The sequence below is a fragment of the Squalius cephalus genome (assembly GCF_949319135.1).
Source record: "Squalius cephalus genome assembly, chromosome: 1".
NCBI classification, from domain to species: Eukaryota; Metazoa; Chordata; class Actinopteri; order Cypriniformes; family Leuciscidae; genus Squalius; species Squalius cephalus.
In genome coordinates this window covers 12,532,156-12,601,273 of record NC_137122.1, presented here as the reverse complement: position 1 = coordinate 12,601,273, position 69,118 = coordinate 12,532,156, and the positions used below count along the sequence as shown (strand labels likewise).

The 69,118-nt window shown below is 40.8% G+C and overlaps 1 protein-coding gene across 2 annotated transcripts; it reads right to left on the bottom strand.

The window, feature by feature from the left end:
• Positions 1-11,069: 11,069 nt before the first annotated feature.
• On the bottom strand, positions 11,070-35,847 carry LOC307162206 (uncharacterized protein). 2 transcript variants are annotated; one of them, XM_079877402.1, is made up of 5 exons: positions 35,577-35,847; positions 18,233-19,136; positions 13,175-14,278; positions 11,877-11,971; positions 11,070-11,485 (listed from the first exon to the last, which is right to left on the bottom strand). In XM_079877402.1, exons 2-4 carry the CDS (start codon positions 19,129-19,131, stop codon positions 11,923-11,925), a joined length of 2,052 nt encoding a protein of 683 aa, XP_079733528.1. In that variant the 5' UTR covers positions 19,132-19,136; positions 35,577-35,847; the 3' UTR covers positions 11,070-11,485; positions 11,877-11,922. The 2 variants fall into 2 exon arrangements, with proteins under 2 accessions (XP_079733528.1, XP_079733527.1); XM_079877401.1 differs by having other exon boundaries at positions 11,077-11,485; positions 11,877-11,974.
• Between the last annotated feature and the right edge of the window lie 33,271 nt (positions 35,848-69,118).

The window sequence follows — 69,118 nt, the reverse complement described above, 5'->3', positions numbered from 1 at the left end:
TTGCATAATTACTTTGTGCATTGTAATGTCAGAGTCACCTCACTAGAACATGGGAACAAATAAAAGTGAAGTACAAAAATATTCTACATAATGGTAATTTTTTGTTATATTATAGTCTCTTTTATAAAAGGCACTGTTAAATAAATGTTGTTCTGTTTATAAAAGCAACCAAGAAAAAGGCTGAGAAAAAAAAGAAAAGAAAAGATCTTAGTAGCCTACACTGTAAAATCATTGTTGCTGCATTAAATTAAGGCTGTATAGTCATTTCAACTGTTAAATCTTGAGTAATGATGAATTGCTTTGACTTGTGAAAGTGAAAACTGATCAACTTATGAACTGTTTTAAATGTCTCCTAAAGTTTTAAACTGTTCTATTTTAAATCTAATAGAACATTCAGGATAAAAGATTTCATAAATTGTAACACTACATTCATTATTTACAGATTATCTTGCCCATGTAAGAATGTATTTTATGTTGGTCGTACTAAAAGGCGTCTACGTGATCGTTTGGCGGAGCATAAATATGCTATTCATATTAGTAGTCCTTATTATCAGATGGCCCAACACTTCTTACATATGCACAATAAGAATGATTCCTTATTAAAAATGTAGGCTTTGGAGCATGTGAGTCCTTTGGATAGAGGTTGTGATAGGATCCGTAAACTCAACCAGCGCGAGTCATTTTGGATCCATCAGCTGGATGCTCTTCGATATGCAGGTTTGAGCGAGGACATAGAGTTTAAGTGCTTTTTATGATATGTTTTCTATGCCCCTATGTTGGTTTTGCCTTGTACTTATTATTTTTTGTTTATGTTCAATACATGATACTTGTCTTATTTTCCTCTCCAGATAACCTACGTTGAGGGAGATTTCTGTGGAGATTTTTTTTTCTTTTTCTTTATTGGTTCTGTGTTATTTTCACCTGCTTTGTTGATTATGATGTTGGTTTCCCCTATTTTGTTGACCTGATTGCCTTATTGGGTTAATTGATTGTATTAGGCCTTATTGGGTTAATTGAATTCTCTCTGATTATGGGTGGTACTTAACTTATAATGTGGTGTTATTCTCATTCTCTGTGTGACTTTGCCCTGAAGAAGACCACTTGTTGGTCGAAACATGTTGGCTTGTGTATTTTTAAAATGATTTAAGCCATACTAAATAAAGGCTTTTTAACTTTATCCTTCTCCTTATTGGAAAGTTGACTGAGTGCCTGGGACTTGTTTTTTGTTTCACTGATCAACTTATGTTAAGGTAAAAATATTTTGTTATTGTTCACATGTTTCCCGAGTGTAGTTCATTGTAATGCCATTGTGTTTTCCTCTTTTGTGCACTTTTACACAATACACCAACACTTGTATCTGTTCCCAAGAAAGTGGTGGCTGAAATATGTGCAGTAAGTGGACATTTACTAACTTTCCAAAGGAAAGAAAGTATAATACTTTGTAATGTCCATTTGTTTCCATTGCACTGGACAGTGAATAAATCCTCTCAGATAACTGTCATATGGAGGAACTAGCCTACCTGCAAGTGCATAAATAACTTTACTTCATTTATACTTGTATGCTTTATGGCTGCAATATGTTGCAGGATTCCACATCTACAGAAAGGCCTACAGAAGAGTCTGCACAGACAGAGGAGACATAGGCCTACAGGTGGGCAGTGTATAGACAACTTTTCCTTTTTATTTTTTGCATGAGGCATGTGTCTAGTATCTCTTGTTGCAGGCACTTGACCACTGGCTTTTCTGTACAAAGAACAATTGAAATTGAGCATATTTGTCTTTTATTAAACATTTAATGAAATTTTTTTTTTTTTTGCCAATGTTGTGTAATATGGCACCTGCAACAATGTCACAGGCCCTGTCAGGTGTGCATCCCTCAGACTTTTCAGACACTAAAATATTCCCTTTAGTTAGCCAAAGTTAATTTCATTGTGTGCCCTTGTCCTGGCAAGATCTGCATTGTAACTGGTTTGGGTCAGGGAATGGGGTCATAAAACACCTGTCTGCAGGAACATGTCATAATCATCTATGAAAAAATGCAGTTCTGTTAGGATCAGCATAAGTGTATGTAATACAGTGAGCTTGATATTTAATTGTGGAACTTTCCTTACCACTTTCAAATAATATGCATAAATGTGAATCTCTGAAAATTCTTAAGTCATGCACAGATCCTGGCCATTTTGCTTTCACATTTGTGATATGGAAGATTTTAGTCAAATGCCTTTTTTTATTTGATATAATCTGGCATATTAAGAATCCCAATAGTAACTGGGCAGCACATTTACATTGTGAACCCCCTTTCTGTTCACATAATCCCCTTCATTGAGGCCTTGATGGCAGCCTATATGGTACCAGACAGTTTCTGGTCTCATTGACTTCCATAGTATATTTTTTTCCTACTATGGAAGTCAATGAGACCAGAAACTGTCTGGTTACTGACATTCTTCTAAATGTCTTCCTTCCTGTTCAGCAGAAGAAAGAAATCCATACAGGTTTTTAATTATGAGACACAAATTATGATAGCCTAAAAAAACTGCTTAAAAAAACTGCTTTACAGCATTGGGTCTTAAGTGGCTTGGAAATGCCACAAAAAAAACAAAAACTGTTTTTTAAACCTAAAAGCGCCAGGTAAACTCTGAATGACACGACAGACAGCACTTTCCATCAAGTTCTCCGCATCTCCAATAGTGTAAAGGAAAGAGCCACTCGCAAATAATCTTAGGGCAATGCAAACAGTTTGTGCTGTAGTTAAAGCCCGACTCCGACAAGTCGAAAATAAATGTGCGTTTCCAACAAATTAATAATGTAAACGACAATCTCACGGATCACAAGAAAAAATATAGATCTCATAAAGTGCACTATCGCGCTGCGCTGGACTTCCCGTATCAGCTCCGCTTATGAAGCCGGGATCTAATCCTGTTAACATGAAATAAGTCTGCTCCCGAGCAGGTTTAAGTTTGCGCACATGTTGCTATGACCGCAAGTCCAGGATGAGCGTCGAAGAACCAAACAATCCAAGATCATGCCAAATCGCCAACAATCAAATCCAGCTGACTGAGTTAGCGACGTACGAAGAACGGGCCCCTGGTTACATAAATGTGTTTTTGCGAAACGGATTTAATTCCGATCTTCAATGCCCGCGCTATATGCAGATTTAATGGAGTCCACGTCACCGAAAGCAACAGATATGAGCTGCATTTTATTGATCATCAGCTAAAATTTCTAAATCAAAGACCGCAATAAGAGAGAGAGGCAACAGCCCTGGTAAGATAATTTCGTTACTTTACTTTTAATGATGATGATTGTGTGTTAAGCGTCTGTGACTTTCACTTTGATTTGCGATAGTTCGCACGTTGGCTTGATGAAGAGATGCTGAGCTTCTCATCTGTGGTGATGCGTGTTCCAGTAGTGTTGTCATATCTGGCCATAACATGACATAAAGCCTATAACATGCTCTCACACGTTTATTTTTTTGCATTTTTGGGAGGAGTACAATTTACATATGTGGTTTCAACAACCAGATGCATTTACACTTGTCCAGTTTCGTCTGGAATGCGGCGCAAACCTCCTCCTGAAGTGGTTTGAGTGCGATCTGATTCAAATCCTCCTCGAATGTGTTTCGGAGGGCATTTACACCTGGTCTTTTCACGATCAGATAGCTATCCCATCTGAGAAAACGCATGAAGTGGCCAGGTCTAAACAGCCCCCAAGAGAGTAAAATATAAACACCAATTCTGCATTTCCAACTTTAAAGAACTGTAAAATACACTGACAAATCATGTCTCATTGGCTCTTATTTAGAAGACGGGACTTATTCCGCCATATTGAACGGTGCACTTTTCCCCATTCAAAACAATTTGAGTGCCACTTCTTGTGTTATTCTACCGTCTTTGGTAAAGCATTAGCTAGTGAAGCATTATCAAGTAAAGCGATGTCATCTGTTGCATCTGGACCAATCAGACACACAAATTACTCATTATATTTAACTCAATCTCCCAACAAAGGTCTATGAAACTTGTTGTGGCAAAAATTATATTAAATTCTCAATTCTCACTGCGTAAGACGACACTGATTTGAATTGTCTTTTAAAAGTATTTACTCTTGCAAGAATAGGACCTAGTCATCGCACGGTCGGGCTGCGAGATGAGTGAGACAAAGAGGAAGAGTTGGCTGGCAGTTTTATAGTGTATCACCCACTTGTTTAGACAAGAGGAGCACAAGTAACTTTATGGCTACCCTCCCGAGCCCAGGGGTTTTCTCACCTCTGTAGCCAGAGGTTGCTGCCCTATCATCTTCTGAGTGTCTCTTCCAGCTGTATAAACAGAAAACAAGCTTCCCGTACAGATAAGGAATCCATATGGCATTCATTTGATAAATCTAAAAATTTTCCACCACAAACTGCACCCCAAAACTGCATCCCAAATGAAGCTTACACAGTGGCAGGACCAGGTGTTCTGTTAATACTCGTTGAGGAGAAATAAACCCCTTTTAATTCTATACATAACCACTTGGAAAATGTATAAATGTATTCATTCTCTCTTTTAAACTCTTTTGGTTTATGGTTTCAGACTTCAAAATCACACGTGTGGCATGTTTGGTCTCTATAAAGGGTAATGTACGACAAGGTTTCTCAATCTTCATCTTGTTCTATGTAATTTGTGTATTTCTTTTACTCATCTGTCATATTGATCTGGATCTCTCTGTGGGGTTCTAGAGGTTAGATAGAGTTCTGTCAGCAGAGTTATATCGAGCCCAAGTTCTATCAATTCTACTAAGAATATTGAATTTTCGAGTAGGCTACTTGTGCTCTTTCCGAGTCTTTCTCTTAGAACACAAATACTACCTTCTATTTATTTACTAACCCAACCGTAACTTTCCATCACAATGCAGTGGTTTAGAAACCTCCTAACAGCAGATGCAGAGAACTAATGACTTATAGTTACATACAAGATCAGGGAAAGATACAATGGTTGTCTCTTTAACAATGAACAATCATAATGACAAAAATATATATATCTTTAGTTTAAATAATTCATCATATTGCATCATTTTTATTTTTATTTTTTATAAGCCCGAAAGATTAAACGAGTAAAAAAAAAAGAAAGAAAAAAAAGAAAAAGGAAAACAAAGGAGATTTAAGCCACTTTTGCCTGTGGGTGAAAAACTTTGCATATAAAAAAAGAAATGATAAACATATTCAAGAGATGGCGGTTTTGGGTTTTCAGTGAAAATCAGAAAAATCAGTGAGGAAGCTTTAAATTGATCAAAAGTGTTCATTCAGTGAACATTGGTTCAGTTAGCCATTTAGCGGCAATGGCTCAGGTTAGATGAATTAATACAAGTGAACACAATATGCACACTTTAAGTGCACTTAAAAGTACACATATGAACTGTATGCAAGCTAGTTCAGCATTATCTTCATTAGTGTATGCTCTTATGATATCAATAAGAGAGCTTTTCAAGAATAGTACATTTTTAAAAGATAGGGAATAAATGACAAAAATAACAATACAACTGCTCTTTTCATACTGAGAATTACTGTTCATTCAATCTTTAGGAATCAAGATAGATGGAGAAGGTGAAAGGAATGATGGAGAATGTGAGAGAAAGGGAAACTAAGAGGAGGTTGAGTATGCTTCCGAAGTTGGAGTTGGATGTTGGCTTTTCAGCGTTGAATTCAACAAATCCAGGTGGTTTGCTGCCCATGTAAGACTTGATCCAAGTCTGGTACTGAGAAACTCTGGCAAACACACTGGGATAATTAGGGTTATCACATTTTCGTTCAGTAAAACTGGAAATGCCGGACTGAATCCACAAGGAGCTGTTCCTACTGAGCACTGGACCTCCAGAGTCTCCCTGTATTGACAAGCATTCAGCATGTTAATCTCTGACAATATAGAGTGACCAGTTGTTACAAACAAAATGTTAAAAGAATGCCAGCCATGTGTCCACAAAAGCGTTGTTTGACAGTGGGCATTTCTGGAACATTTTGGCTTTATTTATCTACAGTGAAAGGAAGTGGTTAAAATATTGTTTTACAGTCTATGGGTAAACGCAGCACTCATCACTGTCACTTTTTACCCAACTGTCCAAATACAGGGGAAGGATGGATAAGGCAAATACCACACTGGCCAACCGTCACATCCTACTTGTAAACTATAAATAACAATGGACGAGAAGTTAATATTTCTGGTCAGTAATTGTTGTTGAAACAAACTAATTAGATACTAGTAACACATTACTTCTGTGGATTGTGCCTCTAAATTTATACCTATGATCACGCGCGTGAACTCGGCAATCGACTACTTTGGACTTCAACCGAAAAACAGGATGTAAACAAAAGGTATTTGCGCTGGCTTAAATAACATCATTTTTTACATTTCTTTCACATCTACTGCAGTCAGACTCACTCGTGTTCACTCAGAAGGAATCACTCACATTTTCTGTGCACTTGTAATGACACATCAAGGATGTTAAGAGGCTAAAAGCAGGTTTAGTACTTGCCCCATTGAAGTCAACAGGGTGCAAATTTTAAAAATAGAATAACTCGGTGTAGGCAACAACGATTTTTGTCGTTGTTCTCTGTATTGACAGCACTCCAAATGTACAAAAAAATGAGCTCAATGTTAAAATTGACCGGAGTTCTCCTTTAAAGGAAGGCTGATGCAACAGAGAATGCTATTTCAATAAAGTCACATGGTACAAACTATTTCTCAAATTAATCTATAGAATGCATTACCATATTTGATACAAGGAAGTGTGTATATATGAAGAGTTCAGATGCAAAAGCCTCTAAGTGCCATCTGAAATTTTCTTCTAGAATGATCATTTTTATAAAGCTTGTATATTTAAGTTAAGTAATTTCACTTAAATGACAATTAATAGGTAATTTGCATTGGCATTTAAGTGAAATTACTGAACTTAAATATACGAGCTTGATCAAAATGATGATTCTAGAAGAAAATTTCAGATGGCACTTAGAGGCTTTTACATCTGAACTCTTCATATGTTAGCTGGACACTTTTTCTGGAGGGGTCTTTCTGCAGAGGGGCACTCGGCTTTCTTTAGGGTAATCTGTGAATGTTGAGATGGTGGTCTTGACTGCCATCCTCTGCTCTTTGAGCTCAATCTGATTTGGCCACCAGCTTTTTTTGATTGTGGACTCTTGGAGAGAATTTTACTCTGATTCATTGTAGTAAACCACTTATTACATAACATGTCATTGGTATTTGACTTCCATGAAGTTCTGGAGATACTAGGCCATTCTCAACATATCTGAACATCTCTGAGATGTTCTTATCTGCTTATTGGTTCCTGATTCTGGTTCTTTTTCCAATTTTCAAGCACTTTTGAAGTTAGGTCATGCTCTTCATGTTTACTGTGCGTTTCAGTGCTCTTAAAGTAATCTTTCAATGTACCTTTCTCATTATGATTCTTTCTAGTATGTGAACAGTTTTTGATGACTATTCCTGCTCTTTGAATTAAACTTTCTTATTTTTTAAAATCTTTTTCAGATAATGGCTAACCTTGGACAACAAGACTACACTGATGAAGAACTGGATTTCCTGTATGGGTACCTCTTCAGCGGCGACTCTGAGGAGAACACCAAAAACCTACTGGATGCTATATATGCACACAATTTTGTGAATGACTTCTTACAGAATGAAGACCTCACCATTCCCATTTTCCCAACAACAGTGCAACAAGCCAACCATGCCGTAAAATGTGAGTATGACTTTGATGGCATTGTTATCCAGATCAAGAACATGTCTGCTTTGAGAATCCGGCTACACTATCTCTTTGTGGGAAAAGTTTTGATGCCCAGTCTGCAAAACCACTGGCACATTTTGAAAAAACATCTCCAACTCCACACATACAGCGGTGCTGGATTCTCTGCACTACATAAGACCTATGGCACTGTGTTGGCCTTTGTGGACGGAGGACATTTTCTAAATTTGAGCATCTTGTCCGCTCAACACACTCACCCTGGCATAGTTTTTCAGTCAGAAAATGCCGCCCGTGCCAATGCCCTAGGTCCAATCAACACGGTCTTTCATGTGTTTGATGAAAAAGTTAAGAATCTGCCACCAGAACAGAAACAACGTGAAACAATAATGAAGAACAACAGCTACAATCTGGGACGGATGCACATCTTGAAACAGGATCAAGCATTTGTCCTACAACTACTGATGGAGGAATACAGTCGATTCAAAATACAGACCAATCCCTTGTTGTTACACTGACCAAATTTGGACAAAAGGACCCTGAGCCCATCGAGCTTGCGGAAATGATCGACATACTGTAACAAGCATTCAATCCATCTCTGTCCACGCAGCCTGCACCATCCGTCCGAAAGACTACTGCATGGAGATGATGTGGTCACGGCATGGACTGCAACAGGTGGTTGGACACAGGGGGTCCTTATTCACTGCATACGGGATCCCTGAGGCGAGCAACTTTCAGTCGAACCTGGACCAGTATCCCATTACAATCAAGCCCAATCTAAAGATGGTTTTCAGTGGAATGGAGGCAAATGCTGACTTAAACTTTGTACAACTATACACAACAACACCTCACTGTCATGTGGGAAACACGAAAAGGCACCCTGTCAGTCGAATAATCGCAACATGTGGTCTGCATAATCCACAGCACAGCCAATCGCTGTTGAAGCATGCAAAGGATTATGTGGATTACATGCAGGACCTTGCTGACAAAACCAAATGCTGTGTCTATACCAGAATGGAGGCAGTCTTTCTGCTAAAGGATAACATCCCAGAAAGAATTGAAGCACGTGATTTTTATGACGAAGCAGACATCTACGCCCTTCTGCAAGATTTTCCAATGATGCTTGTCTATAAAGACAACCAACAAAAATTGGGACTGCGGCATGTTATCCACCCTGTTGTAGAATGCCTCACTCAAAGCCTGTTTAATCTACTGACCGAATGCAAAGGACAGGGAGGGTATATGAACAGTTGGACTGCCTTCCAAGTTGAGCTGGCTCTCGAAGAGCTTTTCTTTGGAAAGCCAAACAACAGAGCTTCAGTGACATTCTCTGTGAGCTTGGGCTCGAATGGAACTAACCCAAACAGCTTAACCAAAACGAGAGGCTTTCTTGGATTGTCTCCAGCAGAAAGTGCAAGCGTGGGAGAATGTCCACCACCGCTGAGCACCTGGTTCAATGACCCAGTTCAACAGATGAGAGTGATGAGGATATTCCCGCTGACCGATTCACTGAAGGCACCACCACTCATCATTGGTGAATCCCTGGTGCAAGTCCTTTTAAGTGACTTGCAAGAACGTAATAATCATATCCCAATCCATTCACTTAAAGAGCAGACCCCCCCCTTTGTTTGGAAAGTTAGTCGGGTGCATGACCGTCAGCGATTTCAGCAAGGACCTGGTGGAGCGGGATGTTTTCAAGTACCCACACACCTTCAAAAGGGCGCTACAACTTGAGGCGGCTGGTCAGGACGTCCAGCAGTGCCTGCAGCTGGCCCTTTCCAAATTGAAGTACTTTCCAACAAATGTCTTTTGGGATGAGAATCGCCACCCGAAGGCAAAATGGAATAAAAGAGACTATATCGAGCTATATAGTCAAACTGAGATGCCATCCACTGAAGCTCAGGCAGCGGCACTATTGGGGGACATCTGTGCCAACATGGAAAGAAGCAATCTGACATATGCCAAACACATCCAAAAGTAAAAAGAGGGGGGCATGCCATGGTTGGATACATGCCTACAATGTCTTCCAAAAACTATGTCAAAAGATCAGAAGATCTCCGTCCACACTTTTGTGAGTTGTATTGCACTCGTTCAGAACGGGGATTTTGTTTTGTTTTCATCCCTTGGGTCTCTCATGGCCAAGCTCCCAATGAGCCAACAACAGCTCCAGCAGGCACACCTGCAATCTCCAATGATCTTGATACACTCTCCACGTATCAACCGGCTCCATGACATGGTGCCATACAAGGTAGCCACAATCAAAGTCAGTACAAATAAACGTCCCCCATCAGTACAAAACCCCACCCAACAAGAAGAACCATAAGATCCCACAATTAAACAAGCTGAAGAAGAAGAGGATCAACTTATTGAAAGGGTGGAGACAACAACAATACCTGCAAACGTCCAGGGGAGGTGGACAAATGAAGAGGTGGAACTAGTGATGGCTCACCCCAATTTGACCCATGCAGAGGCTTATAGTAGATACCTCACCATCTGTAAGCAAATGGGTTTAGTTAACTAAGCTTTAGGGTTAACTGAGGCTGGATTTGGTATAGTGAGGGCTATAATTTTCAACAACTATAGGGCTAAAAGCATGATAGAATTATTCTCTGGCAAAGAAAAAAATAGATGGAAACAGTAGGAAAAAATAGCTCCAAATAGTCCAAAATTAGGAAATCAAAAATGATGTCAAAACTTGGATAATGAGATGGAAATGTTATTGGCCATGGATCCAAGATTAGGTAGAGATCTCACAAAACAAAAAGAATATGAAAAAGTAGACCAAACAAATGACAAAATGCATTTGAGAAATTACAATTGACTGCCTTACTCTCAACTGCACCATGCTTAGGCCTATTATTCTGAAATACTTAATCTATTAAGATTTTGAAAAAAGAAAAAGAAAGAAGGGTTTATAACAACAGTGTTAAACTAAACATTAAGATCACTGACACACTTCTGAATAGTGTTTGCGTAGCTGTGTTGTGATGTTGTTTGTCTGGTTTCGTTTCATCCTCTTGTTTTATGTCTGTCATCCTGCTGATCCTACAATGTGTTCCCTTGTCTTATGTGTCATATTCTGATTGGTTTATTGCCTTGATTGTGGTGTCCCTTGTCTAGTCATTAGTCTTGTGTGCATTTAAGCCCTCGTGTTAGCCTTGTTACTTTGTCAAGTATAGTTTCACTGTAACTGCTGTTGGTAAGCCATCTCCATGTTCTTGTTTTAAGTGTCATGCCACGCCATGCCTTCGTTTTATGTTATGAATAAATACTGCACTTGGGTTCTTCAACCTTGCCTCCAGTCGACTCTGTTACAGGAAGCCCCTGAATCAAACACAATACTTGGCTATTAGAACCAAAATTTATAAAATTATTACTAGTGCAAGAAGAATCAGCAGAAAATAAAAATTGGACAATAAAATGATAATGAGTTTACTACTAGAAGTAGACGAACTAAGTAAAAATGAAAATGAACTAGGCAGCTCTCAAACAATGAAGAACTCTTCTTCAGCTCCCTGAACATGAAAGCTTAATTTTCTGGTGCTCTTCTTCTGAATGAGAAGGCAGAAGTGATTTCAGAACGAAGGCCCAAATGAAACTCTTCCCGCATTGATCACATGTGTGTAAAGTTTCTCTCCGCTGTGGATCCTCATGTGATTCTTCAGCCTTGATTTACATTTGAAACGTTTTTTTTTTACATTGAGGGCAGGTGACAGTTTTTTGGCTTCTGTTTTTACTTTCTCGTCCACATCCATCAGATCTAAAAGAAACATTAAATAATGTGAGATTTCAAATGAGAAACAAATCTGAAATGAAAAGTGAAGCTCAAAGTCAAGATCACTGATGAGTTCAATTGTCATTTTAATCTCATCAAATCTGGTCATCAACTGCTGTGCACGATTATGATCTATTTCAATGTCATGAAGATGATTTGAGTTATAAAACACCAGTTTGGTCATGAAACTCTAGATGGCGCTTGACATTTAATCTGTAAGAAATCACATCGTTTCCTACACGGCACAAGCTGATTGGCTGCTGCTGCTTCCGCAACCAATTTGCTTGTTCAATATTTAAATAGTTTGGTTCAGTGTTTGCTTCAAGCTGGTCAAACAAAAATGTTGAAACTTTCTCTTGAGAATTAAAGCACCAACCTCTTTGTTCTTCAGTGTCATGATGTTTCATTCTGCAGGTTCTGGATCACTGGCGTTCTCTCTGTCCTCTCCTTCCAAGATGCTTTCTGGCAGTTCTGCTAAAAACAAACAAGTTTCATTTCCAACAGATATGATGTGAGTAATCAATGTTTCAGACTAATCACGTGTAAAAAACAAAAACATATTGAATCATCAGGTTTTGTCGAAGCCACAGCAACAAAACTTTTCTTTGATTGTTTTGATGATCAAAACCATATTTTCAAAACCGCAGGTTTGCGGTTTGGCCGTTCATCCACACACAAACGCAGCATCTGAAACCAAACTTCTTTGAAAACTCCTGCCAGAGTGAAGATTTTAATAAAACCTGGTTGCAGTGTTTGACGTGTAGATGGTGAAAACGTAGATTTTAACTTGGTAACGTCGGAGAGCGTGCTGTTATCTCTTTTGTTTGACGTCAGATTGTGCGCCACTATCTCCTTTGTTTACACGAGGCGAATCGCTCAGAATTTCTAGAGATGAAAATTGTGTCATGCACACTGTGCGTGGACCCTTGCGTATGCGTAAAAACCTAAGCAGAAATAATCTGGAAACATCCCTCTTGCTCTTTATTTTTGATAAGCACCATAGCAAATAAAAAATATGGATAACTGTTTGAAGAAATTAAAATACTGTTTGATGTTCTCCTTAATGCCCGGTACACATTGTAGGATTTTGGACTGTATCAGACAAAAGAGGACCAATCCTGGTTTCTGTGGCCGTGGCTCCCAAACCGTGGTGCTACGTCATACAGTGAGAGCCAAATAGTGGCTGTGATAAATTTCTAAAAGCGGCAGAAATTTAACATGATCAGCAGTGTTTGTTGCTACAGCCTTTCTACTGACTGGCCAAAAAATGCTAAATCAAATGGAGTAAGGATCAACACGACAGAGTGCTAAAACCTAAAACTATTTTCCTCAAGCTCTATTTGCAAAATTGACATACCAAGATGGCCTCTTCCCAAGCCATGACCTCTTTCGCTTCCTCTTTAATTCAACGCACATAAAAGCCACAATTACTGTGCAATTCACCTTGCCCTATTTACCATTAGCAAATGCTGATGACGTTTAATTCTTCTATACTAACTTGCGTCATAGCCTATGATTTTTTTTTTTTGCATTGGTCTGAACAGACGAATCTCATGAGAATTTTGCGCCGAACATTCGTGTTAGTGTGAAAATGTCCTGTCACTCATCGTGGCTGTTAGGAAACTAACTTAGAAGAGACATTTGTTTCTCAGCACATAAAGATGAACTACTTACCGTGATCTCAGACTGCGTTTATGTGGTTTCTCTGCTGTATGGATCTTCATGTGTAGTTTAAGGTGACTTTTAAAATAGAAACTCGCTTCGCACTGATCACATGTATGTGGCTTCTCTCTGCTGTGGATCCTCTCATGTGCTTTCAGATTTGATGGTTGACTGAATCTCTTGTCACAGTGTGAACACTTGTAAGGTTTTTCTCCAGTGTGAATACTCTGGTGCCGTTTTAAATTCTCCGCTGCAGTAAAAGTCTTCTCACATTTAAAGCACATGTACTCTCTCACACCAGTGTGAATTTTCTCATGTACTTTTAAATTTCGCCGCAGTGAAAAACTCTTTCCACACACAGAACATGAGTGTGGCTTCTCCTTCGTATGAACTGTCAGGTGTGCCTTCAGGGCTGATGCCTGAAGAAATGTTTTGCCACATTGATCACATGTGAAAGGCTTCTCTCCGGTGTGAACTCTATTGTGAAGTACAAGACTATGTTTGAGTGGGAAACTCTTTCCACACTTTTCACACATAAACGGCTTCTCTCCAGTGTGGACCCTCATGTGTCCTTTAAGGTATGCTGATTGACTGAAACTAATCCCACACTGATCACACGTGAACGGCTTCACTCCAGTGTGGACATTCATGTGCCCCATAAGATATGTTTTATTTGTGAACCTCTTCCCGCACTGATCACATGTGAAAGGCTTCTCTCCAGTGTGGATCATCATGTGCCTCTTAAGGTTTGATTTGCTTGGGAAACTATTTTCACACTGGTCACATGCATACGGCTTTTCTCCTGTATGAACTCTCATGTGAAGCTCAAGACTTTCTTTGTATGCAAAGCTTTTCCCGCACTGATCACATTTGAAGGGCTTCTCTCCAGCGTGGATCCTCATGTGACGCCCAAGACTTGCTTTAGCTGTGAAACTCTTTCCACACTGAGTGCAGGTGAATGATTTCACGTCTATTTTCTTTAAAAATGTCTGTTTAGTCTTTGAGCGACTCAAAGGTTTTTCTCCAGGTTTGACATGATGTTCCTCCTCCACTTCACTCAGTTCTTCACTCTCCTCGCTCTCTCTGTCCTTTTTATCCAGATGCTGTCTGGTAGTTCTGCCAAAAACAAACAAGTGTCATTTCCCACAGACACGGTGTAAGATGAATAACAAATATTTCAGACTAATCATATAAAACATTTTTTTTTTTAAATCCTGAATCCTCAGATTCAATGAAGCCATTGAAAAACACAATTCTATGGATAAAACACATCTGAAAATAATGGAGGTCACACGGTGAGCAGCTGCAGGAAATGTACACAAGCCAAGTTTTCCTCAACATGAAAATGCTTCACATCAAATGCTTTGAATAACACAGTTTGCCTTGGACGCTGAACAGATGCCTATGTTGTTTACTCTGATGTGGTATTATTACAATTAATAGGCTACTCACTCAGATGAGTATTATTAGAATGGTATTCAGTATACAACGTGCACTGTCAATTGTTTAATGGAAGTAGAACATCAACTAAACAAATGCCAAATTATGAAAAAGGCATTTAAATATGTAAAGGAAAATCCTTAAAAAACGCATTAAACTGGCAGTAAGAACAAATATAGCTGCAAGCACCAATTATTGGGGTCAAGCATAACAGATGCAAACAATGGAGCTAGCAGCAGACCAACTGCAAAAATTAGTAAATAAATCTAATAATTTTAAGCAAAAAAGTTCACAACTCATAAATACATTGAGTAGTAATGAGTTCCCTTTCGAAAGGGAACTGACACTGTGTCGATGACGCTATTGGGGAAGGACCTCCACATGAACCGGAAAAACTGAAAAACTATCCAATCACGGCAATCGAATTTGACCGGAGACAGCCTATGACGTCACTACTAGTGCGACCCGGAAGTGTAAAAGGGGCACCTAGAGAACATGTCATCCTCTTTTCGTCTTCAGGGACTGTTTTGTCTGATTTACAATTACCTGACACAACATCAGGAAGATCAGGCTTTTCCTAACTGAGCATGCAACACAACTTATCGAGCAGGCTCTGGTCATTTCTAGGCTTGACTACTGCAATGCTCTTCTGACTGGACTTCCATCATGTGCAACTAAACCTCTACAAATGATTCAACACGCTGCAGCTCGTCTTGTCTTCAACGAGCCCAAGAGGGCCCACGTCACTCCTCTGTTCATCTCTCTGCACTGGCTACCTCTTGCTGCTCGCATCAAGTTCAAGGCATTGACGCTTGTTTACAGATCTACAACAGGCTCAGCTCCCTCCTACTTTCTCTTGCTCCTACGAGTCTACATCCCTACCTTAAGCCTACGATCGGTCAACGAGCGACGTCTCGTGGATCCATCACAAAGAGCCAGAATGTTCTCATTCACGGTTCCATGCTGGTGTAAAGATCTATCCACCCTCATCCGAAATGCAGAATTCCTGACAACATTCAAAAGGCAGCTGAAAACCCATCTACTGTATGTGTGCACGCAGAGAAAACCATCTCTCAGAGAGAGTGCGAGTACTAGATAGTTTAAAATTGCTGAGTGTAGTATCGCCACCTGCAGCGCACTTGATGCTTGCCTTGTGCAACACATTTTGAGAGATAAGAGAGAAGACGTGAGTTTAAGAGAGGCGTTTCTCTTTTACACCCGTCAGAAGCTCGCGAGGGTGAGCTGCTGGATGAGGATGTGTTATCTCTTACATCCTCTGATCCGGCAGCAAGTGCTCTGCTGGCACCTAGCCCAATAGAGCAGGAGATGACTGATGAGGGTGAAGAATAGGTACAACCTGAACCCTCACACACCCTCCCTGTCCCGCGAACTGTTGGGTGTTATGGAGCGCGCTTCAGCTGCCGTGGGAGTGCGTGAAGGAAGGACCTGTTCGCGGCAGGTTGGATGAGCGGTTCCTTTCTGACCATGGAATAACCCATATTCTGCACGCATCTATCGTCAGCAGCGGGCAAACTAGGCTGATGTTAAGGGGATGCGTGAACGTGTATATCTCGCTGCTGGAGAAGCATTGACACTTAAAGCTCTGGCCCTGCCGGCAGGGCATACACGGCAGCAGGTCAAGCCAACCTGCTAAAGGATTTGGACAAGGGTCAGGGTCTTTAACCTGATGCAGTGGATGAGCTGCACCGCACCACAGATCTGCCTCAATTGGAAGGTTAATGGCAGTGATGGTGGCCACGGAGAGACATCTGTGGCTGAACCTCGCTGACATCGGGGAGAAAGAAAAGGGTCTTCTCTTTGATGCCCCTATTCGTGAAATGTGTTGTGGAAATGTGAAATTCGTATGTGGTGAAAAAGTTCAGAGAGGCGAAGGCACAATCCGAATACACACCCAGAAAGCCAGGGGGGCCTGGGCTATCCCAGTTTGAGGATCGGAGACAGGGCCAGAGGTTCAGGATCGCCTCTTGCGCTCCTCCTCCTACAAAGTAGGTCGCAGAGAAGGCGCAACTCAAGGAAGAAGAGGAATCTGAGGGAGGTGATCCAACACAGGCACACCCAGTGTCAGTGAGGGATCCCCTTCCTCTTAGGGTGAATAACATCCAGCCTCACCTCTATTCTTCCTCTCCCCCAGGCGCTTCTTACATCAAGCCTGAAGCCTGGACAGATGATGATATTTTCCGATTAAACGGAATGCTTCTGAAGGTCCGGAGTCGGGTTTGGTAGTGAGTGCACCCTTTCTAGCTTTTGGGTGGTAGGCCTTCATTCGAAGAATAGAATTTAGGCCACCGCTCTATGAACAGCAGGATAATCTTGGTAGGTCTTTATATAAGGTTAAACTTTAGACCTCGGCTCCCTGTTTAGAAAGTTTTAAGGGGTATGTTTGATAGGAAAATATTAGAATTAGGATATTAGGGCCTTCAGTTAGTAGCTTTTTTATAGGTAGGCTTGCATACCTTATCATAGACTTCCTTGTGTTAGAGTCATCAGGTTTACTGTATGTAGTAGGTGGTGCCAATCTTGGTCACCCAGTGATGTACAGGTTGGCTTCATCTCAGAGAAATCTCTAGTGAGGTGTTAGATTTTGGTGTATTTGGCCGAGCAGTGGTGTGGGTGGCTCGCCAATGTATTAGATTTCTCCAATACATAAAATAAGTAAGCTTGACCAGAGTTCTTGTGGGGAGAAGAATTTATTGAAGGTTTGTAGTGTAGCAGTCCTTCAGCAGCGATGTTAGCATGTCGCCCTTCAACAATCTTAACCCCAAAGTTCTGTGTCTTGAGACAGAACTTTGTACATGAAGACATAGCCTATGGGCTACAAACAATAGAAACCTGTTAGGACCTCCCACAGGAGATCGATCTAACTTGCTAATCCACTCTGAGCAATGCTGATTCTTTTTATTTATTCACACCAATCAGTTTCTATGGGCCATACATCTGAATGGGTCATTCATCTGTATGGGCCATTTGGCACACACCTTTGCAGACACAGACAGAGTGCATTACATCTGATACACAGTCACAATGTAAATGAATCTGATGACTGAAAATCTTTCAGAGGCCACCATGCATGAGAGCCTCAAACATATTCTGTTTCGCGTGAGAAGGCTACCTCCCATTTGGGGGTTTTCTCCCTAGGCCACCGTTTTGTATAAAGCTCCAGTTAGACCAACCAAGCATTGGCCCGCATCGGGCCACCTTGTATTTGTATAGCAGGTCTCCTCTCACTTCTGAGAGTTGGTTTGAGACTTTAGCTTGGAACTCAAATGTAAGATATTCAAGTGCCATCCCCACAAGCGATGCCGGGACATCCCTAGTAATGATCTTAGAGGATTGCCGAAATTGCAGTCTGTAGCAGGCATGACAAGCGGGTGTCAAAAACAAAGTTGCATAGCGCTATTTTTTCCGCTTTACCAAGAGCGCCACCTACTGTCAGAGATTGAATGTGCATTTACTGCCATTATTTTGCATTGGTCTGAACAGACAAATCTCATGTGAATTTTGTGCCGAACATTCGTGTTAATGTGAAAATGTCCTGTCGCTCCTGGTGGCTTTTAGGAAACTAACTTAGAAGAGACTTGGTTGATCAGCATATAAAGATGAACTACTTACCGTGATTTCTGTGGTTTCTCCACTGTATGGATGTTCATGTGTAGCTCCAGGTGACTTTTAAAAGCGAAACACTTCTTGTACTGATCACACGTATGTGGCTTCCCTCTACTGTGGATCATCTCATGTGTTTTCAGATTTGCAGACTGACTGAATCTCTTGTCACAGTGTAAACACTTGTAAGGTTTTTCTCCAGTGTGAATTCTCTGGTGCTGTTTTAAACTGTACGCTGTAGTAAAAGTCTTCTCACACTCAAAGCACATGTACTCTCTCACACCAGTATGAATTTTCTGATGTAGTTTTAAATTGTGTCGCAGTGAAAAACTCTTTCCACATTCAGAACATGAATGCGGCTTCTCCTTCGTATGAACTGTCAGGTGTTCCTTCAGGTTTGATGCACCAAAAAAAGATTTGCCGCATTGATCACATGTGAACGGCTTTTCTCCGGTATGAACTCTATTGTGAATTCCAAGACTATGTTTGTGTGTGAAACTCTTTCCACACTGATCACACGTGAACGGCTTCTCTCCAGTGTGGATCTTCATGTGCCCCATAAGACTATTTTTTTGTCTGAAGCTTTTCCCGCACTGATCACATGTGAAAGGCTTCTCTCCAGTGTGGATTCTCATGTGCCCCATAAGATTATTTTTTTGTGTGAAGCTTTTCCTGCACTGATCACATGTGAAAGGCTTCTCTCCAGTGTGGATTCTCATGTGTGTCTTAAGGTTTGGTTTGCTTGTGAAACTCTTTCCACACTGAGTGCAGGTGAAAGATTTCTTGGCTCTTCTTTTCTTTAAAAATGTCTTTTTAGTCTTTGAGCGACTCAAAGGTTTTTCTCCAGGTTTGACATGATGTTCCTCCTCCACTTCACTCAGTTCTTCACTCTCCTTGTTCACTTCCATCAGGTCTGAAATGAAAGAAAAAAAAAATTTTTTTAAAAATTGAATTTCAGTACATCAAAATAATTATGAAGAGAAATATGAAGTGAAATGACATAAGACAGCACTGATGTAAATATTATGTAAAATATTATTAACTTTTTGACCTATTTTCATAAATTAATACGTCCCTGAAACTTTCCATGAATGAGATGCATTGATCTTACAATTTTTATTTTTTTTAAATATCATAGGCTAGGGCTGTGCAATTAATTGAATTTTGATTTTGGTTCCCAACGATCACCAAAATAGTACAATCGAGTAAAAACAATTATTTTGCCATGTTCTGTTTTGCAAGAACACTCTTATTTTGTCTTGCGTTCTGAACGACACGCGCACTTACGCCCCTCCCGAAGCCATAAACTCTCTCAGCTTGAATGTTTAAACCAAGCGTGCCGCACAAGCCCTGAAAAGTGAAGCCAAAACGTCTCGATCGCCCCCCGGTGACTGGTCCTAGTATAGGTCATAAGCCCCGCCTCCCCCTGTTATTCAACGGGACGTGAGACCAACTAAACAATTAAATTACACTTCAAATATCTTTTTTTCAAAGGTGGTTTATTTCATTTGCTGTCGTTTTTATCACGCTGATGTAAGTTCAAGTGCCTGTTTCAAAAATAAGTTGGTTTTTAGTTAGTTACGTGATGCGGTGGTGTAACGTCATGATTGACAGCTGTGATTGACAGGTTCTCGAGCGAAGTAGTCACTGAAGCACCAATGGACATTTTTTTCGGGATCTTCGGAGGACTGAGGAGATTGTATTTACTTTATTTTAACAAGTCTCTCGTCATACTGCAATCATTTTTTTAAAAAGTGTGCAGAATCCACTCTCCCTCAGTGCATTCTGCGAGAGCGAGGGCGGAGCGTTGATTTCGCGGCTTTACTTCCTGCTCACTAGTACTACTGCGCAGGTCTGGTCCCGAGATCGCTACTGCGCAGACTCAAGTTCCAATATGTCAGCGCCATATCGGGACTCTGGCGGCTTCAGTTCTCATCAATGGAAGAGAGCGGAGGGGCGTCGTCCATCTTTTTTTACAGTCTATGGTTTAAACTGATAAGACTTAAAGAGTGAAAAGTGAAAATGATCAACTTTAGTTACGATGCAATACTGGCCCGATTGTGCAAGTGACAATTCCGTCATGTCCCGACTCCTAAACGCGAGAGTGTAGTTTTGACGCTTGCTTTGTCCAACTCATTTTGAGAGACAGAGAGAGAAAAGACGCAGCACCGCTGAACACTCACGCAGATTGTGAAATTGCGTCTTTGCGAAAGTTTTAAAATGATAGATTTGTTTTTAGAATCTGTGTGGATTAATTTAGGCTACTCATACAATCTACATGCTAAAGTGAATCAATGTTTGTGGGGGAATTTCCTGCATTATAAGTGGTAGAAAATTAAAATACTTGAAGTATTATCTGTTATATTATTTATTTCAATAGTTCAAAAAGTACAATAAATGTTCAAATTTCACATTTTTTAAGAATTGTTGAAAGGTGTCCTTTTAATAAATGCAACACATTCCCAAAGTCATGTGAAATAATCGTTACATAATCGTGATTTCAGTTGACCAAAATAATTGTGTGATTATTCCATTATTCCATAATCGAGCAGCCCTATCATAGCCACAAATATGCATAATTGCCAACGCCCTATTTAAAATAAATGACTTATAGGCAATTATGCTATGAGGCTAACTGGCATTAAAAATATACAATAGTTCCATAATTTTTATACCAACATTTAGATTGATAAAAAATGCATTTTTCTAATAACTTTTTAAATTTGTAAGGGCTGGACTTTTCGTTGCATTGACTTACATTCATTAGGGTTGGGACGATACATCTATCTACCGATTCAGTACTATCATGATACTTGGGTGTTGATACAATATGTATTGTGATTTTTAAGAATCGTGATTCTAGAAGTATTGGTCAAGTATCTTATTGGTCAAGCCAACCTGAGAGGTGGGACTTTTCTCAGGCTTTATAGAGCATCTACACAAGAGAGGACTCTCTCAACCAGAGTCAAGGACAACATCGAGAGATTGTCACAATTTCTTCACTCAATGCAGAAGCCAATCACAACTTCAACTATCGATTCACGGAACCAATGAGAACTAGGGGTGCACCGATCCGACTTTTTCAGTCCCGATACCGATACCGATGCCTGGGCTTTGTGTATCTGTCGATACCCGATACCGATCCGATACTATAGTTGAATTAATAATAAACTGTATACCTTCCACCTTATACCTTCCTTGAAGAGACTAAAGGCAGACTTTACTAACTAAACATAACTAAGACAAAATAACAGATGTATGTAATGTGTTGCATTCTTATTTATTTAAAAAACAATTGTGCATTCAAATCGAAAATAGAATATAATCAAACTTCTTTAAATAAATGTAAAAAAAAAAAAAAAATTAAATGTAGTGGTGGAAACAAAAAAACTGTGTATTGGTCAAACGTGTCACACCACCATCACAAACATGACCTGAATGCTCACTTAATCAGCAATGGCAAATTTAAATGTCAGTTTTAATGATCATTATGTTTCATATTTTTAAAAATGAAAACAAAAAGAAGCAGGGTTGTGTTTTATATTTCGTGTTGTTATAAATATGCAGTAAAGATAATCAATGTACACGTTTGCCTGATCCACATTTATGTGGCCATTAATATGTTTAAGATTTTTTTTTTAAATGAAAAGAGGCAGAGTGTTGTTTTATAACATACTTCGTTTTATTGTTGGCTAAAATATACATAAAGAGATTACCGGAGTAGCCAGAGCGAGCTGAGTGACGCGATCAAGAACGCTGCTGTTCCATTTGCAGAATAACCGGACTCGCGTCCTCTCGTCCTCGGGAGTTCGTTCTCCTGAGTCGAACTTGGCAAGTCCGAACTACCAAGGAGGACGCAAGTCCGAAGTTTGTGTACTTGGTATTGAGAAACGGCCTCTGGCTCGCTCCATGTGGCTTCTAGCATGCGACACGCGTGAAGCTGACGAATGACGTAGGTTCTGCTGCGACGACGAAAAAAAACAAACAAACCTGGATCGGCCCGTGGATCTGTTATTTTTTCCGATCCCCGATCCAGCTATTTTATCAGTATCGCGGCCGATATCCGATCCTAATATCGGATCGGTGCACCCCTAATGAGAACATCTTCAAAGATGTCACACCCTGCTTCCACTGCAAAGGAGAAGATGCAAGTAACTCGCATTTTAAAGAGAGGTTTAATAATAAGCGGTAGATGTATCTTAATGAGGTGCTTTGAAAGATGAAAGCTGATGGTTCTTTTCATAGTTAATTAACTTTTCCATAGTTTAATTTCCTGCTTCTGGTTTCATTCTGTCATTTTCATTTTACCCATGTATGTGTGATTGTGTCTGTGTGTTTAGAATAGTTGGGTTTGTGTTTTACAATTTCTGATCGTGTGAGACACTCAGCACTGTACATACTATGAAATAGGGGTCAACCGATATGTGTTTTTCAGGGCCGATGCCAATACTGATTATTACAGATCAAGTAGACCGATAACCGATATTTTGAACCGATATATAGGCCTATGTCTGGTGTGAAAATGTAAATTAATGTCAAAATTAAGAATAACCAAGGGTTTTGACATACTTTCTTTAAATGCTTTTAAACATATCTTTAAATCCGATATTATAATTAATACTAATAATAATAATAATAATAATAATAGTAATAATAATAATATGAAGATGTTTTTAGAACCGCAATCAAAAAGCATTTCTTATTCAAACGTATTCAATTTATTTACAGCTTAACAAAATCATTTGTTTCTAATATTAGTTAAAAGCTTTTATTTTGATGGGTTGCCGCTGAGATGAGTTTCTGTGTGTTAATGATATGACGATAGCTTTTCTATGGTGGCCGAGAGGTGCAAAACAAATCACAATTACAAAATCAAAATAACAATTCAGAAAACAAAATAACCATTCAGAAAACACAACGACAATTCAGAAAACAAAATAACAATTCAGAAAAAACAAAACGACAATTCAGAAAACAACGACAATTCAGAAAAAAACGGAAAAGGTAGGTATATTTTGAGAATGACGTACTTAGCACTGAATGGACGAGACACCTGTCAATCAAGCCAGAACCGGAATCAAGCGATACTGGAAGTACCGGTAGAAACAAATCGTACCCATCAATGTGCCAAAGATAGTTCGGTCCCATGGAGTGATATGTACGCCTAACGAATCTACGACGTGTACTTGTTCTGTCCCTGGTGGGTTGAGTTCTTGCAGCAGCCGCATATGTCATCACGTTAACACGCAACTTCTGCAGAAGTACTAACCACATTGTCCGGTAGCCGAACAACTGTCCTGGTTGACGCAGCTTTTAATGTCGTGGTATGACGAAAGATGAAATAAAAGAGAGCATTGCAGTGATGGCTTCCTTGTTGGTGTATTTACTCAGAATGAAGCATAAGAGAATATGCATAACAAAAGCAAAACATACATTCTCAACATGTTTATCACTTTTTTTTACAGTAATGACCATTGTAGACATAAGTGACTTTAAACATTCCATCACACTAGAAGGAAAAATATGATCAACAAGCTATATAACACTCTCTCTGTGCAGTTCTCATGCTCTAGCTATCCCCAAAATGACGTGTGGCAGCTGGTAGTAACACTCTAACCTCATGCTTTTTACAAACAAAATAAGACTGAAACAACATCATGTACTCTCATACACTCAAATAACATCGACATGACCATTTATAATGAATAGCAGGCTCTTCTTATTAAACACTCATGCTAACCATGTGCTCAGGCATACTAAACTCATGACACACTTATTAATATAGTAAATATTATGTGGTATGTCGCCAGCATGTCCACAATCACGGCACATGAATGCCCTTCTTCAAACTTAAGTTTAATGTGTTCTATTTTCGCATAGCAAAACAAAGTTGATCACAAGTTTCTTGACTGACAGGTGTCTTGTCCAATCAGTGATAAGTACGTCATTCTCAAAATATACCTACCTTTTCCGTTTTGTATGAATTGTCGTTATGTTTTCTGAATTGTCGTTGTGTTTTCTGAATTGTTATTTTGTTTTCTAAATTGTCGTTGTGTTTTCTACGGAGTCAGGCTTCCAGAGACTCAAGCCAACTGCAGAACCAAGAAATACTCTAAAGAGTGAGTTCTACCGCACAGAGATGTTCCCCAGTATTCACAACAGTATTGATGAGAAGGTTAAAGCACTGCTAAAGCCCAATAAAGCAGGTTATAAGTTGGCTTTAACCACAGACTGCTAGTCCGGTACAAATGAACCCCTAATGAGTCTAACATGCCATTTCAAATTTGGGAAATTTGACAAAGACAAAGTGAGTGGTTGTTCTCAGGTACAGTGGTGCTAACTAGGGGTGTGCATGGTTAACCGATTAACCGATTAACCGTTAAAAATTGCGTAACCGAGTGAAACATTTTGCTCGGTTAAGTGGCGTCAATGGCGTGCATTGAATTTAGTTGTAATACATTTTTGCACCACCAGAGACCGCTAGACCAGTTTTCTAATATGAAGCGGGCAAAGAAAGCGCGCGTCCGAGAGTGAAGGCAAACATAGTATCCGCGCCATAGTATCCGCCGAGTTTCATCACAACAGTTTTACCCGCAGAGTCCGTTTACCGTTACATTAACCCATACAATTTGTATTATGCATTTCCTAAACATGTACCTGCTAATCAAACACTTTATATGAACAAACTACTAATCTATAAAACACAATCGGTCTTCCGACCTTTTACTATTGTGTTGATATGCGCGAGGGAGAGAGAGCAATACAGCGCTCGTGTTGTTTGAAGGCGGTGAGAGTGCGCGCGCGCGCGGCCGGGGCTCTCTCTCTCACTGTTTGTTCTTATGTGCCCTGTCCACTGATCTAAATAATTAGTTGTTACGACGACTTATTTGTTCCCTCGTTTTAATAAATCGTGGACACGTTGAACTAATTCCCTCCCTCCATTTTGATTTAACGAATTACAACGTGGCCAAAAACAGTTTGATACTATTAATTAGTGAATGCTAAATACCTATTTTTTGTGAATTGGTGAATATTCAGGTGAATTATTTAGTGGCCACGAATTAATAAACTGTTTTTCTTACCTGTGAAGATAGCTCTTCAGTGAAGGCTGACTATATTCTCGTACAGCTTTTTGTTCCTTTTTTTTTGTGTGAATTGGTGAATATTCAGGTGAATTGTTTCGTGGCCACGAATTAATAATACCTCAGCACGATTTACAAGACCCTTCTCGATCGCAGCGGCAACGAGCACTTTGATCACTTGATTACAAAAACAAAACATTTCAGCGCTAGATCGCCTTTAAAAAAAAAACGAACGAAATGAATGCTCTGCTAGTTAACTGGAGATGTTTTGTTTATTTGTATTGGTATTCGTGCCGCGAGATGTTTCAAAAGTGGTGGGGACAATATCGACCTTAGAAAATAGTGGTGGGGACATGTACGTCCCACCCGCAAATTACGCCTATCTCGGGGTTGCGGCGCGCACACTATGGTTAACCGAGTATTAACCGCTAAGGGCCTCGGTTAACGGTTAATGAAAAACTTGAAAACGTGCAGCCCTAGTGCTAACATTGTTAAAGGGTTAGTTCACTCAAAAAATGAAAATTCTGTCAGTAATTACTCGCCCTCATGTTGTTCCAACTCCGTAAGACTTTCGTTCATCTTCGAGAAACAAATTAAGATATTTTTGATTAAATCTGAGCGCTATCTCACTCCTCCATAGGCTTCTATGTAATTGAAACTTGCCGGCCCAGAAAAGTTAGTAAAGACTAGGGGCTGCCCGATACTGGGAAAATATGTGATATGCGATGTTGAGTATTGTGATAACGATATGTCTTGTGATATAACATTTCCCTAGAGAAATGCTATTTTTATTAAGCTTTTTTATCATTTATATGTAATGATCATACTAAAATAAACAGGTAGGCTAACAGATATTCTTCTGATCTTCAGAAGAATATCTCAATTTTTTCGTAAGGAGTACACTTGCACAACTTTGATTAATGTTTGTCTGTGAGACTGGGTTATTGTTACTTGGCATTTCATAAGCAGTTTTGGTAGATTTGGGCTTACACTTCATAATGCTCCCTGAGGTGGCGTTCCAGATGACTGTGGAGATTAGTTGTATTTTCTCTAATCGTGGCCACAATTTTTCGGCACAACTTAGTAACACCGTCACTAATGTCCACACATCACGGTTTTTGCATGTGCAAATTCGTTATTTCAAATGTAGGCGTATAATGGAAGCACGTTTTTCCAGGCCCGCCTATGCAACGAAGAGATGAGAACACTCAACTTTACAGAACGCCGCAATATCACCGCAGGTCACGTGACAAAAACCAACCGATCAGCGCAGTGGTGTTGTGGTAAAAAAAGAGGTGGGTAAACTATAAATTCTGGTGGACCACGACGTGGTCACCCAGTAAGGTGGGCCACTGCCTACCGGTGTATGTGTATCCTGATGACATCGCTATAGGCTATCATTTGATGGTACTAACAAGGGTATCACTGGTTGTTCCCTCATCATAGGTCACACAATCACTATTCAATTCATACATAAATCTAAGTTCTTGTTAAAGAGACTCAAAAAGGAATAATATGGTTGAAATCTATCAAGTTTACTAAATGACAAAACAGAGAAAACAAAAATATTTAAGAGAGATAGAGAGGGAGGCTTATATCCAGGGCTTCCAATGCAATGCACTTGTGCATAATGATTAGGGATTTGGGATTATTTTCATAGTCGATTAATCTGTTGAATACTTCCTCGATTAATTGATTAGTTGTTTGGTCTATCAGAAAAATGTGGATCAGTTTTTCCCTGTAGAGGGAAAAGTCTTTAACCTGGTGCAGGCTTGATTCCCTCTGAATCTCTTGTACAGTTGGGTTTCAACATGCTCCCTACATTAAACCAGCTGCCTGTAATGAATTAAAAAAATCACTTTTTTTGTATCGTTTTAATGATTTCCTGTTGCGGCTGCGATCAAGTTTCATTCTCGCGCAGCTTGTTTAGTAACTTCACGAGCGTGTGTTTTCTGCTACGTGTGTGCGCCGTTCTCTTTGTTCCGTGTGTGTGTGTGTGTGTGTGTGTGTGTGTGTGTGTGTGTGTGTGTGTCGGCGCGCTGCACTCTCTGCTCAATATTCTGCTCTGTGTTTGCGCTGCGCGTTCTGCTCTGTCGTTAACGGCCCAAATGCTCGAATCATGTAGGCTACCGATCGGCGATCACGCACCGGAAAAGCAAAGTCCGCTCAAATAACGTGAAATTTAGAGGTGAATAAACGCAATGTAGTGGTGAATAAACGCAATGTAGAGGTGGATAAACGCAATGTAGAGGTGGATAAACGCACTTTGGAGGTGGGCAAACGCTATTTCTGAATTTTGGGAGGTGCGTAAACGGTGTTTACGTGCGTTTAGCCTCCACTACATCCCTGGATCAGCGTTTCCGTAACAATGTCGAAAGCTCGGCCGAACAGCTGATCATAGCCGTACAGGGCGGGATTTTATTTATTTATTTTTATTTATTCTGAGATTTTTTTGCCTAAATTACCGCTGGGTGTGAATTGTGCTCAAAAAACATTGCCTCTTCTCTGACAAGCGTTATGCACATGACGCAGCTGACATTAACCACATGTTCAATAAAAAAAAAAACAGTATATATATTTATCCAGTAATGAAGTGTTTCTGTGTTGACAAGAATCTTGGCGATGTCTTAACAGCCGGGATTTGCACACAATGCATCCACTAATGTCCGATTTGCCACCATCCCCTAATAATTCCTTTGAACTGATTCATTTTACCCATACAAAAATGTAATATATGGCCATATATGTACTTATATTTTAAATAGCATGACATATATCTATACATATATTTGACTTGTATGAGAACACAATATATGCCTGCAACATATATCTATACATATATTTGACTTATCTGAGAACACAATATATGCCTGCAACATATATCTATACATATATTCGACTTATCTGAGAACACAATATATGCCTGCAACATATATCTATACATATATTCGACTTATCTGAGAACACAATATATGCCTGCAACATATATCTATACATATATTCGACTTATCTGAGAACACAATATATGCCTGCAACATATATCTATACATATATTCGACTTATCTGAGAACACAATATGACTGCAACATATATCTATACATATATTCGACTTATCTGAGAACACAATATATGACTGCAACATATATCTATACATATATTCGACTTATCTGAGAACACAATATATGTTCAACATATATCTCTACATATATTCGACTTATCTGAGAACACAATATATGACTGCAACATATATCTATACATATATTCGACTTATCTGAGAACACAATATATGACTGCAACATATATCTATACATATATTCGACTTATCTGAGAACACAATATATGCCTGCAACATATATCTATACATATATTTGACTTATCTGAGAACACAATATATGACTGCAACATATATCTATACATATATTCGACTTATCTGAGAACACAATATATGTTCAACATATATCTCTACATATATTTGACTTATCTGAGAACACAATATATGACTGCAACATATATCTATACATATATTTCACTTATCTGAGAACACAATATATGCCTGCAACATATATCTATACATATATTTCACTTATCTGAGAACACAATATATGCCTGCAGCATATATGAACATGTATGTGTCCAAACATGTGAAGAAAATATTTGAGTTCATCCATATATGATACCATATATCTGCATATATTACAGTATAGTATTGGTTTCTCGCATATATGGACAACATTAATTATAAATATGTGACATACATATTTGTTTTCAACATATTTAATAAATGTATGTAAACATACACTGTAACCCTTTACTGTAAATTTACAACGAATTTCTTACAGAATTGTAGGCTACTGTATGTCCATAATACAGTATTAAGCTGTATCTTTTACAGAACAGCTGTAAATATACAGCACATTTATGTTTTCGTCCTGATAAATTCGTTACCATCATACTGACTGAAAAGGCATTGCATTGTGGGATTGATTTCTTTCGCGCTCAATTCAGTTCAAATGTGACGCGTCATGCGAGCAGACAGTAACGTTAGGCAGCTACAACAGGCAAACTCGTTTTGTCAGCGGGATTCAACTGAACAAATAATCATTCCTGTTATCAAGATAAACAATGTCTGCGAATCTGTGAGCAATTTTAAAGCTTTTTTGAGGTTCGGTTCGGTTCGGTTCGGTTCGTGTTTCAAACATTAGTTGCCTGTGACGCAGCAGAAAATGGACGACGTTAACGGTAGCAGCTACCTGAAGACGGATGGAAGAATTTGTCATTGAATAATCTAACCTGCGCGTGACGATACGTGGGATTTAGAGTTTGAGAAGATGGAGAATTGTTCAACTGAGTGATACGGTAAGCCAATATATAAGTTTTTTTTTTTTTTTTTGCGTTCGCATTTCTACATTGTTTTCACGTATTTGGTTTGATTTTGCGAACGCGGTTTACTACCGTGGCCGCGCAAGCAATTCACTGACTCTGTTCCACCTGTTTACCAAGTAACGTTAACTTCGACATTTCATATAATAGACAACCTTTACCATGCTATTTGCATGACGTGCATTTGATATTTTTTTCGTTTTAGGCTTTGTAATCTGATGGCCATTGTTAATGTAAGTGCTTTTAAGTAGTGTTACAGTTATAGTCTATGTTGTAAAAAAAAAAAAAATGCTGTCAAATTCTGTCAGTTCTGTGATCGTGCTTTTGAATCGTTGTCAGAATTTTGCTAGCACATGAAAATCCATGTTCCTAATGCTGTTTTCAAATGTAGTAGGCCTGTTCCTGATTGCCATCCCATGGTCCTACAACTACTCCCTAATTCAAAGAAGTTAGACGGTGTTATCCTTCAAGCAGATAAGTAGAGATTATTCAGCAAATCTCATTAATTTGTAATATGTTTTATGTTTTGGGTTCTGTTGATCAAGGTTGTGCTGTCCTTTTTAAAAATTGTTTCAGAAATTTGCATCGCTGATGTCCAGCAATCTACATTTGCCAGAAAGTCCACGACTTATTTCCTGGTATGTAAACATTAAAGGGGTAGATGAAACCTAAAATGAAAAGCCATCATTTACTCACCCTACTGCAAAATATGTTTTTCTTAATTAGTGTTTTTATTTTGTTTCCAGTCCAGATATCTACAATTCTTACATGAAGAAGCATTTATTAGACACAAAAATTGTCTTGTTTTCTGAAAGAATAAGTCAAAATTAAGTGAGTTTATGCTTAAAACAAACAAAATTATATGCCAGTGCATTTTAGCATTCTAACCAATTTTAATTTTTAGTTGAAAAATTTAATTCATAGAACTATGAATAGACAACTACATCGAACCACAGTGGAACCCACAGTAGTTATTTTAATTATTAATATTATTTATTTATTCTTTTTTTTTTTTTTCTTTTTTATTCCATTACAGGTCAATCTCTAAGCAACCAGTGCTGGATATTAAGTTTGGAAGGTCAAGGTGTGTGTGAAGGATCACAGCCTCTTCATCACTGGCCTGGCAGCGCTGTTTGCCTCCTCCTATAACTTCAGCTTGCAGTACCAGGAAGAGGCAGCACCTTGAGTTTGGTCAGAGGTTAGTCATTGGCATATTTGCCATTCATACATATATATATATATATATATATATATATATATATATATATATATATATATATATATATATATATATATATATATATATATTAGACTGAATTGTGTCACTAACCTTGACTTGACAGTATTTATTAAGCTGACTACTGGTATGAACAATATGGCCCTGGTTTCCATACAGGGCTTAGCTTAAGCCAGGTCTAGGCCTTAATAAAATTAGGGTATTTAAGCAGCTTTTATAATAATGTATCATTAAAAAAAAAAAAAAACATTACTGGTGTGCATCTTGAGACAAAACAGTGGCAGTCATATATTTTAAGATATATCGGTGCAAGTTGTTTTCAGTTGAAGGATTAGTGAAAATTCTGTCATTAATTACTCGCCCTCATGTCGTTCCAAACCTGTAAGACCTTCGTTCATCTTCAGAACACAAATTAAGATATTTTTGATGAAATCTGAGAGGTTTCTGAACCACCCATAGACAGCAACGTCTTTGCAACTTTTAAGGCCCAGAAAGCTAGTAAAAACATTGTTTAAATAATCCATGTAACTAGTGCAACCTTAAAGGAGAACTCCGGTCAATTTTAACATTGAGCTAATTTTTTTGTAAATTTGGAGTGCTGTCAATACAGAGAACAACGACAAAAATCGGTGTTGCCTACACCGTGTTATCCTCTTTTTAAAATTTGCACCCTGTTGACTTCAATTTTTAAACCTGCTTTTAGCCTCTTAACATCCTTGATGTGTCATACAAGTGCCCAGCCATGTGAGTGATTCCTTCAGAGTGAACACGGGTGAATCTGACTGCAGTAGATGTGAAAGATATCTTGTTGAAACATCTACAAATGTCCGTATATAGGTGAAAATGCCCCTTGAAATCAATTTAAGGTGGCAAATATATTACCCCTTAATAAAAAATGTTAATTTCTGTCACTGCTGTAAACTGACCACTGCATAGAATATGAATATCTTTGTCAGTCAGCTGTCAACAGGCCTAAACAAGCCATGGCACCAAGCACAGAAACACAATCCGTAAAATGTTATCTAATTATTATCAAGAAAACTTTGAAAATATCGATTGAGACATATTTTGTCAATATTGCTCACCCCTAATGCATGGTATTAATTTTGATTTCTTCGGGTCTTAAAAAGGTCTTAAAAAGCCTTAAATTTGACTTTAAAAAATGTGCAGAAACCCTGCTTCATAATATTTAGGTTGAACCACTGTAGCTATATATTTACCAATGTTTTTACCACTTTTCTGGGCTTTGACAGTTGCAATGATATTGATATCAATGGAAGGACAAAACTATCAGATTTCATCAAAAATATCTTCATTTGTGTCCCGAAGATGAACAAAAGTCTTGAGGGTGAGTAATAATGACAGAATTAAAATTTTTGGGTGCAAACATGCATTTAGTCTGGTAAATCATGTTGTCATATATGCAATAAACTTGCAAGGCTTGCAATTAAGTTAAATGATTTCTGTCACAAAGGTTTGGGCTGGATTCTGGCAGTGTGTGCTCTATATAAACGGAGAGTCTAAAGACTGCCTTTCCACTGATACTCTGATGGCACCGGATGAGGGCATGATATTGTTAATGAGCTGGGTGATGAGTAGACAAAAGTTGTAGAATAAAACTTTAAATCTGGCAACCCCACTTCCAAAAATTTAGTTAGTTGACAGTGTGCATGTAAACAGACACATTGAGTTGATGTATTTTACCAGGGCAGAAAAAATATCAGTTATTGATCACAACATCCAACATTGCATTTTTTTTTTCACAACATCCAACATTGCATTTATTTTATTTTTTTCATGTTGTTCAGTTTTAGACCGCTTTTGTGCTGTCTCTCTTTGTCAAAATATATACACTCAGTTAATAATATTTAATTGTTGTTTTTTCTGCCTTTTAGACGCTTTCTTGACATCAATCCTGAACGTGGATCAAAAACAAAGAAAGGACAAGTAACTTCAAAGAAAACTGGCCAAGTTGTGCAAAACAAGAACACCACTGTAAGCCTACAGGTGTCCTCACTTCTGCGAAACCTGGCAGACTTTGAATGGGATTTCGTTTGCACTTTTATGGACTATGGTCGTTATAAAGCTTGGAAGAGCCAGGACATTTTTTAATAGAACTCTGATTGTATTCGTCTGAAAGAATAATGTCATATACACCTAGGATGACTTGAGGGTGAGTAAATCATGTGCTAATTTAAATTTTTGGGTGAACTATTCCTTTAATTAAGTGCTAACTGTTACCTGTTTAAGTGTTAAAATTGCATTTTATGTTTAAAAAGTAATTCAGCCAACATGTTCACAGAAGGCAATTTAACTAAATAAATGTTTTAAAACCCAGAAAATGTTTTCTTTTTCCTAGTGTGACTACTCTTATGAAACCTTAAAGTATAATATTTTAATTATGTAATAATAAAAGCAGTATTCCCTGTAAAAATACAATTTATTGCTGTCGACAAGTTTAATGTAAAATGTGGTATATACTGTATTTGGTAATTACAGTGGAGTACTGTAAATGCTGTTTACTGTAGTAGTGTTGTAAAAATACAGTATGTGGATAGCAACCCAGCTGCCAGTATTTAACTGTAAATTTACAGTGAAAAGTTTTACAGTGTACATGCATGTGATACTGATGCATTTTTAAAACTGTGGCATATGGTTATGGTACTTTGTGGATGTATTTGTCAAAAATGACAAAGAAAACACTGCATTATTGTATTAAAATACTATATTTGGTATTCACACAATAGACAATCTCAAACTATAGGCATTTAATTTCAAGGCATTCAGATATAAGGTTTGTATCCCTAATACATGTGAAAGTATGTACTATAGAAATAATATATGCATGTATAAATATATGCGTCATATATGCGTGTATACATATATGCGTCATATATGCGTGTATACATATATGCGCCATATATATGCGTGTATACATATATGCGCCATATATGCGTGTATACATATATGCGCCATATATGCGTGTATACATATATGCGTCATATATGCGTGTATACATATATGCGCCATATATGCGTGTATACATATATGCGCCATATATGCGTGTATACATATATGCGCCATATATGCGTGTATACATATATGCGTCTTACATATATTTCACATTTATGTGCATATACGGGAAAATATATGGCACTTACATGAAAACGGCCATTTTTGATATATTTTGAAATATATGTTTCATATATGTATATGTGTTTTACATATATGAATTTTGCATATGTTCTCATATATGCAGCAAACATACATGGGCACTAACATTATATATGTAATTTACATATATTGACATATATTACATTTCTGTATGGGTAATGACTGGTTAAAACAACTGATCTGTCCAAAACTGAACTATGGAATCGGTGTATACTATACAGTGTATACATTTACTCAGAAGAACACCTCTGAAATGAGAAAATGAGAAAATGTGCTTACCCCATTTTGCAAGAGTTGTTAGTTAGAAATTTAAGCCTTAATTCACAGTAGGCTATTTTCAGGGTATTGATATTGTCTGAGTAGTAAATTACTTGAATCAATTAGTTCAGACTGAAGTGAGGTGAAACTAGAAAAAAGCTAATAGTTGTTAGCTAGCTGCTAATTTTATTCAATTGTATATGGTAGAAAATTAGACTATTTGTTAAAATAAACATTTTAATACTACTTTTATTATTGATATGATTATATACCAAAATCATTGTTATATGGTGTTTAGCATGCTCTCTAAATGCATGAATTTTATCATACAAAAAAAAAAAAAAAAAAAAAAAACACTTTCTGATTTCACTTCTCCCATCTCAGCCTAGATTTCTGCCCAAAATTGCAGATTGCATTTATTCAGATAATTGTTTTAACTAATTGTATATCAGCGAGGGGTAAGAATTGTTGGGAACCTGTATTGTACAATGTGGACTCACAACAAACTCTCAAATGAGTGAAAACCTAGCAGTCTTGACATGTACAAATTTGTTACTAATTTAAACTAATAAAAGTATTGTCTACATATATAGTTGCCCTTTCATTCTTTGTGTTATTGTGCTTTTACCCTAGTTTGTAGGGTATAGAGATGTTTGTGAACAGTCATGGTATGTGTGTTGTGAATAAATGTAAAAATGTAATACAACAAGTGTATTTCATCATAACATGACTGACTAGCAATTTACCTTGTATATCAGCATGTCACCACTAAAGCCTTGTCTTGCATGTGTACTATATCTTCAGATTATGACTAGTATGCCAGTAACATCACAGGTTTATCATGGACAAACAACTTTTCTAGCAGGATTACTAATGTTACCATAAAATAAATAAAAGGTTACAGAAACAGTGCAAAACAATTGCACTATTAAGGACAACAGGTTCATTACAGGAAAATTCCAAGTATTACTGCAGGAATATGACAGTAGCACAAGAATATCACAGCAATATTACATACAAAACAACAAAATCCTGTGGTAAAGCGTCCCAAAAAACAACACAATACTATACACTTACCACACCAGCTTCGTTTCGTGTGTTACTTTTGATGGTTTATCACATGAAATACCACAGGAAATGTTTGCAAGGGGTGTCTAAAGCTTTGTTAGCGTATTAATGTACCAGACCAGTCATTAAAGATGAATCTAGAAAAGACACCAACCTGCTTGTTCCTCATGTTTTATTCTCCAGGGTTCTGGTTCACTCGAGTCCTCCTCAATCTCCTCTTTTAACAAACACGATCTTCTCAGTTCATTTGCAGCAACTCCACATATTCCTGCTCGATTCAAAACTTCTGGTAACTTCTATGAGAATGGGAATATTACAGGCATGTATTCAATCGATTCAAAATCTTTCTGGACTAAAAGTACAGTTTGTATGAAGCCAGTAGCACGATAACACCAGAGATCAAGCTGTAAACTCATCTTGAAAACAAACGCATGACTCACCGCCACCCGCTGGACTGGAGAGTGAAGCGTCGAGAGTCTGAGGGAAAATACTTGGAAAGAAGATACTAGATAGGAGAGGTCATTCTGTAAATACTGGGATTCGATAATATTTCAACTTGGATTTTTTTTTTTTTTTAAACTACATATAAATCATTTGCTAAACATCCCACAGCATTAGACATATTAAACCTCCAAAAAATCATATTTTCCCACCTCAGGCATTTAAGACCTTATATTTTTCAGATTTAAAGGGCACATATTATGCAAAATTCACTTTTACATGGTGTTTGAACATAAATGTGTGTTGGCAGTGTGTGAGCAAAACCACCCTAGAATGATAAAAATCCACCCAGTAGTTTTTTTACTATCTCGATAAATCATAAGCACTGTCTCAGAACACCCTGTTCTAGATTTTCCTCACTGTGACGTAGAAATGAGCTAAGCCCCACCGACGTGATTTGATTGACATCTGGTTTTGGCATAGACCCCGCCCTCGGTGATCTGCATCCTCCATTGTTTCAACGACAGCCGGTAATGTCTCCTAAGAAGTGTGTTGTGGGATGTAAGAATGGACATACTAGTCTTCACTGACATCAGAGCCACTGAAAACGCAGCGGATGGATTTAATTTATGAAGAAAAGGCGCCACTTAAACTTCCTAAATACAAGAATCATTTTCTGACTGACTGTTTAGTTGAACGATGGTCAAAGTTAATCCTCAAGTGTGGATCGTTGCCTACTGTTCACGATCCAACGTCACCTCCAGAAAAAGTAAGTGTATTTTATGATTTTTGAGCAAATAGTCATTTCAATCGATGTCAGCCAGTTCAACAACAAATGTGTCTAAAGCTATTTATTGTCGTCGTCATAGGATGTCTCAACAAACAACGTCAGACAGTTTTATGTCACGTAGGCATTTTTTTTGCAGCATTTACAAATGTTAATAAATTAAGGTCTGCTCTATCTCCATAGACAGTAGGCTATATAAACGTCTATCTCCCTCCCCTTAAGAAATAAATAAAAAAAATGGTTTGTACTTAGCAAACGTTATCACAGTAGTGTGTGTGTGTGTGTGTAGTTTAAAAAAATTGCGCGAACGTTATCACAGTTCGTGTGTGTGTGTGTTGCACATCCATAATGGCAAAAGGGACCCGATTAAAACTTTGTAAGTACATAAATGTATCAAATAACCATTTCGAGACGTTTAGTCCATTCTCATTCGTGTTTATTCTGTGCCGGAGTCTCTTCATCATCTAGGTCCAGCAGCAGGGCGGGGATATGCAGCTCATTTACATTTAAAGTGGTACACCACAAAACAGCTCTTTTTAAAACAGGCCCCAAAAATGACATTTTCAAATGGTTATAATAAATTAACTGTGGGGTATTTTGTGCTGAAACTTCACAAATACATTCTGGGGACACCCAAGACCAATATTACATCTTCTAAAAAGGGGCATAATAGGTGCCCTTTAAACACCTTTTATTCTAAACCCCGTAATGGACAAAATGGACTTGGTTTAAAGATGATTTTACACAAAACTTGCTATAAAACAAACATCTACCTACTGCTCATGTGTCCCTCATAACAATTTAATAAATGTAACATTTATGACACTTTTCACATTATTTGGGGACTGAAGTTAAAAATAGACAAATTGTGTGTCTGGGGTCTCTATATTTTTGTAAAAAAGATATTGTAAATTTAGATGTTTAACTAAAACCACAATCGTATTGTGTTAGTCCTGTAATCAAAATTTAAGTTTTTAGCTTTTAATATGTTAGGCTTATGAATAAGCTGGTGTGTTCCAAACCAATGACAAAATTCGCATTCAAGAGATAAAAGGCTTGGTCGACTTCATGCAGCTCTGCGCAGACCGATCGGCGGCTGACTTGAAGCAGTGCATGCCGGTTAGAAATTTTGTCCGACTTGATGCCACGTGACTGTGACGTGTGCCATCAAAGTACCGCGAGAGCGATTCGAGAGTAGCCGGAGAACTCAGCCAGCTCAGCTTCTCAAGAGTGGCTGCACGAGGGCTGATGACGACACAGCTGTTCCACGATTGGCCGGATTCACCTCATGACAACGATGACGTGTGTTTCGTGTTTATTCGAACACCTTTAGTTCCTCTAAAGCTCACAAATCAGTTTTTTATAACAGTAAACACTCTTTTCATGTAGTTGCGATGTTATATTGTGTCATGTTTATCAAATTAAAACTGATTAAAAAACGTAGACTCCACTTCATTGAAAGTAGCTTATGTTTACCTTTATTCTTGTTCAAACAGACGCTGGATGAAGCAGTACATAAAGTATTAAATGAAAATGTCTCTGAAACTTCTGTGCATTATTAGGCAAATATTGCATTTATTTCACTTCAGCTGAAGTAAAGTATGCAAACACCACATGAGCGGTCACCACGGGAACCAGAAAGTGTCCGACTTCACGTCTCCGTTTGCAGCTCCTCCCCGCCTGCACGCGGCGACTCTCGCCGATCGGTTACATCCAGCCGCAGCCGATGTCCAACACACCTATAAGCATTCTAAAGTCCCTCACTTCCGCTAAAATGGATGAGGGATTTTTACGACATCATCGCACACTTCAGCTTCTCATCACATCTTCTGTCCAATCAAATGCTCTCTAGACTCTAAAGCTCCACCCCCTCTGCTATAAATACCACCTGACCAAAGCGAGTCACGTCACGGAGCAATATGAGTTTTTGTTTGGGTGATGAATATGTACCTAATACTACAAATAAATAAAATATCTCCAGTTAACTAGCAGGGCATTCATTTAGTTTGTTTGTCAAATAAAAGGCGCTCTAGATGAAGTGTGATCACGATGCATCTGTCAATGCAACATTTCTGGGGTTGTGAATTTCACGCCATTCATGCCAGGATTCATACCATTGCACAGGAGGCCAGCAGTGCCAGCGTGAGGCCACATCCGGGCCAAGACCTCTTGCTATGTGTGTGTGTGTGTGTGTGCACCATGAAGCTTTTATGCTACGAAGTTTGTGCTTGTGAAACCACAAATTCACATCCTCCAGAAGTGTTGCACTGACAGATGTGTCAAGATCACACTTCATCTATATAAACACAGCAAAAACTCCAGTGTTAAATTAACTCTCCTGGGAGTTTTTTTTTTTTTTGACCACACTTAAAAGTGTTAAAATAATAATTACATTAAAATCTCAATCTCATGAGCCCAAAAAAAATATTGATCACCATAATGGTTATGATATAGCGGGTATGCTGGGTGTCGCGTTGTGTCAAAAATGCACCTGGTGCACGTTAGATGGGATTTTAATAAGAACGTTCGCTCTCAGACAGTGTTCAGTGTTTGCCCTCATAACACAGGGTAACACAGCTAAAAGTTTCCTATATTTGACCATTAATTGAAAGTAGCCTGCATTTACCTGTTGATGCCTTCATAATCACCCATAAAAGCAGCTCAAAAGTAGTTGAGTCACACACAACGTGCGAGGGGGGGGGGGGGGTAGGGGGTTGGGGGTGCAAAATACGCTGTATTTTTGTTATTCCACTAGGTGGCACTAATGTCGCAGAAACGACATGCTTCCGCTTTTAACAGTACGGCGCATCGGCACGCATCTAAATCAGAACCGACAAATAAGAAACACCATGGCAGAAGTGTTTTTTTTTTAAGAATTAAAAATAAGTATAATAGAATTATATTATAATATAATAAAATTTCAATAGGATCCACCTGGAGAGAATGAAAGACATTGCATCTTCGAGAATAACAAACAGGCTTTCGGCAGAATAGAAAATGCACGGACCAGATCGCAACACTCCGCATCATAGTCGAACAGTCTCTCGGGTGCAATTCCCCCGTTTATCAACTTTGTCGACTATGAGAAGGCATGTGACAGCTTGGATCGAGAGACCCTTTGGAAGCTCCTTCGACTCTACGGCATTCCAGTTAGGTTGGTCAACCTGATAATAAAATCTGATTTTCTAATATTTCTAATGGCTAATCTCCAGCTCGAGGACTTGGACTTTGCTGATGACCTTGCACTTCTCTCCCACAACAAACAGCAGATGCAAGAGAAGACAGATGTAGTGTCAACTATCTCATCTCAGATTGGCCTCAACATAAACAGAGATAAGACCAAGATCCCAAAGATAAAATCCTCAAGCAAGGAACCAGTCATGCTGAATGGAAGTCTCCTAGAGTTCAGTCCTTCAGCGACACAGACGCAGACGTCAAGGCAAGGACTGGCAGAGCAAGAGTGGCCTACGTACAGCTCAAGAACATCTGGAGCTCCAGAGACCTGTCCTTGACAGCAAAGATCCACCTATTTAGCTCCAACGTGAAGGCAGTGTTGCTGTATGGAGCGGCAACCTGGAGGAATAGCAAGATGACCATCAGGAAGGTTCAAATCTTCATCTACAGCTGTCTTAGAAGAGTTCTCCAGATCCGATGGCCTGACACCATCAGTGATATCAACCTTTGGGAAAGGACTCACCAACTCCCACCTGGAACCAGCGGGAAAGAATGGCCAACGGCAGAATAATCTGGAGATCTGTGGTTGGCGGCCCATATCCTGGCAAGGGTGACCCGGCATAAGTAAGTAAGTATGATATAATAAATATTAGGAGCCTATTATAAATAAAATACAAGTTAAATATCAGTAGAATAAATGTAAGTATAATAAAAAATATAATTATTCTTTTAAAAAATAAGTTGAAATAATGCATATTGATAACTTTAACAAACACGTTGACAACAATTAACAGCCCTGCCTCTGATAGTTACAGGTCTGCTTACAGTAGGTCTACCTATAACAGTAAGTTCTTGTAAAAAAAAGAAAAAAAAAAGAAAAGAAAATTGTTTCCATTATGATTTTTTTTTCCCACTTGATTTAGTACAGGTAGTCTTGTATCAAACACAATATAATTTTCGTTAATCGAGATCTGGAAGCAACAGCACACTTCTCTTGGGCGAGCGATCCACGGACAGCTTTCCCTGTGCATTAAATCCCCCATATACAAACCAATGAGAACGCGGCAAACAGTGACGACGACACATACAGAGCGTACGCGGCAAAGCATCTGTGGATCTGCTTACCCAAACTATCAGTGAGTGACAGATTTGAAGAAAATTACCGTCGTTTGGCAATTAAATAAATGACTGAGATTTACATATGTATTACTGACATTTTATCATGTAAGCTGCTGGTGTGTCTTGTTACTTCCCTTGGTTACCTTCCTGTGTTCCCATGACAATCAACCACACACCCTTTTCACCTCGTGTTACATTTCCTGCTTCGGCCATTCACAGAGGCAGTGTGACGACTCATTAGTTCACGTTCGGGCAATGATGAGAGGGACAAAGTGAGCCGATGCATGGTGTTTTAATCATTCTTGCAGGGTAAAGTTGTCAGGGTGACAATTCGCGATAACTCCCTGGTGGATTAACTTAAATAAAGTAACCTAAAAGCATAACAGAATCTTCCTTGCGTAGTACAGTAGTGTGAACATATCCATCACACGAGCACGCTTTTTCTGAACCACATTACCCACGATACATTTCACTAAGGACTTCAACCTCCGTAGTCATTGATCTTAAAGTAATAATCCTCATTTTCCTCACCCATAACACTTGTTATCCTGTTTATAAATTTTCCTTGTGTTTCTCTTGTGGTTTGTCAGTCATCGTTTACTGTTAACTCTTTTTTGCACATGTCAAAAACCACATCAAGTGAGCGTGAAAACTTTTTTGTGAATTAAAGGGGTGGTATAATGCCCTTTTCACAAGATGTATAATAAGTCTTTGATGTCCCCAGAGTCTGTATGTGAAGTTTTAACTCAAAAAACCCAACAGATATTTTTATATAGCAAGTTAAAATTGTCACTATTTTAGGGTGAGCAAAAATGCACCGTTTATGTGTCCCTTTAAATGCAAATGAGCTGCTGCTCCGGCACAGGGGGCGGAGGTTCAAGAGAGCTATGTTTATGCTCAAACAGCAACATTACACACTAACTAAAGTTAAAAAAGTTAAATCATAATCAACCACCCCTTTAAAGCAACACTAAGAACCTTTTCCTCTTTGGTCGCCCTACAGGTTGGAAGTGGAATTGTCCATTACCGCTGTCTTAAATAATTTAGCCTACCGTCGCACGCACGCTCGCTGTTTATCCAGCACTGGCTTTGGAATGAACAATGTCCACAGACAAGATAGAGTCTGTTGCATGATTTCATGAAAGTATGATATATTGTGACATCAGAAATGAGAAATGAGTAAAGCAAGTCAAATTTGTAGTAGTCTTATGTCTCATTTGACCTACAGAAACGTGATCCGGTTTGGCAAACTTGCATAGTGTGGTTATAGCAGATATAGGGCTGCAAAGCAAATCCAGAAGTACCTTTCACCCTGTTACGACTTGATGAACCACTGATACGATTTTGGAAACATTATTTTAAGGTAAATTTTTTTCCTTAGTGTTTGCTTTAAGGGATTTTTATTCAAAATTTGGCGTTTCCGTCACTCGTTTCTAATGCAATACGTCAAAGTGCGCATAAAACCAAGGTGATGGAAACATAGCTAATGATAGGGAAAATATATTTTTGTATTGATTTGTGTGGAACGGTTAATTTTAAAGCACTTTGTTCAGTGTCAAACATAATACTTCTTTATGGACTTAGTTGGTTTCTGGACGCCACTGTACAGTTCAGCTCACTTTCTGATCCAGAGCTTTTCAAAGTCAACACAGTTTTACACCAGAGATCTTTCTGATCGCTTCTTCAGCTGTATCATAGAGTAAGGACTAAACACTGATGAGATCAGAGGAAGTTACCAACCAGAGGAGGAGCTGATGATGTGTAAAGGAAGAGCTGTAACTATATATAATGAAGAGGAAGAGCTGTAACTATATATAATGAAGAGAAAGACTGACAAAAAACACAAAATGGCTGATAATTGTGATCTGTGTCTGCTGGGACTGATCATTCTCTCTTCACTTCTCACAGGTAAAGAAATCTGTATTTTCTCTAAAGACATTTAGTGGAATTAGTCTGGAAAGAGTTCATTTGAACATGCTCAGTTTATTCTTGCACACATTCACGTTGTGATCTCAGAGTTGTGTATTGATACATAGACTTGTAGTCAAGACCGCCTAAACCGAGACCAAGACACTACCAAGACCAGAGGGTATCGAGACCAAGACAAGACCAAGACCAAGACCAAGACAGACCAAGTCGAGACCAAGACCGAGACCAAGTCGAGACCGGAGGGAAAAAAACAGACTAGTGTTGAAGCTATAAGCAATAACTTGTATGAATACAAGAACAGCAGCATACTAGGGTTCAGCCGCAGTTTACATTCAATACATATTAGATGGTATTACTTCAACTACACAGGCAGAACAATACAGAGACAGACCATGTCATGTGTGTGACTGCGAGCTCACTGTAAATGTTTTTGCAGACTGGGTGAGATCAACTATGTGTAGCAATTGCATGATGGCTGTTACTGCACTATTAGAGGATTGAGATTCCCTTAACTTTTGTGTACTGTTGAGGACTGACATGACTGGTTCATCTGACAAAACATTAAACACCTCCAACACCATCTTGCTCCTCCAACAACTGTCTAAAGAATGAGAAATATGAAAATATACTTTATGTGTAGATGAAATCGTAACATCAAATTAAAGATACACAATTATAAACTTGGATTAGGCCTAATGTTTAGTCAACACAACTGAGATATGCAGATGATATTTAAAAGACCATTTATTTAGTCTAACGCCATCTTAAATACAATACTGTAATCAAACAACACACACACACACACACACACAGAGATATCAAAGACACAAATTCATCTAAACAAATGCCTGTCTATCTCTGCTGATTTCGGAGTCTCCAAATGAATCCATTCTGCAACTTTTAAATTTATAATAAAATGTTTAAAAAACGAAATTATAGGCTTAAGTGCAGGATCCGAAAGTTGGTCGTTTTGTCGCTATGGTTACACACACACACACACACACACACACACACCTTTGGCGGTGCGCTCAAAGTCATCTGTCAGTTGTGCAGTTGTTCAGCTACCCAAAATCTCCTGAATGAAGTTAAAGATGAACTGAACTGAAAATTTGAGTAAAGGTGATATAACAGATGTATTTTATTTATTCTCATTGGTACAATTATTAAAATGGTAGAATTTGTTAAAAGGGATAAAATGGTACATTGAAAATGTTGTTGTTACACGGGCGCCGCCATGTTGGATTTCAGCATTCCGCTACGTCACTGGCATGGTAAGCTACTCTGTTGCTAACCAACACAAGCAGAGCAGCCATAGCATGTACATAGTATGAGGCTGGAACGCTGACGTCAGGCAGAGGACAGAGAAGTATGTTCACTGTTATCATGCTAGCAAGTATACTAAGCAAAGGGCTGTAGGCTATGTAACGTTGTCACATACACAAAACATGTACTCACTTACACGCACATAAAACTTTATAGCGTTCAATAAAAGTGAGACTGACACACTCTGCATTCATTGAAATTGAAATTGAGTAACAAAACCAAGCTGGATACCAAACGATCCAACCTAGGTAAAGAGCTAGCAGCTAAACACGTTGGAAGCACTTTTGTCAAACTCCACAACCCACCACTCCGACCATATAAACTGTATAAATAAATCATAAATCATGACTCCGACGATAGCACAGATCGATAATAATGCGTTTATAGCAGCTAACTAAACCCAGCAGGTCTGTAAACAGATTCCAATGTCCCTCTCTACTCACCCTGAAGCTAGCTGATGTTCATCGTATCTGGAAACGTTGTTGATGCAGGGAGTTCAACTCGCAGAACTATGTTAGCTGTTAGGTCCATAGTAAGAGGTATCTGTGCAGTAACTGGCCGTGCAGTATTTTGATTTTAACATTTTCATGTAATTTACAACGTAACGGCGTTGCATGCTCGTAGTTTATTTTGCACTTGATCAGTGAGGCGATACAGCGTGCGCCGCTGCATTTGCGCGTGCATTTGAAGAATGTGCGCTACGAGTACAGTACGGCTGACAGGACAAGAAAGTCCGTTTTTCTGAGGTGAAAGACTTTATTTCAGCCTACACTTATGTCACTGCCTGGTAGTTTCTATTGTGCTGGGTTTTCTTAAGTAGTCGTGATTCGCCTCTCATAACATAACATGCTCTAAACACGCACGCAGAGTGGAAAATGAGGAGCGGGGCACGGGGAGCAAGGATCACAAATTTGAACTATATCGATGCGATATGGTCTAATACCATATCGCATTTCAAAAATAAATGTTCCAGGTTGACCTCTCTGCAACAGATCGATTCAGGTGCAGTGTCCATGCTCCAGCAGCACCCGCGTTTACAGGTTTATATACTGTCTATGGGCAGCGCCCGCACCCACACCAGTCACTTCCCCCCAAACGATCCTGTACTGTAGGTGGAGCCTGAAACTGATCGTCCTCCTTGTGGTGGTAGTCAGGTACTACTGGCCTGTCCCTCACAGGCTCAAACGCATAACCAAAATGACTCATTTTCGTGTATAAGACCTGCAGCTGCAGCTGCCTATATACCTTCGCAGGTCCTACCATTCCAGTGACGTCATCAGAATGGCCAGCGTTCTTATACTAACAAACGCAATTTTTGTGTTGCTTTTTAAAAAAGCTATATTGATATTTTTAATAATTTTTTTTTGTGTAATTTACTTTTAATTGTCATAAACAACACTTTATCAATGTTGATTATTTAAGTTCAGTTCATCTTTAAAACCCATCATGTCACTGATATGTGTTTTTTAAATCAAGTGATCAAAATGCTCGTTGCCGCCGCGATCAGTGGCGCGGATAAAGTGTTCTCTCGTGTGACTCGCGTCTCGCGCACACGCCGCACTGTCTTTACTCGAACGCGCGCTTCAATCCGTTCCGTTGCGGATAATAATGTTGCATTATCGAACGTTGTGTCGTCGTGGATATTGTAGTGTTGTATTGCTAAATCCCCCAACCACTATGTCGGTCTGAGACTGCGAGACCTAGACAAGACCGAGAGGTCCGAGACCAAGACAAGACCAAGACCAAAGACCGTGACAAGACCGAGACCACGTTAAAGTGGTCTCGAGACAAAGACCGGTCTCGAGACATACATCACTATTGATACACACAGATCATACTGTATTATTCCTGATACTGGACATAGTGTCACTCAAACATCTTATGATGAAGAATTATCTTCATATTAAGAGTGTGTCAGGGATTTGAACAGCTCTCTGATAAAGACTAATAGTTTGATACTAATGATAATTGAAAGCATGAACGATGGAGTCATTATGGATTCACGCATGAATAACAGCAGTCCTACATGTTAGTACATGTATGATAGTTAATGCATTCATTAACATTTATGGATAAACCAAATCAAACTGCCTCTTTAAGAAGGAGTAAGAAGTACCCTGACTGCACCTCCGTTCTCTGACTTCTGGAAAAGTCACACAACAACTTAACTGGGCTGAATACTTGTTGCATCTCAAACATATTGAGATTAACAGAGGTTTAGATGATGATGATTTATTGAAAATAGTTGTTTGGTTTGCTCGCGTTATGGTGATCAGTGTTTGCTTTAGTTGGTCAGTTTGACTCTTGATGTTTTAATGTTAGTTTTTCTCTGTCTACTGGAACTGTGTGTTATGGCAAGAACAGTAAGAGAAAATGTGATCAGATGATGTCATCTACTTCATGATGACGATAATGATATAATCATCATGTTGTGTTCTGATCAGCTGATCTCTTCTAAACTGTCATGTGTGTAATTAATTTCATATAACTGATTATAGTAATGTTTCTATAGGATGACATTCAAAATATTTGTAATAAAATTTTTTAAAAAGCCTCGTGTGACGTTTGTAAAAAAAAAATGCGCCACTGTGGTAATACCACAAATTTGACAAAACATCTTAAAGCAAAACACCCTACAGAGCACGACGAAGTGCAGCTGAAGCGAGCAGAGGAGGTAACACAGCCACGACCCCCATTTTCTGGCTCGAGGCAGAGTTCATTAGCAGAATGCTTTCAGAGATGTCAACATTAGTCAAGTCAAGTCAAGTCATCTTCATTTATATAGCGCTTTTAATAATGTAGATTGTTTCAAAGCAGCTTCACAGAGATAAACATATAATTTAAGGTAACAGATTGTTTGGGCTTTATAGCGGTTCTTTAATAAAGTTAAAGGGCACATATTATGCAAAATTCACTTTTACATGGTGTTTGAACATAAATGTGTGTTGGCAGTGTGTGAGCAAAACCACCCTAGAATGATAAAAATCCACCCAGTAGTTTTTTTACTATCTCGATAAATCATAAGCACTGTCTCAGAACACCCTGTTCTAGATTTTCCTCACTGTGACGTAGAAATGAGCTAAGCCCCACCGACGTGATTTGATTGACATCTGGTTTTGGCATAGACCCCGCCCTCGGTGATCTGCATCCTCCATTGTTTCAACGACAGCCGTTAATGTCTCCTAAGAAGTGTGTTGTGGGATGTAAGAATGGACATACTAGTCTTCACTGACATCAGAGCCACTGAAAACGCAGCGGATGGATTTAATTTATGAAGAAAAGGCGCCACTTAAACTTCCTAAATACAAGAATCATTTTCTGACTGACTGTTTAGTTGAACGATGGTCAAAGTTAATCCTCAAGTGTGGATCGTTGCCTACTGTTCACGATCCAACGTCACCTCCAGAAAAAGTAAGTGTATTTGATGATTTTTGAGCAAATAGTCATTTCAATCGATGTCAGCCAGTTCAACAACAAATGTGTCTAAAGCTATTTATTGTCGTCGTCATAGGATGTCTCAACAAACAACGTCAGACAGTTTTATGTCACGTAGGCATTTTTTTTGCAGCATTTACAAATGTTAATAAATTAAGGTCTGCTCTATCTCCATAGACAGTAGGCTATATAAACGTCTATCTCCCTCCCCTTAAGAAATAAATAAAAAAAATGGTTTGTACTTAGCAAACGTTATCACAGTAGTGTGTGTGTGTGTGTGTAGTTTAAAAAAATTGCGCGAACGTTATCACAGTTCGTGTGTGTGTGTGTTGCACATCCATAATGGCAAAAGGGACCCGATTAAAACTTTGTAAGTACATAAATGTATCAAATAACCATTTCGAGACGTTTAGTCCATTCTCATTCGTGTTTATTCTGTGCCGGAGTCTCTTCATCATCTAGGTCCAGCAGCAGGGCGGGGATATGCAGCTCATTTACATTTAAAGTGGTACACCACAAAACAGCTCTTTTTAAAACAGGCCCCAAAAATGACATTTTCAAATGGTTATAATAAATTAACTGTGGGGTATTTTGTGCTGAAACTTCACAAATACATTCTGGGGACACCCAAGACCAATATTACATCTTCTAAAAAGGTGTCACGGTAGACTAAAAACAAAAGGTGTGAGGACTCAAATGCAGTAGAAAATAAGAATTTATTAAAGAAAACACAAAACAAACCCACGAGGGGAAAACAGAACTAAGTAAATACAAAAACAACAACAGACTAAGAAAACTCTGGAAAATCTCGGGGAACAGGAAACAAAAGACAATGTACCGACACAGACTGCAAACAAGAGGGAACTAATAAAGGGAAACTAATCAGGAGGGAACAGGTGGATGAACTCAAACAATAATCAGATAACAAGGGGGAGGGATCAGACAATAACACGAGCACATGGCCCAAAACAACAAAACACCCATGTGCAGCACAAGACAGGACAGGCATGTGACATTACCCCCTCCCTACGGAGCGGCTACCAGACGCTCCATCAGACCAGGGCAGGACGGGAGGGACAGACCAGGGCGGGACGGGAGGGACAGACCAGGGCGGGACGGGCCAGGACGGAGCAGACAGTCCATCGGGCGATCTGGGCGGAGACGACCCTTCAGGTGGCCAGGGTGGAGCAGGTAGTCCATCGGGCGGCCACGGCGAAGATGACCCATCGGGCGGCCAGGGCGGAGACTCTCCCTCGGGCGGCCAGGCCGGAGACTCTCCCTCGGGCGGCCAGGGCGGAGACGACCCCTCGGGCGGCCAGGGCGGAGACGACCCCTCGGGCGGCCAGGGCGGAGACGACCCCTCGGGCGGCCAGGGCGGAGACGACCCCTCGGGCGGCCAGGGCGGAGACGACCCCTCGGGCGGCCAGGGCGGAGGAACAGACACTGGCTCAGGAACTGGAACAGACGACACCGGCTCAGGAACTGGAACAGACGACACCGGCTCAGGAACTGGAACAGACGACACCGGCTCAGGAACTGGAACAGACGACACCGGCTCAGGAACTGGAACAGACGACACCGGCTCAGGAACTGGAACAGACGACACCGGCTCAGGAACTGGAACAGACGACACCGGCTCAGGAACTGGAACAGACGACACCGGCTCAGGAACTGGAACAGACACCACCGGCTCGGGTTCAGGAACAGACTCAGACACCGGCTCAGGAACAGACACAGACACCGGCTCAGGTTCAGGAACAGACACCACCGGCTCAGGTTCAGGAACAGACACCACCGGCTCAGGTTCAGGAACAGACACCACCGGCTCAGGTTCAGGAACAGACACCACCAGCTCAGGTTCAGGAACAGACACCACCGGCTCAGGTTCAGGAACAGACACCACCGGCTCAGGTTCAGGAACAGACACCACCGGCTCAGGTTCAGGAACAGACACCACCGGCTCAGGTTCAGGAACAGACACCACCGGCTCAGGTTCAGGAACAGACACCACCGGCTCAGGTTCAGGAACAGACACCACCAGCTCAGGTTCAGGAACAGACACCACCGGCTCAGGTTCAGGAACAGACACCACCGGCTCAGGTTCAGGAACAGACACCACCGGCTCAGGAACAGACTCTGGCTGGGCAGACGTGACGTGAACCGTCTCTGGCTGGGCAGACGTGACGTGAACCGTCTCTGGCTGGGCAGACGTGACGTGAACCGTCTCTGGCTGGGCAGACGTGACGTGAACCGTCTCTGGCTGGGCAGACGTGACTCGAACCGTCTCTGGCTGGGCAGACGTGACGTGAACCGTCTCTGGCTGGGCAGACGTGACGGATCGCTGGGGTGGCGCAGGCAGTGCGAGCAGCTCGGGCGGGGCCAGTAGGGCGAGCAGCTTGGGCGGGGCCGGCAGGGCGAGCAGCTCGGGCGGGGCTGGCAAGGCAGGGTACCAGGGCGACGCGTCAGGGATGGCAGTCACCTCCGGGATGGCCTCCGGGTTAGGAGCCGCCGGACAGGTCATTGAGGAGGCCTTTCTCTTCCTCCTCCGTCCCCGGACCACCGGAACTGGGACCACCGGAACTGGGACCACCGGAACTGGGACCACCGGAACTGGGACCACCGGAACTGGGACCACCGGAACTGGGACCACCGGACTCGAGACCACTGGACTCGGGACCACTGGACTCGGGACCACCGGACTCGGGACCACCGGACTCGGGACCACCGGAACTGGGTCCACCGGAACTGGGTCCACCGGAATAGCCACGGAGGGGTTCTTCCTTCTCCTCCTCCGTTTAGGAACCACTGGAACTGGGACCACCGGAACTGGGTTCACCGGAACTGGGATCACCGGAACAGGAACCACCGGAACAGGAACCACTCCCCTGGCGATCCTCTCCTGATGGCGAATGTAACCCTCCACCATCGCCTCAAAACTGACGTGATCAAAAGCTCTACAGATCAGCCAGTCCATCGGTTCATCCAGCGCATAATTAAACAGATCCCTGCAAGCCTCCTCGCCCAGGTTCAGCCCTTCAGCAGCGCGACGGAACCTCTGCCCGAACTCTTTCACCTCCATCCCCTGCTGACGGAGGGAGACCAACTCCTGAAATCTGAGAATCCGCTCCCATTGCGGACAGGAGACTGGTTCCGCCTCTCTTCTCCGCTGAGTCCTCATCTAGGTCGGTACATTCTGTCACGGTAGACTAAAAACAAAAGGTGTGAGGACTCAAATGCAGGAGAAAATAAGAATTTATTAAAGAAAACACAAAACAAACCCACGAGGGGAAAACAGAACTAAGTAAATACAAAAACAACAACAGACTAAGAAAACTCTGGAAAATCTCGGGGAACAGGAAACAAAAGACAATGTACCGACACAGACTGCAAACAAGAGGGAACTAATAAAGGGAAACTAATCAGGAGGGAACAGGTGGATGAACTCAAACAATAATCAGATAACAAGGGGGAGGGATCAGACAATAACACGAGCACATGGCCCAAAACAACAAAACACCCATGTGCAGCACAAGACAGGACAGGCATGTGACAAAAGGGGCATAATAGGTGCCCTTTAAATTCCAGCTAAAGTTAGTTTTGATTGATTCGCTTCCGTCGCAACAATCTTTTGTTAATAAATTAGGGGCCGCTAAGACGACACCATTCTCTCTATACAGACTTTAAACGTGAACCTGTTAGAAACGCTGATGGCGTTCACATGCACATTAAGAATTGGTTCTATAGTTATGTGCGTTTGAATATATGTGCGCAAGTTTGTAATTCCCTACAAACCAAGCCTAAACAAAGTACTGGTGTTTCCTTATCATTTTTGATACAGAATTTAATTACATTTTATCAATTCGGGGTAGATACGCGAATTGAGTTTCCCGACAACGCTTTATCTGTAGAGTAGTAAAGGGATCCTCCATAGGGAGAGACTAGTTGTCACTTCAGCACTGCGTTGCCATCGGGTCCAGGCGCAGGTCCTTCATCAGATCTGGATACGGCCTGGATCCGGCAGGCTGCAGGAAAACCTCGGGATAAACAAAGACACTAAAATTAGCGTAGATGCCATTCTTCTTATGCTGTAACGAGTACATCAGGATTTATGGGAAGTGTTCCCGGTTCCAGCTGACCTAAACTATGCAGCCTAACATTGAATTATAGAAGTCTATAATGTATTATGTGAAAGCTAGGTCAAAGAGATGTGTCTTTAATCTTGCTTTGAACTGACAGAGTGTGTCTGCTTCCCGGATAATGGTAGGAAGACTGTTCCAAAGTTTTGGTGCTAAATAGGAAAAGGATCTACCGCCAGCAGTCGATTTTGATATTCTAGGTATTAGTAACTGGCCGGAATTTTGAGATCGCAATAGACGTGAAGGACTATAATGCGTTAAGAGCTCGCTCAAGTACTGCGGAGCTAAACCATTTAGTGCTTTGTAAGTAATCAGCAATATTTTAAAATTGATGCGATGTTTAATAGGGAGCCAGTGCAGTTTTGACAGAACTGGGCTAATATGGTCATACTTCCTGGTTCTGGTAAGAACTCGAGCTGCTGCGTTTTGAACCAGCTGTAGTTTGTTTATTAAAGGTGAACTAAGTAACTTTTTTACCTTAACTGAACAGCTTCGGAGTCATTTGAATGGTTATTTTACTTATTTCGGGTTGAATGGTGGTCGTTTCGCACCCCCCTGGTGCCCGTGAGCGGAAAATACGCACTTGCAACTTTGAGCCGGCGGGCAGCCGGCCGGCGCATCAGGAAGTCTCGCGTGATATCAGGTCTCGCGATGTATACAATTGCTTTACGGCCAAAAGAAATCTGCTAAAATGCTGTCATTATTGCGCTCCCTCACGCTGTCCGAACCCGAATGAAGAAGACGTTTTAAAGAATGTCCCATCTGCTTTGATGTCGTTGATCTATAGCCTCTGGTGTCCGAGAATCACCAACGAGTTTTTACAACAGTGTTGTCAAATATCTATTCCGAAGCTGTAGGGGGAGCTCTAGAGAGAAACCTGCGAGCAAAAAGCGAGAATACAGCGAAGAAATCGTACTCGGTTACTAACGTAACCTCGGTTCTCTCTAGAAGAGGGAACGAGTACTGCGTTTTATCAAAACGCTACGGGAAAAGTCTCTTTTCACGAAACACTGAAGCAAAAAATTATCCTTTAATTTTCATATATGTAAAACGCGTTGCGGCAGCAGCAGACAGCTATGGCGAGACGGCTTGCTCGCTCATTGGCTGCTCTGCGGCAACTGCTTAAGCCTATCGAGCGAGGCCTGAGATGACATCAGGCCAATGAGGGCGCTTCGCGCCCTCCTCGCCACTTCCCGCCGAAACGGGCGTGGCTTAGCTCTATAAAAGGAGCTCGAGAAGGCTGACTCACTTGATTTTGATCGCTGAAGCGAACCAGAGTGAACCGTACGCACGGCAGAGAACGCAGTACTCGTTCCCTCTTCTAGAGAGAACCGAGGTTACGTTAGTAACCGAGTACGTTCTCTTACGAGAGTCCTCTCGTACTGCGTTTTATCAAAACGCTACGGGAACCCCTTGCAAAACGCCGTGCGTGCTGGGATAAAAAAACACTGATCACCGGAAGCTATTTCAGGCATACAGTGCATAATCACCAGATTGACTCACACAGAGTCAGGGAATAAGGGTGGGAGCCTTAATTCCCTAAACTGTAGCGTCGTAGAATAGACATGTCCACAGACGCAAGTATAACATCACATAGACAGGGTAGGGAACCTGAACTAATGCAGAAAATGTGGGTCTTACACAGTTCTGCCCAAGATAGTCGGTAGCGCATTGCGCATGAGTTTCAGCGGTCTGACTAGACAGCTGAACAGATTACACCGACAAAAGCTTAGCCTGCAAGGCGGGAACCTCTAGGTTATAAAACCTGATAAATGTAGACGGCGAGGCCCAGCCTGCCGCCGTACATATATCCTGTAGGGAAATCCCGCTGGACCAAGCCCACGAAGAAGCAACGCTTCTCGTAGAGTGCGCTCTGACTCCCAACGGGCATGGAATGCCCTTGGCAGTATAAGCCAGCGCTATGGCGTCAACTATCCATCTGGATAGACTTTGTTTCGAAACAGCCATTCCTTTGGAACGTCCGCTGAACGAGACAAAGAGCTGCTCTGTCTGTCTGAAGACAGCAGAGCGGGACATATAAGCTCTTAAAGCCCTAACAGGGCAAAGAAAACTCGAGTCCCCTTCCTCACTCGATGCCGGCAGGGCAGCCAGGGAAATGACCTGAGCCCGAAAAGGCGTGTTGAGGGATTTCGGCACATAGCCGTGCTTAGGTTTGAGTATGACTTTAGAGTCATTAGGACCAAACTCCAAGCACGCCGGGCTCACAGAGAGCGCGTGCAGGTCGCCTATGCGCTTCACTGAAGCGAGAGCCATCAAAAACACTGTTTTGAAAGACAAATGTTTGAGGCTAATAGACTGGATAGGCTCGAAAGGGGCACCTTTCATGGCCGCCAGGACCGTAGAAAGGTCCCACAAAGGAACTGAAGGAGGTCTGGGCGGATTCAGTCTCCTAGCTCCCTTGAGGAAGCGGATGACTAAATCATTCCTTCCCAGTGACTGACCCAGCGTTGAACCAAAGAACGCTGAAATAGCCGCCACATACACTTTGAGCGTGGAAGGGGATCTGCCCTTATCCAACAGCTCTTGTAGGAAGGAGAGAACCTCCGTTACCTCACATTCGAGGGGTGAAATGCTCCGAGCTGTACACCAGCCGGAGAAAACCGACCACTTCGAAGCATAAAGCCGCCGTGTCGACAGCGCTCTAGCCTGAGTGATGGTATTCACGACTCCCTCTGTGAGACCAACGGGTATCCGTTGAGCACCTACACATGAAGGGACCACAGTTCCGGGTGTGGGTGCCAAATCGAGCCCCCGGCCTGCGAGAGGAGATCTCTCCTCAACGGCAGTGGCCATGGAGCGATATCTGCCAACTGCATAAGAACTGGGAACCATATCTGGTTCTCCCAGAACGGAGCTACAAGCAGGACTGGGCATTTCGTTTCCCTGACCCGTTCCAACACCTGTGGCAGGAGGGAGACGGGGGGAAAAGCGTATAACGGGCAGCGCGGCCACCTTCGAGACAGCGCGCTGTCGGTCTTTGAAAAGAACGCGGGGCAGTGCGCGTTTTCGCGGGACGCGAAAGGGTCCACCTCCGCTCTGCCGAATCTCTCCCACAACAGCCGGACTGTTTGTGGGTGTAGAGACCATTCGCCCGGGGGAACATTGTTCCTGGACAGTCTGTCTGGGCCCACATTCTGAAGCCCAGGTACATGCACTGCTCTCAGCGAGCGTAAGTTGTGCTGAGCCCATAAAAGGAGGCGTTTCGCCAGCCTGTACAGGGATATGGATTTCAGACCGCCCTGGCGATTTATGTAGGACACCACAGCCATGTTGTCCGAACGGACTATGACGTGTTCGTCCTTGAAGTGGGGACAAAAACGCGTCATCGCGTTGTGCACTGCCAGCATTTCTAGGCAGTTTATGTGTTGGAGCTTTTCTCGTTCCGACCACAGGCCGAAGAACGGTCTGCCCTCGAGCAGAGCTCCCCATCCCGAGGTGGATGCGTCTGTCGACACCATCCTCACTCTCGAGGAAGTCCCCAGGCTTACACCTGATTGGTACCAGTCGTCCGCCGTCCAAGGCGCCAGGGCTGAAACACAGCTCTGATCGACCTTGAGGCGTAATCGACCGGTCGTCCACGCTCTGCGCGGTACCCGCGTTTTCAACCAGAACTGCAGCGGGCGCATGCGGAGCAAGCCCAGCCGGAGAACTGACGATGCTGAAGCCATGAGACCCAGCATCTTTTGAAACTTCCTGAGCGGGGTGACAGCGCCGCGGCGGAAAGACCTCGCCGCGCGCTGAATGATCAACACGCGCTGTGGTGACAGCCGCGCTGTCATAGACTGTGAGTCCAGAACGACGCCCAGAAACAAAATCGTTTGACTGGGGTTCAATGAACTCTTTGTCCAGTTGACTGTGATACCAAGATTCTCGAGGTGATCGAGTAAAATGGTTCTGTGCTCCACGAGCTGTGATCGTGATTGAGCTAGGATCAACCAGTCGTCCAAATAGTTCAGCACTCGCATGCCTCTGAGTCTGAGAGGAGCGAGCGCTGCGTCCATGCATTTCGTAAATGTACGAGGTGCTAGGGACAAGCCGAATGGCAGGACTGTATACTGGTATGTCTGACCCCCGAAGGCGAATCTCAAGTATCGCCTGTGGTGTGACGCTATCTGTATTTGAAAATACGCGTCCTTCAGATCTATCGACATGAACCAGTCTTCTCGGCGAACATGCGCGAGAATTTTGCTGGTTGTGAGCATTTTGAAACTGCGTTTCACTAATACTCTGTTCAGCCGTCTTAGATCCAGTATGGGTCTGATACCGCCGTCCTTTTTGGGGACTAGAAAGTATCTGCTGTATAGTCCCCCTTCGCTTAGAGCTGGGGGAACGCGCTCTATCGCCCCTTTGCTTATCAGTTTTGATATTTCGGCTCGAAGTAGGTGAGCTACTTCCAACGAAACCGTAGTTTCGACGCGCGCTATGAAGCGAGGAGGGCGTCGACAAAACTGTAGCGAGAAGCCTCTCTTTATAATGCCTAGCACCCAGTCCGAAACCCCTGGGAGCGCTGCCCATGCTTCTGCATGGCTGGCTAGGGGCTGGATACGGAGCGCGCTCTGATCGCCGTGCGACAGAGGCGCTTCGGGGGATACAAACATAGGCGTTATGCCTGTGGCATTTGAGGCGGGGCGCGCGCTTAATACAGCGGGCGAAACGCTCGTCCTCGACCTTACTACAGTGCTTAGCTGAGTGAGGGAGGACTGAGAAAGTCTCATAGGACCCATGTGAGCGAGTAGATGTGGGCTGATTTACTGCTTTGGGCGCGGCGTCTGCCTGAGCAGAGCGCGCGCTCACAGTTCTCGTTTTTACAGAGAGCCTGTGATGTGTTAGACATAGTGTTCGTGGGCACTGGGAAGTGGGCACTCTCACTATGCTGGAAGCGCAACCGACCTGAGTCGATTTTATGTGCGCGGGCCCTAAGTGTAGGGCTGTGCTTATGTGTAGTGATGGGCACTGAGGAGTGGGCATCGAGACTACATTTATAGCACCATCGGCCGTGGCCGGGACACCAGAAAATACACTCTTTTTGAGATTTATCTGGGTAGCCGTGAGAACGGCTTTTGTGTGCAGGCAAGCGGGCAGCAGTGCGGGCTTGCTCTCTGCAGAAAACACTGGAACAGTCGCAAATCTTGGGACTGAAACAGCGGGGCGCTTGGGTGAGAGGCCGGCCGCAACGGGACTCACACACCTGCGCTTTCCTAGGCTTGCTAGGACTTCTTCGGCACTTCCGGTTTTACCACAATCCTCGATCGCGGCCCGCGCGAAGAGGGGCGCCGGGCGCTGGACCGAGAGCGGGGCCTCGAGCTGCGCTGTTGTGGCTGCTGCGAAGAGGCGGCCGAAGGCTGAGAGCTCCGCGGAGTCCGTTTGTCACGAACCGCTGCAGAACCGGAGCGCTTCGGCAGGAAGTGCTTGAAGGCTTGAGACGCTTTCTGGGCCTCGGTAAATCTCTCCACGAACTCGGAGAGAGAAGAACCAAAAAGGCCGGTGGAAGACAGCGGGGCATCGAGAAACGCAGTGCGCTCGGAATCGGCCATCTCCGTGAGCGTCAGCCATAAGTGCCTCTCAGCGACAGTGGCGGAAGCCATACACCGTCCCATGGCTTGTGCGGCGGCTTTAGTAGCTCGGAGCGTGAGATCTGAAGCGCTCCTTAAATCCGCGATGCAGATAGCGTCAGGTCCCATCTCGTCCAGCTTACGGAGGAGATCACCCTGGTAAATCTGCAGCGTAGCCATGGTGTGTAGCGATGACGCGGCCTGCCCAGCGGCGGAGAAGATTCGCGAGAGCAGCGTCGTCGTCATGCGGCAGGCTTTAGAAGGCAACACCGGTTTAGTCCGCCGTCCAGCAGAGGGCGGGCAAAGGTGGGTCGCTATCGCCTGTTCCACCGGCGGAAGAGAGAGGTAGCCTCGGTCTTTGGCATTATCCAGAGAGGAAAATGCGGGTGACACAGATGAGCGCGTCCGCGCAGAGTAGGGCGCGTTCCAAGCTTTCGCAACTTCTTCATGTAACTCAGGAAGAAAAGGAGCGGGCTTAGATTCCGGAGAAGTGCGCTCACCAGGGAGGAAGCTACCATCCAGCCGGGTTCGAGAGGGGGGCTCCGGTGCAGACCACTCGAGGCCGAGGCTCGCCGCGGCCAGCGCGAGTACTCGCATGAGCTCCGTCTCGATGTTGGCTCTCGTTGAGGGCTTGCGGGCAGGAGGCGCGAGATCCTCAAAGCTCGCCCAATCCTCGCTGCCTGAAGCTAGCAGAGAGCAGGAATCCTTCTCCCCCGACGCGGCCTCTGAACCGACTTCCTCTGATGAAGCGGCGGCAGACTGCGGGCGCTGAGCATCAGGAAGTGATTCGAGAGAGGCCGGTGAAGCTGGCGGGCGAACCCGGCGAGCTTGGTCGGGCTGGAGCGGGTTCCGGGACCCGCTGCGAGCGGCGCTTCTTACGGCGCGGCATCGCGGCGGTGAATGCAGGCTTGGAAAAGGATGCCAGGCGAGTCCTCAGAGTCACCATCGGCAAAAGCTCGCAGTGAGGGCATCCGCCGTCAGCGAGCGCGAGCGCTGCATGGTCCTCACCCAGGCAGGAAACACAGATGACGTGCTTGTCTCCCTCGGTGAGTGGGGCTCGGCACGAGCCGCAGGAAGGCATCTTTAAAAAGACGCAGCTCTTTTAGGGGTGAGTGTTGCAGAGAACACACACACACACACAGAAAAGCAATAGTAATGAAAAGGATATAGGCGTCGGAAAGCGCAGCAGGTACGGCTGTAGAAGGCGGCGTTGGCCAGCGGCTTCGAGGGCTCGTCCCGCTGATGTGCTTGCTTCAAACGACGCTGCTTCCGTGATCCAGCGATGCGTGCGCTTCGCTGAAGAGATTAAAATCAAGTGAGTCAGCCTTCTCGAGCTCCTTTTATAGAGGTAAGCCACGCCCGTTTCGGCGGGAAGTGGCGAGGAGGGCGCGAAGCGCCCTCATTGGCCTGATGTCATCTCAGGCCTCGCTCGATAGGCTTAAGCAGTTGCCGCAGAGCAGCCAATGAGCGAGCAAGCCGTCTCGCCATAGCTGTCTGCTGCTGCCGCAACGCGTTTTACATATATGAAAATTAAAGGATAATTTTTTGCTTCAGTGTTTCGTGAAAAGAGACTTTTCCCGTAGCGTTTTGATAAAACGCAGTACGAGAGGACTCTCGTAAGAGAACCCGAAGCTACTGAGTGCTGCTTTAAGCGTGCAGGGCAACCACCCAGTAGAGCATTACAATAATCTAGCCTTGAGGTCATGAACGCATGAACTAATTGTTACGCATTTGTCAATGAAAGCATATGGCGTAATTTAGATATATTTTTAACCACATAAACTCCACCGACCCGGTACCGGGATCGAAAATCTTTGTTATGATGTTCGTACGTTCTTTTAATAAACTTCCTTATATGGTATTAGACAATTCATGGTATCATTTTAAAGCTTAGAATCTAAGCTTTACAAAGAATACCATCAGTTTCGTTTTCATGATACATGTCGAATGAAATATTAGCTTAAATATGCATTGGTCCCAGGCAAAAAATTCCGCTTTATGATTGCGAAGAAATATTTCTACAAATATTTATTTTTTATATATTTCACAAAACAGTCAAGTCATATATCACAAGAAAGCTCTCATTCTAAGGAATTTGACGATGTAGATTATTACATTGTGAGACAATCATAGACCGAAATATCTTCAAAAGAATCGCGCAGTGAAATAAAATCAAACAGAGATGACAGATAAAAGTATCACATTCCTGCTCCGATGGCGGCTTCAGTCAGCCGCAAACAGCCACATAATCTATATCACCTTTTAGCTTAGGATGTAATCTTTCAAATGAGACCATTTTCACGTTTCTGTGAGCTTTCCTTGGTAAGAAAAACCTTTTCGAATGAACTGAGAGAAGACGCGCTCTGAGCGCAGGACACTGGATCTCCATGCCATCTGTACAGGCGCGAGCCTTACTCACAAAGCTACTGCTAAGGCAAGCCTTTAGTATATATATCTAACCGGAACTAATCTCGCGTCGCATATCTGTGACGGACTTATTACAAAAGACGCGAGTTCAACAGAGTCGGATCGGATGCGCTTCCTTGATCACTTCCGGGTAAGCGCGAGCTCTCTTTTGAGTAAGATAGCCGCGAGTTTGCGTGTGTTATTATAGTTTATGAACTGTTTTGATTTTTAAAATTGCATCTAGAAAGATAAAAGCATCAATGGCATTGATAAAAGCGATCTTTGGAAGTGCAACTGGTTTCTAAATGGACGATTTGGAGTTGGAGAATGCGCATTCTCTCCAGACTCTCCAGAGCTTTTGGGTACGTATGGTACATGGTTTTTCAGCATTTACAATGTTTATATAAATATTTTAATTAAAATATTGTTAGTTTGAAATGTGAAAGCACAGCAACCAATCTGATAAACTATTATTTGAAAATAAATGTCAAACGTTTTGGATATGGAAAATATTATTGCGCAATAGTTTACAACTTTGCATAAGTGGAATAAAATGGTCATTTCAGTAAATCTACATTTTGATATTGTGAAATGGATATTATTACAGTGCAGAAACTATGTATAAATAGTGTTTTTCTTTGTTTCATGTTCTGTTGAAGATTGGCACAGTGGGCACAGTTGGCACAGTTGGCATCAGATCTCCAGGAGGCTGGCCGGTGATGTTGAGGTGATGCACAACACAGGTGACAAATCTGATGCCAATATAATGAATTATATAAATCTGGAGGATGAGGATCCTGTTCTAGATTGTAATAGACCACAGATTTTAGGCAAATAATTTGTAAAATGATAAGTCTTGTATCTTCTGAAAGAATAAAATGATAAAAATCATAAAGCGCCTATTTTTTTCTTTCTGTTTATTATATCACAGACACCATATACTATAATATTTATAACATTCAGCAGTGTTTTATATAATTTCAAAGTGTTTTCTGTAAAATGACACTGGAATATTGCATATATTCCACTGTATATGGGTATGAGCAGAGTTTAGATTTGGGTAGGTGGATATTACATAAAAAAAAGGTAATATTCCTCCCTTCAGATTAATATGCACATCTTTTTCATTTTTTAGTGTAGAGAAAAAAATCTTTTTTCCAGTGTTTGCTGGCATCTAGAGGAAACAGCCATAAGTGTCTGCATGTTGCTAGACCCCACAGGGCCTGAGTTACACACTTTCAAAAATGAATTTAAAATTAAAAAATCAAAAAGCGCCTATATTTTTTTGGCTTTATTACAGCTCAGACAACATATACTTAAATGTTTATCACTTTTAGCACTGTTTTATGAATCTGCAAAGGGTTTCCTGTAAAATGACACCAAAATTGTCTATTTTGGAAAAAATATGTGGAAATGGGAGGCTTTTCAATTTCGGTAGGAAAATCCAGGCGGAAATCCCCAAAAATGGTCGAGGAGTGTAAGCGGTTAAGATGGAAAAATGCAGTTTTACAGATACTAGACACGTGACTTTCAAATGAAAGATTGGTATCAAAGAGCACACCCAGGTTCCTAACCGACGACGAAGACTTAACAGAGCAGCCATCAAGTGTTAGACAGTATTCTAGGTTATTACGTGAGGAAGTTTTTTGTCCAATAATTAGAATCTCTGTTTTTTCTGATTTTAGTATTAGGAAATTACGAGTCATCCAATTTTTTATATCAGCTATGCATTCCGTTAATTTTGTGAATTGGTAAGTTCCGTTAGGTTTTGAAGAAATATAGAGCTGAGTATCGTCGGCATAACAGTGAAAGCTAATGCCATGCTTCCTAATGATATCTCCTAATGGTAGCATGTACAGAGTGAACAGCAGCGGTCCTAGTACTGAGGTCAACATTACCCAGGTATCAAGTGGTGGTTAGATTATTTGAATTCAAAAAGTCAAGTCACATTATTTTTAACTATAGGCTACTTTGTACACTACAGACTGTATCAGATATAAAGATATTACAGTATTTTATGTAGAGCAGAATATTAAACTGGATATTTTGCTTTAAACATTTTCATTAGCTATATCTATTTCTGTTACCTGATAGGCTATCTGGTGGATATTCTTTAATTAAATAATTTATAATAATTAATTATCATTTAATTTTTTTTATTAAACAAATGACAGTTTAAGTGTCAAGTAATACGGGAGAGATTTACTATCATTATAAATTCTTAATGCCTGTAACACAGCTTCAAGAACATAATATATGTATTATATTTTATAGATGACTCGCAGAGAGCATCAGAAATTACAAGACGCATAGGAGAGATGATTGTAAGGGACCTCCAGCCAATCTCAGTTGTAGAAGACAAAGGTTTTATTGCTCTTGTCAAGATTCTTGATCCACGTTACCAAATCCCTTCCCGGAAAAAACTGATGGACTGTACAATTAACAATATGTATGCTGAATGTAAAGCCAAACAACATTACAACATGCAAACCATGTCATTCTCACAACAGATATGTGGACCTCAAGTTCCACAGAGGCATATTTAACTGTGACCTGTCATTTTATTGACAACAGCTGGCAAATGCATGATTTTGTGCTAGAAACCTGCCATTTCAGTGTACAGCACACAGCTGACAATATTAGTGCAGAGCTGAAAAGAATAGCTGAAGAATGGGGCATTACTCAAAAGGTGCTTGCAGTTTTCACAGACAACAGTGCAAACATGGTTGCTGCAGTGCATAAGGCTGGGTGGATGCATTAACCATGTTTTACCCACACATTAAACTTGGTGGTCAAAGATGCAATAAAGGCATTTCTGGAGACCGTTCATCTGCTGGAAAAATGCAGAAGCATTGTATCCTTTTTCCTCCATAGCACAAAAGCCACAGAGAAACTTAAACAGATACAAAATCAACTGAAAGTGGCAGAACATAAACTGATTATTTCAGTTGAAACCAGGTGGAATTCAGCTTTTTACATGTTGGAGAGGCTACATGAACAAATAGATCCAGTTACCACAGCCCTCTGTTTACTTGGAAAGAGTGACCTGTGCTTTACAACTGAAGAGCGGTCTGTTATCCACCTGACCATTGAGGCCCTGAAACATTTTGAGGAGGCAACACATGAAGTATCAGCAGAAAAATACACTTCTGTCTCAAAGGTCATTCCCCTAGTATCACTGCAGCTTAGAGCATCTGCTGCCACTGAGCATCAAGGAAGCTCTTTTGCCACAGAACTAGCCAACCAATGTCAGCGGAGATTCCGTGGACTTGAAACCATCCACAGTCTTGGTGCCAGCACCTTTCTTGACATAAGGTTTAACCTGTTAAGCCTCACCATTGCGTCGGCGCACTGAAGCGTTTTTTTATATATATAGCTCAAAGTTACTATCAGATTTAATGTTATACTTCGACAAACTATACATCATTAAAAAGATATAAGACTCAAGTTTCAGTATTTGACCACTATTGTATTCTGTGAAACTTATAGTGACAGTTATTTCTTAATTTGTGTCAGGAGTTATGAAATGAAAAAATGAGTCGATACCTTTAATATGAATTATGCGCGTCAGCCGCTTTCATTCATAAAAAACTCCCGTGCTGTCGTCATGACAGCGATACACAAAACAACGTCCCTCAGGGCTTTAGCTCAAAAATGTGCAGATTTGGAGAAATATTGATATATTCTCATAGATTCACATCATATTTCTATAGACAGGAATAATATTTATTGAATTTATACCCAAATGCGTCGATGTAATCATTATGAGCGCTTGCATACTCTGATACTGTGTTTTCAATCCATACCAACAGCCTGAGGGCGCTATATGCACAATAATTGTCCATATATGGAACATGAAGAAGAGCCATGATCATGTGACATTCCAGGACGTCCCTGATACACACAAAGCTACAGAGTTCGCGCTGTAAAATGCAGATACAGATGTTTTGAAGATAATAAACATGATTGCAATGATATTTGAGTTACCTGTGTTTTTCAAGACATGCCAGGTATTTTCATAATAATAGATTATATTTATAATGTAATGCTAATCTATATAGACTATCATTGTGCAGAACAGTATACAATAGTATATTTTCTGTCAGATTTTTTTATCTGAAGCCAAATTAGATCACAGAAGATTATTTAAAATACTCCACTTGCGTTATAAAAGTAAGTTTGGAGCACAAACATGGTTTTAATCTCATAAATGGTCGTGTATTGATGGTGTGCTAAGCTAACATGCTAGCTAGCCCTAGTGCACCTGCAACCTAGAAGTTATACTTTTATGTTTTTTTGAATGCTTACTGAAAGTTTCTTTATTCAAGAATGTTCTTTATTCTTTATTTAAAATGTGAGGTGAACTTTGAGAAAAGAAATTAGGGATTGAAACCCTATGAATAGCTTGTGAATAGCCAGTCGTTAGTAACTATAATGCAGACAAAAGAAATGCATATTTCGAGCCATAACCAGGCTGGAGAGGTGTGAATGTGTGCAGGGGGAGACTGAGACTAAATGGGGCTCGTTTGCACCACAAAACAATAGAGACAATATACTGGATAGATGCTTAGAAGATGGCAATAAACATCAGAAGCATCCTCGCGTCAAATCAAAATAAAGTCATTGACATGGTCTTGAAAAACATTTAACTAAATACAGAGTTTTGGACTTATTATCTTCAGATTTTAAACATAAAATGTTTAGACATGTGGCTTTAGCTGTAGTGCATTTCTAGATTGCTCCAGTGCCAACTTCAATTTTATTTTCATGAGGATGTTTCATAAAAATTAATTTCTAATAACTTTACAAAACTTTGAAGCTATTTATAACAATTTTTGTCATACTTGTGCTTTTAGTACAAAGGGTTCATGAACTGTATCTGTTTCAGTTTGGGTATGTCATTTCTGGGGATTTTTCAAAAGTGGGGTTGCACCTGGCATTTTGTGACAAAGATCATGTAGAAGCTGTAAAAAAGCGACTCCTATCTGAAATGCGAGATGTCCACTTGGCTGCTGCGCCAGAAGCTACCTCAACATCTGACCTAAGGTCTATGTCAGTACCTACTGTACAGCAAGCTCTGCATCATCAGTGACTCCTTCAATGACCCCATGTACTGCATCATCTACAGCTAAAGGAGGCATATGGGGGGATTTTGACTCGCAGGTTCTATCAGCACAACAACAACAATCAGGAAGCAGCGATTCCATAATTGAAATGCGTTGCTATGCTGAGGAAAAAGTAGTTCCCCGAAACCAAGACCCATTAGTTTGGTGGAGAAATCATGAACAGACCTTCCCAGCTCTCAGCAAACTGGCAAAGAAATATCTTGGGATCACTGCATCATCTGTCCCTTCTGAGAGAATTTTTTTCCAAAGCAGGGGAGTTGATCAGTCAAAGAAGGAACAGACTAAAGGGGAAAAATGTCAACATTCTCTTGTTCCTTAACAAAAACCTATAAATCAGACTCATACTCATCAAAGTTCAAATTTGACATTTCAATAACATAATATGACACTGTTCTCAGCCTAACAGTCATCCCTGGTTTTATTTTAAGTGCATTCCAGTCTTTTACCAGGGGTTTGTTTTATTTTATTTTTAAGCTGGAGAGTTTATCAGTCATAGAAAAAACAGGCTCAAGAGGAAAATGTTAATTTCAACTTGTTTCATTTAAAAAATCTATAAAGGGAAGAAATGTGGTAAAAGTGTTCAGTGTTTGTTAATAAACGTAAGCATTTTATTTAATATTAATAATGTTGTTATCAAAAGACTCTATAAAATCACTTACATAAAAAAAATTTCATAGAAGTATCGGTATCGGTATCGGTATCGCCGATACTTGTCTTGAAAGTACTTTGTATCGGATCGAAAAGAAAATAACTGGTATCGCCCATCCCTACTGTTCGCCAGCAGCAGCTCTTCTTTGTTTTCAAGTAGCAGGGAACCGTCACAACTCTGTCGTCATTATGTTAAGCCCGCCCCACCTACTCTATACATGATGTGATTGGCCTGACCCAATTTAGGTTTTTACAGCTCCGAAAGTCAACGGAGAGTTGCTAGATTACCCTGGCTGCAAAATAAATTTTGCTGCCGCTAGGGTGCGTCTAGATTTCTAGGCTACATATAGACTCAAAATAAAGCCCAAACATACCTGTAAAGACACACACAAGGCACATTTACAAACAAATATGCCACATACACAAGTTAATTGAAGCATATACAATTAAAAAACAAAACAATACAGTTAATTATTGTACATAACTTCCTGGAAAATTCCCAATTTAAAACTCATGCAAACATGACCATAAGTTTACCAAAGCAGTGAACATATATTAGATTAAAATGCCAGCATTACCGTAAAACAACACAACTAACACGCCGAGAGCACCTATTCATGACAAATAATTAGAATGGTGTAAGATTATTTTGACATTAATTTAATAGATCTATACTGGCTGAGTGGCGTGAGCGTGGCATTTCTGTTGCGTGTCAACTGCATGAAAATGACATCAACATCTTTTCCTAGGCTGCGTTCCAGTCTAAAATTGTCATGCCCTTCACTCGCTAACTTCCCTCCGTCTCGTTCACTCGGATGTACATCATTGCTTACGTTGCATGAGTGCCCACTACTGGCGGAAACTGCGGTGGGCTGAACTGGAACATCCTAAGCCCTTGATCACTTGGAATCAGCTATGGAGTTTATGTATTATTAGGGCCCAAGCCCTGAAAGGGCGAAGGCCCTATTGTTTTCGTTAGGATTATTTATTATTAGGGCCCAAGCCCTGAAAGGGCGAAGGCCCTATTGTTTGCGTAAGGATTTTTTTTTTTATTCATTATTATTTTTTTTTTTTGCCTTTTTGCCACTTTTGGGGCCCTTAACATGCTCAAAAACTCTTGAAATTTTGCACACATGTCAGAAGTCAAGTCAAGTCAAGTTTATTTATATAGCGCTTTTCACAACATAGGTTGTATCAAAGCAGCTTCACAGTATTAAATTAAAATAATACATCAATGTTTGTTTCTAGTGGAACGTCCACGTTTGGTAATGCTGATCAATAGTATCGTTGATTGATTAATTAAATTAAATATCCCCAAATATCCCCAACTGAGCAAGCCAATGGCAACAGTGGCAAGGAACCGAAAAACTCCATCAGGTGACCTAATGGAAAAAAAAAACCTTGGGAGAACCCAGGCTCAGTCGGGGGCCAGTTCTCCTCTGGCGTTTATGAACTAGAGGTCGGATTTAACTGTAAGATTAAAAGTATTATATGAATGCCTGGCTGAAGAGATGCGTCTTTAATCTAGTTTTAAACTGGGAGAGCGAGTCTGAGCAACGAACAGTATCAGGAAGACTATTCCAGAGTTTTAGAGCTAAATGTGAAAATGCTCTCCCTCCTTTGGTGGATCTGGATATCCTAGGTATGACCAAAAGCCTTGAATTTAGTGATCTTAAAGAGCGCGATGGATTATAGGGCGATAGAAGATCCGTTAAATAGACTGGAGATAAGCCGTTTAGGGCTTTATAAGTCAGTAGCAATACCTTGTAATTAATACGGAACTTTATAGGTAACCAATGTAGTGATGATAAAATCGGTGATATATGATCATATTTTCTTGATCTAGTTAGGGCGGCGGCATTTTGGACTAACTGTAGCTTGTTTATTGAGGTTGCAGGACAACCGGCTAATAAAGCATTACAGTAATCTAGTTTCGAGGTCATGAATGCATGAACTAACTTTTCTGCATCAGAAACTGATAGCATGTTACGTAGCTTAGCAATGTTTCTAAGGTGGAAAAAGGCTGTTCTTGTAACATATGAAATATGATTTTCAAAAGACAGGTTGCAGTCTAATATAACACCCAGGTCTTTTACTGTAGAGGATAAAGTAACAGGACATCCTACTATGTTAAAGTTGTATTGTGAGAGGTTTTGTGGGTGGTTTTTTGAACCGATGATTAGTACCTCTGTCTTGTCTGGATTTAATAAAAGAAAATTGCGCGTCAGCCAATCTTTTATATCTTTAACACACTCTGTCAATTTGGATAATTTAGCGTTTTCATCTGGCCGTGATGAAATATAGATTTGAGTGTCATCAGCATAACAATGGAAACTAATTCCATGTTTCCTTATAATATTTCCAAGTGGCAGCATATATATTGAAAATAACAGAGGGCCTAACACAGATCCCTGCGGCACTCCATAGTTTACTGGAGTTATGATCGATTTTTCTCCATTTAAATAAACAAAATGGTAGCGGTCAGATAAATACTATCTAAACCAGCTTAATGCTTGTCCTTGAACACCAGTATAATTTTGTAGTCGATCTAAGAGTATTGTGTGATCTATAGTATCGAACGCAGCACTAAGATCAAGTAAAACTAATATTGAGATACAGCCTTGGTCAGAAGCTAATAGTAAATCATTTGTGATTTTAACGAGCGCAGTTTCAGTGCTATGATGCGGCCTGAATCCAGACTGAAACTTTTCATAGGTGTCATTTTCTTGCAAGAAAGAGCCCAGTTGAGCGGACACAACTTTTTCTAGTATTTTAGACATAAAAGGTAGATTTGAAATGGGTCTATAATTTGCTAGATTATGTGGATCTAATTGTGGTTTCTTAATGAGAGGTTTTATAACTGCCAGTTTAAATGTTCTTGGAAAATGACCTAAAGATAAAGAAGAGTTAATAATATTGAGGAGAGGCTCTTCCACTATAGGTAACACTTCTTTCAATAGTTTAGTTGGTATAGGATCTAGTAAACATGTTGTTGTTTTAGATGAAGTGATAAGTTTATTTAACTCTTTTTGTTCTATAGTTGTAAAGCACTGTAATTGTTCTTGCGGGGTGATAATTGAGGCTGAATTATAAGGCGCGATTGAGGATTGAACATTTACAATTGTGGTTCTGATGTTTTCTATTTTCTCAGTGAAGAACTTCATTACTACTAAACTGTAACGAAATATTTTGTTCAGGAGACATCTGTTTATTTGTTAGTTTAGCCACGGTGTTAAATAAGAACCTAGGATTGTTTTGGTTGTTTTCTATTAGTTTGCGGAGATGCTCAGCCCTGGCCTCTTTTAGGGCCTTTTTATAACGTGACATACTGTCTTTCCATGCGATTCTAAAGACCTCTAAGTTAGTTTTTTTTCCATTTACGCTCTAAATTACGGGTTTCTCTCTTTAGAACATACATAGTATTGTTGTACCATGGTGCTTTACTTTTCTCTCGGACCTTTTTTAACCCTCTGAGGTCGGCAAACGCGCCGGCGCGTTTTGCCGTATTTTCTTCACATTGTAGCACTATAATCTTAAATTACTCCGTCATTTATGGTCATACAGAAAAAAGAAATATAAAAAAAAATATATTTTTACTT

What these genes read in the sequence shown, in the direction of transcription:
- LOC307162206 (XM_079877401.1), bottom strand. Translation starts at nt 19,131, where the DNA reads ATGGAAGTGAACAAGGAGAGTGAAGAACTGAGTGAAGTGGAGGAGGAA. An exon ending in GAGAAACCACAGAAATCACG is followed by an intron (nt 14,279 to 18,232) that starts GTAAGTAGTTCA and finishes TGTTTTTGGCAG; the next exon opens with AACTACCAGACAGCATCTGG. An exon ending in AAACGCAGTCTGAGATCACG is followed by an intron (nt 11,975 to 13,174) that starts GTAAGTAGTTCA and finishes GTTTGTTTTTAG; the next exon opens with CAGAACTGCCAGAAAGCATC.